Here is a 72089-nt window from a genome sequence, read left to right on the forward strand (position 1 = left end):
GGAAAATTTGAGTCTTTGCTGTACTTTGGTGTATTTTTCCAAGGATTCTATCCAGATTCTAGAACCTCCAGCCTGAAAAGCATTTTTGCTCTTCCACCATCACCAGCCACCATTCCTTCTTTTGAGAGGACCCCTGTAAAGACTCTGCATTCGCAAAGCCTCCATTTATGAAAGCCAGGTTAACTGTTTGGGTTACGTTGTAAACTTGTCTAGAAAAGTCTATAACCTAATGAATTCCAGGTGCTTCCAGTCACAGAGTGTGTAAGCCTTGTGTCTTCCTTGTTTAACTACGCAGGAAAGAAATGTGGGTACTACCTACTGTATGTCCAACTTTCTGATAATGGATAATGATACTGTCACTGTCTGCCATTATTATTACAGAGTTCATACTCAAGAATAAGAAAATTGAACTATGAAAATTGTTTGTAGAAAACTTCTGGGTGGCCAAGTGGTGGTGGTACACACCTTTGATTCCAGCACTAGGGAGGCAGAGGCAGGGTGGATCTCTGTGAGTTCGAGGCCAGCCTGGTCTATAAGTGCTAGTTCCAGGGCAGCTAGGACTGTGAGAAACTCTGCCTCTAAAATCAAAAACAAGAAAGAAAGAAAGAAAGAAAGAAAGAAAGAAAGAAAGAAAGAAAGGAAGAAAGGAAGGAAGGAAGGAAAAAGGAGGGAAGGAAAAGAAAACTGCTGGATGGATGTAGCTTGTATAGCATTAACTCTAGCCCTGGGGGCAATGGAGACAGAAGGAAAGCTGTGGCTTGTTTAGTTGCCATGCTAGCCAAACAACGGCAAGCTCAAGGTTCAGTGAGAGACCTTGAGTACCCCAACATGTATGGATTTTCCAAGATAACTAAGGCCATGTATTTGAACATCAGGGGCACAGAACTAACTAGGCTTCTCGGGAATCCCTGGCTACCGGTGAGATTTGACCCTGATGTTCAGAGACTCTCAGCATGGCTCTCTATTTCACTAGTGAGATGGGTGGAGGTGAGGGGAGCAGGGGAGATGCAGTCATAGTGAGTCCTTGCTGAATCCAAACTCAAATCAGGTACACAGAGTCTGCAAACATAGAACGTGGCCATCTCCTGGTTCTCTAAATGTACAATTTGTAGTTGACATGCTTGTGGAAGCAAGACCTTCTTTTGTCTCCTTGATCTTTTGGGCCAGGGTGGGTGTTGAAGAGAGAACCAAAGAGAAGGCTCTGAAGTGGTCTAGCCACCCACTTGACATCCGTGTAGAAAGTAAATAAAGAACAACATTGTATTCCCAGGCAGAGGGTGACCACTTGCACCACCCCGAAAACTTAGAGGATGAAGAATTTGTTTCCTGCAGAAGCCAGATGGATCCTGGAAATACCTGTCGATATCCACAGGCTCAGTCACACATTTCCCTCCATCAAAGATAATGTCCAGATGTGGTACCACTGAATCAGTGCAGACTAACACGGCCTCAGACACATGGCATGTGTTCTTTAAAAGCATATTCATTTTTATTCAAGTCATCAGATATAAAAGGTAATTTGTATCTATGTCATATGGACAACAACATATGTGTCCTGGTTTTCTTGAACTTGTGTTCACTGTTTCCTTCCACAATGAACTCTAAAAAGACCCAGATTGTGAAAGCTTCACCCTAAAGCATCACATTATGCCATGAAGCAGCCTACATTATGCTGATCAAGGAGGAAGAAAAAAGCCTGGAGAACAACGTTAAAATATCTATAATCAAAAGCCAGGAGATAAATACTCAGAAGATTAGGGGTCCTGATGATTGGCCAGTGTTTTAAAAGATTAGGGAAAATATAAAAGGAAACACAATATGTTCAGAACGAAATAAGAGGTTGTGAAAGCATGTGTAGTTATAAAGATATTTGTTTATGTGAAATCTTTTAAAATATTCAGTGGTTTGACGTAAAGCAGTAACAATGCATAGTAAGTTTTATAACCCATAGAAATCAAAGTGTGTGACTAAAAGAACACAAGACACATGAGGTCATTCTTGCCAGTTTAGTGGGATTGACAAGAGCCTAGGAGAATAATAAAGTATATTCTTGACTGGGAAGCCTGAGGATATTTCCAGACAGTATTAAATTCAGTGAGGGGGTCTACCTTGAATGTGGGTGGCCTCACACCCTTCCTGGGAGCCTGCATGGAATAATGGGAAGGGAGGAAGTTGCTCAGGCGCTTTCTCTCTCTCCACTCTCTCTGCCACCATGGAAACTCCCCTGTTCTATCTTGCCTTTCTTCAACCTCAGTAATGGAATAAAACCTCAAAACTATCAGCCAAAACAAATCCACCCCCTCTTGAGTTGTTTTTCTCAGGCATTTTGTCTCAGCTGTAAAAAGTCTGGCAAATGAAGTATGACTGCCCACATTGAGAAGTTCACCATGTGAGGTTCTTATGTAGCAAATGGTACATTATCACCCACAAGTAATTGTTTAAGATGAGTGCTCTGAAATCCTAAAGTAACCATTAAATAATAACGCAGGGAGATGTAGTTTATAACCCAACTAAGGAGATTCATTGGAATTGTTTAAAAAAAAATCCTCCACTAAACCAGAGCAAAAGAGTCAAAGAGATGAAAGATAAAAAGGAAATGACCCCAGTAGAAATTTGGATGATGCAAAATAGGCCACATCAATAATTGCATATGTGTCATCAAAAAGCAAACACTGGACAGATACATCAGCAGTAAAGAGCTATGTGCAGCTCTTTCAAGGACCATGTTCAGTTCCCACTGCCCACACTGGGTAGCCCCAAGGGGTGTAATGTTTCTATGGGTACTTGTACATTGCAAGCTCATAATTCAAAACCAATTTTGTTTAAAAGTAAAGCCTGTCACATTTGATAAAAGCTTCCTGTGAGAAAGCCATTATAAATATGAATAAATAAATACTAAATATCTTAAAACTAAGGGTTAATTTTTAAAACATACATCATCAAGGTACTACCAAAAGAGTAGGTGTCTAAACTAATTTCGAATCACATACATTCCAGAACAAAGATTCTTAACAACAGCTAGGAAGGGCATTTCATAATTATGAGGGAGTCACTTCATTAAAGGAATTAATTCCTAAATAGTTATAGACTCTGGGCTATATCTGATACTTCAAATATAAGAAGCACAACTCCTATGAAAAGACAATAAGCAAAACAGAGATTCCAGTCATCTATGTTAATATTTCATTTCTCAATAACTGAGCGGATACAATAAGTATTGGGAAACTTGGGGACATATAAATAGTCTTTATCCCTACTGATCTATTCAAGATTGCGCTGGAGTTGTAAGTCAATGCGACAGGCAAGGAAGAAAGAGTCAAGGCATCCAATCAGCAAGAAACAAGTGTCTACTTACAACCTCATCATCTATGCCAGTGGTTCCCCACCTTCCCAATGCTGTAACCCTGTAAGACAGTTCCTTGTGTTGTGGTGACCCCCAGCCATAGAATTATTTCATTGCTATGTCATAACTATAATTTTGCTACTGTTATGAATTGCAATGTAAATATCTGTGTTTTTCAGATGGTTTTAGGCAACCCTGTTAAAGGGTTCTTCAACCCCAAAGAGGTCATGACCCACAGGCTGAGAACTGCTGATCTATATATAATTCTTCATATGGGATCCTCAAAAAGCTACAAGAACATATTAGTAAAACTTCAGAAAATTAGGTGCAATGTTTAAGAGCATCATAAGGATGTAGAATGTGTTCTGTTTGCTGTACATCCACAGAACCTCAATCCTTCTATTTTTACAACATATAAAAAGGAGAAAGGTTGAATGGGAGAGATAGATTGGTGGTTAAGAACATTAGCTGATCCTCCAGAGTACCCAGGTATGATCCCCAGAACCCAGATTGCAGCTAACAAATGTTTATAAATCCAGTACCAGGGTATTCAATGCCTTCTTCTGGCTTTTGTGGCCACCAGACCCACACACCATACATGGTCATACATACATGCAAAGCACCCATACACATAAAAATAAGTAAATAAATCAAAAGAATCTTAAAGAGAGAGAGGGGCAGACTAAAAATCCAAAGGACCAAAATGGAAGGCAGGTAGAACTGTCTAATGTTTTAGGTGTTTATAACTCTAAAATATAAAGAATGACAAGAACTCCATAGAAATTTGAATTAACGCAAAGGGATTTGCAATAATTGATGTTCAAAGCATGAATACAACAGTCATGAGTACTAAAATGAGACAGCTACTCAATGAACATCATAACATGAAGAAAATTTCATGAATACCTGCTCAATAGTTAATTGTCTTAGTCACTGATTATTGCTGTGAAGAGACATCATGACCAAGGCAAGTCTTAGGAAAAATGCATTTAATTGAAGGTTGCTTACAGTTTCAAAGGTTTAGTCCATTATCATCATGGTGGGGAGCATGACAATTTGCAAGATGGTACTGGGTCAGTAGCTGAGAGCTACATACTGATCCATAGGCAGAGAGAGATAGACTCTGGGCTTGGCATGGGCTTTTAAAACCTCAAAGCTCACCCTCCAATGACACAGTTTCATTAACAAGGCCACACCTACTCCAATAAGGCCATTTCTTGCAATTCTTCTAACCCTTTCAAAGAGTGCCACTGCCCTACTGACTAAGCATTCAAATATATGAGTCTTTGGGGACCATCTGATTCAACCACCACAGTAACTGAAAGTAAAACCACACATGGTCATGGGAGAGTGTAAAAAGAAGAGTTTGTTCCAGAAGAAGGGATGGAGCTGGCATGAAAAGAACCTGCGTGCTTATAAATAGGCTAACTGGTGCTTACCACATTTGGGTAGGATGCATAGCAGGGACATTAGTGATCAACTATGATGGGTCACCATGAGTGTCAAGTGGATTTGGAATCTACTGAGACAAGCCTCTGCACAGATTTATGAGGGCCCTTCTAAGAGAATAAACCAAGGAGACAGAACCCTCTCTCAGAGTAGGTGCACTTTCCAGGGGTAGCCTAGACATAAGCCATGAGAGGGAAGCAATGCTGCTCTCTGCCTGTCTTTGTTTCTCACTAGTGAGTGCATCTATCCAGTTACCATTGTTCCCAGCATCTTTTGATGCAATCACAACCCAGTTTCTCCCGCCTTCAAACCAAACTAGATATCAGAGACCTGCAGGAACTCCACAGGCCCAAACTGGAGCTTCTGAGGCACCCAGCATAGTGGACTAAGCAGCAACAGGGTTCCTGGACTCTCCAGTGTGCAGATAGCCATTGTGGGACTGCCCAGTCCACATAGCAAAAGCTAACAATTTCCCTTGATACATTCATTCTATCAGTTCTGTTCCCCTTAGAAAGCCCTAGTCCACTACCCATGGTTTCTGGTCTACACAAGGTCTTCTCTTTTACCTCTCAGCATCATTTCCTGTAATGAGGACCTGATTGGAAACGGAGGGTGCCTTTCTTCATGGCTTGTATGTCTAGGCTGATGCCCAGACAACCTGCTGCTTCCCGTGCTCTTTCTGTAGTCTGTCCTCCCACACCACAGGAACTGTCATGAACACCCCAGGAAGCAGTGAGTATGAAATAAGATTTTGAGATATCAAGCTTCAGTTCTCTTTGTGATACTAAAGCCTGGAAACACCACTTAAGTAGATGCCAAGGTGAGTTAGTTCTTGCAGAGGGCAAGCCGGACTGCTTTGGGCAGCAGAAATTTATCTACCCAAAGTTTGAAGTCAAGGTGTTGACAGGCTAGGTGCACCCCACTGATTCTCAGAAAGTATTTTTCCTATTTTTCTAGCTTTCTTCCGAGAGCTCTGACTGTTCCTGGCTCTACCACTCCCATGGCCCATGATGTTCTCTCTCTCTCTCTCTCTCTCTCTCTCTCTCTCTCTCTCTCTCTCTCTCTCTCTCTCTCTCTCTCTTCTTTTCTTCTAAAGCAAGTAATCTCACTGGATGAGGAGAAGCCATAATCAAATACAACTTCTTTTTATGGAGTCCATGTTTCCCAATAAGGTCACATTTGAGGGTATCATTTGGCAGTTCAAAGCATAGTACTAAGAAATATTTTAACTTAATTCAGCAAAGGAGAGTCACAGTTCTTCACTTTTGACCTGTTCACATGTACATGGGATGCCAGGTACAAAACAGACAAACAGAAGCTAAGATGTGTTCTTAAAGGTTCTGTCAAACTTCATTTGGCCCAGTGGTCAATAGGGGTAAAATGAGAATAACAGCCCGAGTGTTTTAGCCTGATGTTTCTTTCTTTGAGAGACCTCTCTCTACTTCTGTCAGGGGCTATGAGGACAAGAAACTCTTGAAGTCATACACTGAGGGACATGACCCTGCACCATGGGTTGTGAAGTCAGGTCAGTTCTCCAGAGCTGCCGTGTGTTTACCTCCCGATGAATCCTGCTTTGCTCGCTCCCTTGAATCCATCTTAGGATGTTAATTTCTGTGCCTAAAAGCAGCAGTACCTCAGCGGGATTCGTCCATGCAGAAACATTTGCTACACCCCGCACATCAGGGTGCTTACCCCAGATTGGTTACCTTGTCTCAGTTACCTATTTCATGACAGAAAAACTGAGACTCAACCGGAAAGTGTCTTGCAGGGCACACATAGGGTGTTTGCATTGCAAACCATGCTCCCTCTTCATTCCACGTAGATACTTGCTTGTGCCTGCCTCATGGATGCCGAAACCTTCATCCCCACAGTGATGGGATGCACAGATGTGGCCTTGGACATTGACGAGGTGAAGGTGATGTCTTCCTGGGTAAGGATAGTATCCTTTTTGCCTCTTCCATTTGAGGAAGTAGCAAGAAGGCTAACTGTCAGAAAGTCAGACTGGGGTAGCCATGAACCACTAAGCTGCACTCTGACCCTGGACTTCCCAGACTTCAGAATAGAAGGGTGCCGTTCCAACTTCCAGAGTATGATGGTTGTTACAACAGCCTGAGCAGGTCAGTGCAGTGCTGACTGTACCTTCGATACCTGTCTAGGTGCAAAGACATTTCTCTTTGGAGATGGAATATTTATGTGCTCAGAGGCTCTTGCCCAAATCTGGTTGGATTGCAATCGAGTTCAGGGAAAGGCAGAAACCTCACTTCCTCTCTGTTCTAGTCCTAAGTATATAGACAGCTACAGAGTACTGTCTCACAAGGGTGGGCGAGGTGAGGGAAGAGGCTTGGCAATATTCCCACATCGTGGTAGCTATGTCTCTACCAATGGGTTGGTGTGAAACAACTTTAGGAATTGAGATCCCTTAAATCAAATGTATACTTTGTCTTTTCATTTTCTGCATGGCTGTCTTCATGCACTTATTCCTGTGAGCTTTACTATACTTATTTGTGCAATTTGCTACCTATCTTTAAAGGCTGTGTATTCACAGAGTAGCAGCCGCCTGCATCTCTAGGTGGATGTTGCTCAGGGTTGGGTTCCCCGCGGTGACAAAATACTCAGCTGGGGATTCATTTATACAGACTAAAATTAAGAAGACCCAACCAGGGCTGTGGATGGGCTCAGCGTGGGCTTCAGCCTACGAAGCTGGTTGTCCCCACCCTTCTTGTCTCTGTTGAGACACGAGCAATGAATGACCAGACTCGCATCCATGGAAACATCTGAAAGCCACAGACGATGCGTCAGGATGCCTTAAGGCATTTATGAATAACTACTGTTCATAATCATTACAGATGAACACTTGGCACCCACTGAAGGTTGGCCACAGAGCTTGGTACACACAAGGATGGGCTGGAAGAGAAGCTCATGATAGAGAGGACCTCGGACTCCGAAGAGGATTGTGTTGATGACAGGAAGAGTCGGTGTCGTGGAGGGCTGTCTGCTTGCAGGCACAGCCATATTTGAATCTCTAGTGCACCCTGCATCTTCTGCTCACCAAGTAACTCTGGTCTTTCCTAGGCCTGGCCCTCTCTGAACCCTGGCTACTTTACAAAAAAGGAAAAGAAAAATGTTACGGAGTTGGGCTTAATCAGTGGTTCTCAAACACGCCTTAGTCTGTTCACCAGGCATAGCAAAGTACTTTAGACTGAATGTATGATTAAGAATAGTTTCTAACTGTCCCTAACATTGGGAAGACCAAGTGTGAGGTGTCAATAGGTTCATTGTTTGGGGAATGTGCTCACTACTTCAGGAGCAGACCTTTGCTGTATCCTTACGTCGGGCTCCATTCAAGAGGGTAGAACTTAATCACTTTCCTAAAGACCCTACCTCTTAATGTTCCTCTCCAAAGGGCACAAACATTCACAGAAATAAACCTTCAGCTTCCATCTACCTGAGTCTATATTAGAACTCTACATGAAAAGTTGGTCCATGAGGACTTTTCTCGTTGCAGCAGGCAGACACTCCCATTGTGATCCTCTCCCTTATCCTCAAGAGCGCCTAAAAGAGTCTCAATTTGAGTACCACTCCCCAGTCAAAACCACTCTGTGTTCCCCTTCACTGATACCATTAGGGATTCCCATTCCATCCTGGCCCAGCCCTAAGCCCGTGACACACCTTAACTCAGTCACCCCTTAAGAAACTTTTGGTCTTTATAAAAGTAAAGTGAGTTGCCGGATCACAGCTAATATGACAGCAGGAATCCAGAGCCTGAGCCTGCTGTCACCAATTCCTCAGTTCTCAGTCCTCCCTATCTCAGGCCCTGTCCCAATGGAGTTAATCATATACATCATAATCACACATATACATTTATATACATGTTATATACATATATAAGATATATATGCATATCTAGAGGTATTAAAATAAAATCTTTCTGCTATCCAAATCTTCAGACGTGTGTGTGTGTGTGTGTGTGTGTGTGTGTGTGTGTGTGTGTGTGTGGAGAGAGAGAGAGAGAGACAGAGAGACAGAGAAAAAGAGAGGAGCTTGCTAAGTTTAAGTTCCATAGAGGTCGAAGCTAATTTTTATATAGGTACAGAGTACGTGCCAGAGACCTGAGCAGCTCCAGCAGTCACATATGCAAAGATCTGATACAACACAATTCAAACTGGTATTCATTAGGCAAAAGGCCCATTCCTGCTTAATCACAGGCAGTGAGAGAGCAGCAAACTTGGATCAGCCAATGTGTAGCCTTGCAAGAGCTTCCTGGCTGTCTTCTAACGCTGTGCATCTTGGAGTCTTGGGACTGGGAGAAAAGTGCGCAGCTTACGTCATCCGGCACAAATTACACATTCGTGAGCAGCCATTTAGGGACTGCGTCCTTCTAGTGTTGTCAGACTACAGGCCAGCCACCGGCCAGGCACTGAGGTCACAGGGGTGATGTCTTCCAATTGTAGACACCCTGGAGTTAGAAAAACTGATCTCTGAGCAGCCATGTCCTCCTGTATATCATCAATGGGACGACACTGAAGCGCTCTGCAACAGAATGCCGCTTGGATATTTCAAATTGTGTTGTACTGGGTGTGGCTTTCCCCAGACCATCCACGTGGCGGAAGGGATCGAGGTGTAGAGTAACAGAGATAACTCTGGGGTGGCTGTTACACTCCCTGAGAATCCCCCAACTCTGATAGCACAGCCGGTGAAAAGGCTTGAGACTAAACAGACATAAAGCGCAGGAGTCCCCTCTGACATCTCCGAGCTGTTTCCCCTTTGACGAGACACGTGCTTGTCCATCTGAGGAAACCCATGCCTGTAAATGGAGCATGATTTATCCTTCCTAGGAGTGATATGGTGGGTAATTCCGAGCTATCACATCTACATTGGCCAGTGTGTTCCCCACTTCAATGAGGTAGTTAGGTCTGATGAACCCTGGTTTGACTGGGAAGAGTGTAAACCTAGGGAAATCATGGGTGCCTTGCTTGGTATGGGCTGGCCACAAACAAATTGGCAGGGAAAAAAAATCATTTCCTAGACCCCAGACTTTTAGTTAAATACGCACAATTTTATTGATTGAAGAGATTAGGACAAAAACATTAAACCAAATACAGGACAAAGCACCAGAGGCCATTAGTCCCCACCATGCATGTCACCAATCCTTCCTCCCACCCAGTACTCGAAAGACAGGGGAGAGAGAAGACAGAAGGTCCTTCTTGCCACAGCACCATCTTCTGACTGTAACATCCCTCTCTCTGTATCTTCCATTATCAAAATAGAACCAAGGGTATATCCATGGCAGCTTTGTCTCCTGATTATGAATGGGGAAGCCACCCTCCTGGGGACAGGGGCTCCTGTGGAGTAGGCATGAAGCATCCAAGAGTCCGCACACACATGCCACATACTAGAGTGAAGCACAGATTCAAGTAACATTTACACACTAGAGTCCACGTGTTACCTACCCAAAAACAGGACCATTTCACAAAACATATGCAGGCAGTAAAACCCAAATGACTGAGGTACTGGGAACACAAATATTTATGCCAAAAGAGATCTGTATCATACAGCAATAGAAAAGCCCGAATACAAAAGGAAAACATTTTGCCACTCGAAATCAAATAAGGCTATCTAGAAAGAGCCAAGTGAGAGGTTATTCCAGGGACAGAAATACTCAAACAGGGGGACAAATTATAAGTGATAACTACAGCATGTAACATGTCATCCCGTCGACCCGTAATTGAAGTACTGGCTTAATACATCACAATGTGACATTTTCCTTAATAAATACAAGAGTTCTTGAAAATACAAAGGTGCGTATTGGGACAGAGAGCTGTTTGTGTTTTTATCATCCCTTCTGTTCAAACCGGAGGGCTTTTCCCAAGCCCAGAGGACCATTCTTAGCAAAGAAAAGGAAATAGCTGCCCTATATTTTATACACATGGGACAACCTGTCTCGTTTTACTAGTTTCCCATAAAGCAAAATCACAACGTTGAGATCAGCATCATCAATGAGATCTGACTCCAGGAGCCACCCCTGCCCCCCGCCCCTCTGGAATCCCTCGCTGTATTCAGAGCAGAAAGCAATATCTGCAGTGAGAACCCTCTTCCTTCAAAAGAACAAAACCCAGAAAGGAGTTGGATTTTTTTCTCTTTTCCTTTCTTCTTTCCCCAGACTGTGATACTACATCTGGAATTTTGACTTCTAATCGTTTCCTGCTACAAAAAAAAAAAAAAAAACCCAACTGATGAGAAGCAGAACTGTCTGTCACAGAACAGATCTGCCTCTCCCTCTCCCTCTCCAGGAAGCAAAGCCTGAATCGGAACAGGAAATCACTTATTTATAAGAAATGAGTTGAAAAGCGAGAATGAGAGGTGACAAATGGAACTTTCATTTTCTTTTTGTTTAGCACCCAGGTTTCAGGTCAGTCTGTGTGCACCGAATTATTATTATTATTATTATCATTTTAAGTGAATCCCATTAATTATTACATAGGTGGTTGGTTGGCCTGTTTAGAAAAAAAATCTTCGATCAATTGTCCCTTCCCTGAATCATAACAAGAAGTTAAATGCTAACAGTGCAATGCCAAGGTGTGTGTTTGAGGCAGAAGAGTTTCAGTTCTATCGAGACCTGCAACTATTTCTGAATAAAATGAAAAGGGGGGTAGATGAAGTAGCCCAACTGGCAGAGGGGTCTCTCCGGGCTACCCCAGGGAAGAGAAGCTTAGGGGAGGGGCTCCTGACCATCTAAACCCAACCCCCATCCCACAGGTCTTGTTCCCATGCTAAGTGTTCGGTCAGCTCCTGGAAGGTATTCCTCCTTTGAACCAAGAAATGTGTAAATACAAGTGTCCGTCTTGCTTCTCAGCCAGGCCACCTGTGGTCCAGAACTCCTTTCTGGGACCCTCTCTTGCTCCTGGTACCTGCTAAGTGTCCGTGGGCCTTAAGCTCAGTTAAAGAAAGGGTCCAAGTTCTCCTCCATGTTGACATCTGGCACCAGCTGGTCAGATGCCTCTTTAGCACCAAATCCCGAATTCGAGACGCTAAAATCTGTAGAAAACCAAGGATGGTCCAGAATCTCCTGTGAGGTCAGCCGCTCTGAGGGCTCCCGTCGCAGGATGCTTCGGATGAGGCACTTGGCCTTGGGCGACAGAGTTTCTGGAATGTTGAACTGGCCCCTGCGGATCTTACTGAAGAGGGAACTGGGCTCAATGTCATGAAAGGGATAACGCCCCACCAACATGGTGTACAGCATCACCCCCAGGCTCCACACGTCCGCGGCCTTGCCCGAATAACTGCCAGTGGTGTTCAAGATCTCTGGGCTGACATACGCTGGGCACCCATGCTTGTCAGAGAGGGAGTCGTCATCACCCCGGAGAATGTAAGCATCTTCCAAACTCTCCAGCTTGACACGAGTCCTGTAGAAATGAGAGAAAGACAGGAGTTCCTAAGGATGAGGGGAGACACACTGATTCATCAGGGCTGCTGCTGTTTGTCTGTCCATTCATCCATCCATCCACCCATCCATCCATCCATGTAACCAGTTGGATGCGACTCACAGGATAGGATACTGAGGCTGGAGGTTTAAGCAATTTTCTTTAAGTCTTTTTACTGGGAAATGAACAAGAATTCCTCAGTTTACCGTTTTGTTCTTTAGTTGTACCCAATGCTTCTCTTTGGGACACAGGCACAAGCTGGGACATTTCAGTATAAGCAGTCTCCACCACTCAGTCCCTCTTAAGTTTGGCATCCAAACATCAAGTTCATCTACATTTGTAGATTTTCACCTGACCTGCCTGTCACACTTCCAGAGACTAGGGTCCTTGACCTGGCACCTACCAGAAATTACAGGTGAATGATTCACACGGAACTGTGTGCCTGGGGAGATGGGTATGACACAGCAGCATGTCCCCCAAGAGCGTCTTCAAGCTATTCATCCTATCCCCAGTCCACCCAGCTCTTCAGGAACCATGAAAAGGAACTTTGAGATGCTAACACTGGTTTACACCATCAACACCACAAGGCTCCAGGGTGTCATCATTGCGTGTAAAATAGACGTACACAATGAAAAAAAAAATCTGGGAAATGAGATGACATCTTACATCAATTGTGTTAAAAGAAACGAGATTGGAGCGGAGGACAGAGTGCTTCCAGGCATGGTGGTACACACCTGTAATCACAACCCTTGAAAAGTAGAGGTAATAAAGACTAGGAGTTCAAAGACAACCTCAGATCAATAGCAAGATGGAGGCCAGCCTGATCTCCATGAGACCTATAAACACTCTGCTTGCCAGTGTTTGAAAGGAAACCCTTCTGCGTGGCTGGTTCTCAGCACACTCCTGGCGTTCTGCTGAGAAGGTGGCTAAGGAAAGTTGGAGTGGAGCTAGGACTTGGGTACACTTATAAGGTCCAAGAATTCACAGCATCTGTCCCCCACATCTCCAAGTGGACATGTCTAGGCCTCCACCTTGCTTGTGTGGACGAGCCGGAGAGCTCAATGAGCAACGGCTTGGAAGTGTTGGAGCAAACTACAATGAAGCCACTTGGTTATCAGCCCCAGCCTGCGGCCCAAGGCCGTCTTCCTCCTGTCGTCCCTCTGTTCTTCCTCCCTGGGTCTGCAGGTCTCAGGCTTTCAAGGTGGTCTGAAATCCACTGACAATGTCTACTTAAGGAGAGCTGCTTGGAGCTATGTACAGTTGGGGGGGGTGACAAAGATGGGCTGCTAGGGTCTCCTATGAACACGTCAGTGAGTCCAAATTCAAACAGCGATTGCTTTCCTGGATGGTGCGGTCTTTAGGAGTGTGGACTTCAGCTAGGTTCTATCTCTCCAGCTTTGTGACTTCACCTAAAATCACTTAACCTTCCTGCTTATTAGCTTTAAAGAGGAAACACTGAAGAAATGGGTTGTGGTGCGTGTGTGTGTGTGTGTGTGTGTGTGTGGTTTGGTTTTTATTTTTACCTAGTAACTTTTTACATTAAGTAAAATTCAACATAACCATCTTTTTCTCCGGGATTTTTTTCTTCTATGTCACAGCTCTGGCTGCCCTGGAATTCACTCTGTAGACCAGGCTGGACTCACACTCACAGAGATCCGCCTGCCTCTGCCTCCTGAGTGCTGGGATTAAAGGGTGTGTGCCACTACGGCCTGGCAATCATACTCATTTTTTGAGTGTTCATTTAGCTCACTCTCATAATGCCCACTGATCACCATGCATCCATCCACACAGAGCTGTCTCGGTGTCGATGCCAGGTTTAACATCCCATAATACACAGCAACATGGATTTTCCTTGCCATTTTTCTCAGCCGTCATCTAGAATCTACCACATGCATGTTTCTGAACGCTCCCGTACCTAATGGCCTACAAGACTATAAGAAGGAAGATGCTAGCTGTGTTAATCTGGAATTGAACTGATTAAAAACAAATCTTCTTTATCAAGCTACTTCTCCTAATAGGAGGTGACAGGTGGTGGTGACCCACTCAGCAGCCTTACCAGATGTTCCAAGATGCCCAGATAGGAGCATATGAGAGCAGAGGTGGGGAGGGATCATGAGCCATAGACTCAAAGGTCTCCTCTCAACAGCTCCTTCCACCCCTACTTCATCCTTAAAGCTCGTGCCTAGGGTGGAGCCAAACTGACCCCTCTCCCCCAGTTCCATTGGCTTGAGGCAGAGTTGCTGCTTTAGCTCTGAACTCTGGCTTTGGAAGTAATCTCTGTGTGTGAATGGCTTGCTAGTCACAGCAGGAAACGTTTAACTGTTGGAACCAGAGGGTTTCAGGTCGGGCAGGGCAGGATTGCCATACGAAGCCCTCAAAGGAGTGTCTCGGGTCATCCACATGGAGGAAGTGTCCTTGTTATAGCTGCGATCCCATGCCTGGGTACCTATCCTCCAAGTACACCTGTGTCCCACATGCTTCTCTGTGCCTCAAAGGCAGTGGTGCGACTCAGTCCACTGGGGACCTTCCATAATGTCCCTTCTTACTAGATTCTTCCCCTGTGGGTGGGTCTCTACTCAAGTGAGTGACATGAAGTGGGCCCACCCAGAGCCCCACGCAAATCAGCCCGTTTCTCCCTCCCATCAGCCTTGCCAATGTCATCCCCTTCATCTACACAGTTTGTATTCAGAATCCACAAACCACCTGGTGGTTGTTTGGGGATGATTCCTGGCTTCCTTAGCTCCAGGAGCTTGGAGCGGTAGAGCAGAGTCACTGTGGAATAGCAGACAAGCCCTACTACGTGTCGCTGCTGTGGTCCAAGCACCTCGACCCACGCCTGGTGCCAAATGACTTATAGGAATGACTCAGAGAAGCAGGCATTACTCTGGGGGAGGGGTTCTGCTCTGCTGGAAAAGGAACAGTGGCTTCCTGTTCTCCTATCTAGCTAGAGTTATGCAGAAATCAGGATAGGCACATAAACCAGGCATGTGGTCAGGGAAGGGAAATGGGATTTCAGGGAATGAACTCCTGGTTCCCATTGTCAGCAGGCTGTCTTTCAACTCTGCGCTTTAAGCTGAGTCAAATCTCCCAATCTGTTGTCTGGTCCCTGCTCATCTCCTGAACGTCACAACTGTACATTCTGACGCTCATATTCCTACCACCCCACACTCAAAGCATCCAGACCCCTCATCCTGGGACATGTGTGACCCCAATAATGAGGCCTTTAGACTGTTGGTTAGGTTTTACCACCTTGTCCACTCCTCCAAGCCGAGTCCTTCTCTCTCACTCCTCGCATCCGCATCTCTTAAGACATTAAGCAGATCTGGTTAGCATTACTAAAACTACTCGCCTGCTGCTGAGGCTGGGCTGTACCTGGCCAACTGACAGGTAGCTTTATCCTCCTTCTGTGAACAGTTCTCAACCTTGTGGTTCATGACCCCCTTGGCGAACCTCCATCTCCCAAAATATTTACATTACGATTCATAACAGTAGCAAAATTGCAGTTTATGAAGTAGCAACAACAATACTTTTATGGTTGGGGTCACCGCACCATGAGGGACCATATTAAAGGAAGGTTGCGAACCACTGCTATAGGGGCCAGGGCTACATTCAGCAAGCTCTGAGGATGTGGTGGGGAAGCAGTTGGATTTCCCTGGCTCAGCAGGTTCCACAAGTGCTGAAGCCAACGGGCTGATGCTGTCCCAGGAACCAGGACAACTCAGATACCAAAGCACACACTAAGTCAGCTTCAAGCTCAACTTCATTCTTTAAAAACTACGAAAGCACCAATGTCGAGTGCCATCTACATTGCTGATGCAAGCCAGGTGTTTATGAATCTGCATCTTTTTACATCTAGGTGTTTATGTATATGCATTATGGCATAAGCGACTATGTTGGGTATAGGATTCTTTTCTGTGAACCAGGAATCCTGGGCCTCAGGCCAAGTCAGTCAGTACACCTGGCTAGGCGCTGGGGGCTGGCTCCTCAATCTTTCCACAGAGCAGGTTCAGCCACTGCCGCTCAGAACCGTGGAGTAAGGAAGGCCTCCATCCAGGGGGCACAGCTATCTTTTACTTCCTTCCATAGCATCAGCACCCAAGGCAGGCCAGGGGAGAGGACAAGAGCAGCCTGGAGACAGGATGGAGAAGAAATGCAGTCCCAAGGCACTCCCTACCTGCTCCTCCCCGGAAACATTCTCGGCTTGTTTACAATCACTCCTAACAGGGTCGGGGCAGGGTTCTGGATTCATATCTTTAAACACTGATCTTTCCAGGATGTTTTCCGTGTGGTAGGGCCAGAGCTAACTGAGCCAGGAGGCTTGGGCTTCAGCCTCAGTGCCTGAGGTCCTGTTGTGCAAACCACGGGAGCTACCCAGTTACTCCAAGCCTGACCTTTTCCTCTCAGAAAGGAGCTGCTTCTTCTCCCAGGGCTGTGCCTGGGTAAGGACATTTGCAGACAGATAGGAGCAGACATTGAATGAACAGGCTTCCTCTGAAGTCTCCTCAACAGTCTGGGGAGGGGGCAATGATGAATTTCCCTGGCAAAGGAGGAGGTCTATTTCCATAAAAAACCAACAAGAGCATCTGTGGACCTGGTGATTCAAATAGTCCAACTAATCATTCAGGCATTGAAAAGACGTCCAGGAGCATTTTACTCCACTGGAGCTCTCAAACTAGGCACAAGGGGATCTAGGCTATGACAAGGAAGGCAACAACCATTCTCTCTGATTTGCTGAGGATTAATGAAGTAATGCAAGACTTAAAGTATCCCATAGAGCCCAGCATGGCAGAGCTGCCTATCACATGGTGGCAACTATATGGATCCTATTGTTAAACGGAGACATCCCACCCTCAACTGTAAAGTCTAGTGATGCAGGCAGAGGAGCAAGGGTAAATGCAAGCCTGGGCAGTTGGGACTAATGGAAATGCTGTGCCCATTCTGTTCTATGTGAAACCTCTGCACCTGGGCACCCCTTGGTTGAGATGTTCTTGCTAGTGCATGCCCAGCTCAGCTCTGACCCTCAGATCCTCAGGATGTGCAGCGTGGGCGTGGAGGAAGTAGAGATGGTTTTTGAAGAAGACAGACTTCTGAAAGTGACATGGTGGGCAGAGGGAGGAAACAAGGATGGATGGTGGGATTTGGAAGAGCTATAAACTAGGAGCCGAGGTCCAATGCAGGAGCCTAGGACAGAATGCACACAACCAGGACAGCTGGCTCTCACTATGCCTACTTCAGTCTGTCTCTGGCATAGGAAGGTGGCTGCCTGGCTTTTGACCCAACAGGTGAACAAGGCGCGCAAGAGTGCAGTCTGTGTAACTTGATGATGGCAGCAGCCTAGTGCAAGACTTGTATCTCCATGGTCCAGTGCCAGCTGAGGAAGCCGGATGCACCGAATACAATTTCCTCTCTCAGCATCTGTGGAGTATCAGGAGTCCCCCTCAAAATCCAGGTCCCCCTCACCCAACCCCAGCACAGGCCCCAAAGTGCCTACAATGACCAAGAACAGCTAGCAACTTAACCTCGGGCTTTCAATTGTTTCTCTCCCATGAAACATGAACACACATAACTACAGACTCCGAAAGGGGCTCTTCTGGCTTCTGTATTCCTGATAATTCTGCAGCTGCCGGGCTGTAAACTCTCCTCTAGGACACCCTAACAATCTGAATGTGATGATATGAAAAACAGCAGTCGCCAGGACTAGAAGCGACCAGATGCTGGGCTTGGAGGGCCTGCCTTGTTATGGCTCATATCAAAAATAAAATAAAAGACAGGGATTAGGCTATGCATACTTCCTGACAAGTAAGGGAACTGAGGTACGGAGAATTAAATGCCCTAAGGCACACACAAGCTAGCTGAAAAAAAAAAACAAAAAAACAAAAAAAAAAAAAAAAAAAAAAAAACTAACCCTGAATGGATGTCAGGAAGCTTCAAATGCCATTGTATTGTCCCTCCAAAATACATCTTGTCCCCATGCTCAAAGAGGAAGGGTGTTGAAGAGCTATCCAAAGGCATACAGTTGAGCAGATGGAGACTTTCTTTAGTACTAGACTTACTGATGTACACATCACATGTGTTAACTAATTGCCATGTGTACTTAATTGTCATATATGGTCCACGATGTAGACAGAGGTGGATGGATTCACATGCTAGACGAAAAGACTGAGGGACCCGAAGTCCAGGAGACTGGCTAAAGGCTACCTGGCAAGGAATGGCAGAGTTGAGATTCGAATTCGAGTTTTTGTTTTAATCCTCTAATATAGTATCCCATCTACAGGAGAGGGGAGAAAAACACAGCAAAATAAAATAAAGCAAAAATACCAAAACAAAACAAAAAGAGGAAAAGAAGAGAAAAGAAAAGACACAGTCCTAACAGCAAGCCATGTTTTGCTTTGAAACCTTTAAGCCTCACCCTGCACTCCTGGCAGGATGAAGTGAGGACAGGGTGGGACAGGGTGGGGCTCAGCCAGTTCAGCAAAGTGGGCCTGACAGGGACAGGAAATCCAGTGGCAGATCGTTCATAGCTGCAGAAGAGGCCAGAGAAGGCTGTCAGCCTCGGGGTCCAGGCAGACTAGGAGCCGAGGGAAAAGGTCAGCTGCAGCCAGGCTGTTTGCTCTGTTCTTGAAAATGTGCCCCTGGTGCGAGAAAAAAGCCTGCTAAAGTGAGTAGCCAGAGGTGTCTGGGAAGGAGCCACCCAGCACTATAGGAAGCATGGCTTTGATTCTGCAGCCACACCAGAAGTGGGCAGGCTGCTACACAGCACCACACAATCCTTCATTGAATCTCGTTTCATGTACATACAGAATTCCCCAGCAATGAACTGCAAGCCAGTTTTGCTCCGGGGCCAGTATTAGTGATTCTGTCCATCTCCGGTCTGGAGTAGCTCATAAGTGAGCAGGGAAGCAGCTGCTACATAGTCAAGAAACCCTCCATGGTGCAGGTCAGATGTTGACAAGGAGGCAGAAGCCAGGGAAGCTATGCCACGGTATCTTGTAGCACCATACAGCCTGGGGATTGGTTATTTGCATGAATTGGATGCACAAGACAATTGGAGCGACCCTGGCAGCTATGAAAGGGAAAGGACCTGTCAGGACATAGCTGGATGAGAACCTGAGGACACACCCACTGCCATGGAGCCTCCAGCATTGTGGGCATGCCTCTGACTCACCAAGGCTACTGGACCCACAGGGGAAGCCATTCCACCTGGAGTGTCATTCTATTGCTTGGAAGATTCCACATAAGCCACAGCTTGCAGCCTACAGGGTTTCATGCCTCTGGTCGCCATGGAAACAGACAGGGAAACCCGAGGTAGAACACAAAAGCAGCACTTGACTCCTCCATTCACCATTTGCTTCCTGTACTTAGAAGCGGGGCTCCTGAAGGATGTGTCCTACCCAATCATTCAATCGATTGATTCACCTCTCAGAAAAGCTTCCCTGGGGTCCGTGTTCGTTAGAGTGTCTGTGGTGTGGTAGGCTGCGCTGCCCAGGTGGCTCACGAATCTAGATAGTTCCTCCCTAAGACTTGGTGTTGGGGAGGGGGCAGTGCCATGGGTGCATGTGGATATGCACTCCCTGGGACAGAAGACAGATGCCTCACCTACCTGGCAAGCAGCCCCAAAAAACCAGGGATCCCCACATATGGCTAAACACAGACTCAGTAATCCCAGAGAAGTAGGAAGTCTGGTCCTGCTCTAGGCTTTAGTGTAGACATGTTTGGGATGTAGGGAATATAGCTTGCAATCTCACTGTCCCTGGTTGTCCGCCTCGTACTTTTCCTACTGTTCTACTCTGATTCCAGTGGTCTGGAAAAATCCATTAGTGACTCTTCCTAGCTTTGGGTGTAAAGGGTAAGATCAGGAGGTCTATCCAAGGCCCTACCTACCTGTCGGTCCTCTTTACTGTTTCCCAGATGACCCACACCCCCAGAAGCAACTGCCTCTTAGAGGTGGCTCCTTCCTGTCCACTATTGCTGCTGGAGCTGTGAACTACCTAGAAGAACTACTGTTTTCCTCATCATGGGCTTTCTTATCTTGATGTCGGCCCCACAACCTCTAGCACTGCAAGAGGGCCTAGCAAAAGACTTCATACATAATCGCAAGATCATCTGATTTTAGAATATAAGCCCCTCTTCCTCCAACCCCAACCTTCTTTTCTAGGACCCTTAAAGAATACTTATGAGCTATGTCTGGAACCCAGAAAAATTTCAGATTGGATCCTTCCATCGGCTAGAGAAACCCCCGCGAGAGCTAGGAAAGCACATTCGTCAAGTATTTCCATCCACTGCCTTCTACCTCCTATTTTGACACAGACAGGGAATTTTCTTACAATATGCATATTTCTTGGGGGTGAGGGACTATCAACACATCTATTTCACCAACTGTCACTCACCACGCAATTAAAATGCTAAGTCCCTCTCTTACAGTGCAGGAAAGAGACGGAGTGCACCCACGGAACAACAGGACTGCCTGTGGGTTTTTGGTTAACTGGTTTTTGGTGGTACCATCCATACATGTCAGAACTCCTCAGAAAACTGAGCTTCAGGAAGACTTTGGTGGCTGGGTCCACTAGGTGTATACCTGTCTAACTGCATCACCTTGCAGCAACCCTTTTGGAAAAGAATGGGCCTCAACTTCCTTATCTGTAAACTGACAAAGTCTCTGCCAAATGGGTTTAAGTTTGTACATTCAAATACAGCAGTGTGAGATGGTTCAGTGGTTGAAGGCACTGGCTGTCAAGCCTGATACTCTGAGTTCAGACCTCCAAGTCCATACGGTATTAGGAGACAAGTAGCTCCTACAAATTTTCTTTTGATTTTACCACAGCATCCATGTGCCCGAACGCACATGTACATGAGTGCCAGTGCAGACATGTGTACACACACGCAAACACCCAATTAATAAATCTAAATAAACATGCCAACTAATTAGAAGTCGATGAAGTTAAGCACAGAAGTTAGAGAAGAGTCAGTCTGGTCCATGTAGGTCCTATAAAAACAAGACACGGGCCTCATTCGGCCCGGTAGCCTCCAGCGTCTAGAAGTATCTGGTTCATAACCAGCGCTTAACAAGCATTCCTTGAATGAATAAAGGAATCTCTGCATTTTAGAGTTATGAAGCTCAGTGTCACGAGGCGGGGACTGGAAGCCTTGATGACAACAAGATCTTCATGACCTGGCAGCGCAACAGGCTCGGTGCTGGGGGCCTTACCTAGAGCATCTCCCACGAATTACAGAGAAGATAAAACGTCATGGTGGTGCACGTCTGTAACCTCAGCACGAAAGAGACAGGGGCACAAGGATCACTGCAGGTTTGAGGCAAGCCGAGGCTTCACAGAACGACACTATCTCCAGAAAGAGAAAAGGTAGGGTTCAGGGTGCAGGACAGATGGCTGAAAAGTTGAGAGCCCTTACTGTTTGTGCAGAGGACCCAAGTTCAGTTTCCAGCACATATTTGGGTGGCTCACAACCACCTTTAACTCTAGGGGATGCAACACACTCTATAGGCCTCTGTGCGCACAGAAACACATGTGGCAAACACACACACACACATACACACAAATAAAAAACACTTAAGAACAATGAGAGAGGAAGCTGAGATCATAGATCTAAGTACCATGTCTTTCTCGCCACCGTGCTCACTTCCTACTTGCTAGAGCCTCTCCGACTCTCCCAGCAGTTAGCTGACTGGTGGAGGCTAACCAGTAAGGAGACATAATCCTGCCAACACATATCCAGGAGTTAGACTGCTTCTAGGGGAAGAGCTTTGGGAAGCTCTTTGGGAAGAATGGCCAATTATCACAGTGATGAGCAAAGCCCTTCCTAAATGAAATTACAGCCTGCTGAGAACAAGATCATAAATAATGTTTCCTTAGGCACAAATCAGTACACTGAGCCTGCAGCAACTGGTTAATTCCTCACTCAATGTGCAACTTTGAAAATAGCTGTCTTTGAAAAGGTGTCTCCATGGGGACCCATAAGTTTTCTGGGCTCCCCTTCTAGGCAACGACCTACATTCGGATGATTTCTATTTATCCCCGACTCTCTCATCTTGCCATTGGAATCCAATCTGAGCTGTTCCTGTCCCAAAAAAAGGAGATTCGCACTTAGTCAACAAATAGCAATGCCTGCCATGTTCTGGGAGCCATGAATGAAAGGCCACTTCTGTCCCCAGAAAGTTCACCAGTGCAGCACGAGCCAGGACAGGGAACAGAGGGCAGCTTCGTAAGGGGTATTTAGGTCAGGCCATGAGAACCAAGTAGGAGGGGCTGAGAAGACAGTTCAGTCCATCAAGTGTTTGCTGAGCAAGAATCCGAGTTCTAAATTCATGTTTAAACCCGGTGGCGGCGGGGGGGTTATACTTATAATTCCAGTGTTGGGATGATGAAGACACGCAGATCCCCAGGGCTGACTGCCAAGTCAACCTAACTACTGGGCGAACCTTGGGTCCCAGTGAGACACCTTCTCTCAAAACGTACAACAGTTCCTGGCTTCTGGCTCCTAACAAACAGCATCTATAGTTGACCACCGGCCTCCTCAGGTACAAGCATATACATATATGCATATACACTCACTCCTGTGCACGAGAATAAAGTAGGAGATGTCTGCCACATAAGCAAAGGGATGCATGGGAAAAGGACACCTAGCCATCCTAGGGAGCTTGTTAGGGGTACAATGGAAAGAGAACTTTGTCCCACCAGTTGGTACAGGCACAAGGACATATGGTCTACATAAATATGAAGATTTCCTGGAAGCTCTATCTCATCAAAGAGAGAGAGAGAGAGAGAGAGAGAGAGAGAGAGAGAGAGAGAGAGAGGAGAGAACTTACCTAAAATAGAATAGCTACAATTTTCAAAATTATATATAGCTATTAGTGAAAGAAAGCTGAGCCTCTGGGGCTCTGATGCATGCCCTGAATCTTTATCAGGTATAGAAACCTCGGTGGAGGTGGGGAGCAACTTAAAGACCTAAAAGGAAGAGCCAACACAGACAGGCAACACCTTGGAAAGATGGCCTCAGCCTCTGCTGGTGGGGAGGGAGGAAGGCTCTTCCTAACAAGGAGGTACAAGCAGTACAAAGCCCACCTGCATCCCTAGGCCTCCCCCTCCCGAGTTCCCCTGAGTGCACACAGGAGGTCTCAGCGCCCAGCCTGCAAAGGCAGGCACTAAGCCGACAGGCTGCCACACAGCAGATGAAATGAAAGCAACCACCTTAAGAGATAAAGATCTGTGGACCAGCAGCATGTAAGAAGGCGAGTTTCTGAGTTCACATGGGACATTTCTGTGCTGGGAGATGTAAACAGTGATCTGAGGTTAGGGGGTGGAGCCTAAGGGGGGCAAGAAGTCTTGTCCCAGGAGAAGAAGCTAACTGGACAAAACAGACAGAAGGCCACGGCTGGAAGAGTGTCCCACCGCTGTCCCCAACAGCCTAGGATGCAAAGATATAAAGAGGCGGGTGAAGCAGATGTAGAGGTTAAGGTCAATGCTGATCCCTTTCCTTCTATGAGAAAGGTCTTCCTAATTCTGTTTTATAGTCAGGGCAGTCTGGGCATACAGCTTCGGTGTTCTGTCAGGGCAAGATTTCTTAATAAGTACAAGAGCATGGGTTAGAACCCAGACAACCATTTTGGCTCACTTCTCCTAAATTCAGACCTTCCTTTGCAGGGTCCATCTGAAACACATGGGTCTCTAGCGATATGCTAACCAAGCAAGTACCCGATATACACAGGCCTGGAGGTACTGGGGATTCCCTGTGGCAATGTGGGTAAGTTTTCTCTCTTTTATCAGATTGGGGGGAGGCCATGAAGGGTTCTGCAAGATTGAGGGGTGCCCCGGGAAAGCTCAATGAAGGCTGGAGATTCATCAAAATGAGACTCACTGATGGTGGGTCTTCAGGGTGAACACTGAAGTGGAGCTGCGGAATGCAGAAACACACTCCTTTCCTGAGTCTAGGTGGAATCACCCTTACACAGGAAAGAACTACTATCCACCAGACAAGGCTGCTGTAGAGCGTGACCTCATCCTTCATCGTTTCATGAACCCACCAAGCCTTCTGGGCTGTCCATGCCTAACGACACTTTTCTCCCCCACGACTTCAAGTACAGCCAACACATACAGAGTGCCTGCTCTGCACTTGAGTCACGGCATCTTCTTCCTGAACACTAACCACCTTCCAGGGACGCTACTGTTACGGCAGTCTTCTTGAGGAGGCTGCAGCTTGTAAACAGGAAGAGACATTCAAGACAAGGACCCGAATATAGAACTTAAACCAAAGCCAAAGGCAATCAGATGAAGCTGAGCTGTCAACAACTCAATACAGCAGGGGCGGGTACACTAGCTTTAAGTCTGGACATGACCTTGGGTGTCATCAAAATGACATCGTGTTGGTAAACCACTGACAGTTCTACTAAAGAATCCTCCAGAGAAGGCTCTGGGTTCAGTCAAAGGTAGTCTCCCATCTAAAACCTACACAGAAGTCAGCGCTTGTTCTACACAAGTGAGACTCAGTCAACTCTGCCACAGGATGCTTTACTTTCTGTTGCTCTTGGGATCAGAAAACAGAAGGTTTGGTGCCCATGCCTACATACTTGGGTGACTGAAGCAGGAATATACTGAATTCCAAAGTAGCATGGCTATATTGCAAAACTATCTCAAAGGGAGAACGGATGAAAGAGAGGAAAAATTGCTGCTTGAATAAGCAAACAAGGAGCTGCCAAAGAAGTCCTTCTTGGTTGTTTCGGGGCTGTTTCCAGAGGACCATAGAAGAAAGGGCTAGAAATCAGACAAAGGCTGCCTCTGGGCCATGCTCTAGTGTTCTGTACCATGAGGATAGCTATACTTTCTTTGACTCACTTCCTTTATTCGCAGGAGGTGTGTGTTGGTAGGAGGCTGCTTGTCTGTTTCCTGGCCACCCAGACTCGAAATAACCACACAGAAACTGAATTATTTGCTATTCTGTTTGGCCAATAGCTTAAGCGTATTTCTGGCTAACTCTTACATTTTAAATTAACCTATTTTTATAATCTGTGTATCACCACGTGGCTGTGGCTTATGGGCAAGGTTCTGTCCGGCGTCTGTCTCTGGTCTCTGCTTCTCTTGAAAAGCATGGCTTCTCTTGACTCTGCCTTTTTTCTCCCAGCATTCAGTTTAGTTTTCTCCGCCTAGATCTACTCTACCCTACCACAGGCCAAGGTAAATTCTTTATTCATTAACCAATAAAAGCAACACACAGACAGAAGGACTTCCCACACCAAGTGTGATTTTGGGATGTGCTACCCTGACATTCCCTGGTGCCTGACTAGGTCTCTAAAGGAATGTTTAATCATGCAGAGCCCATGGGAGATGGCTAGAGCATTTGAGGGCTCATGTGTTCTGTGAGATGAATGGAGTTCTTGACAGCCAAGTTAGCTTCCTAGAGACACTCATGCACCTTCTGCTCTTTCTTGCTGTTAACTCTGAGACCTCAGCAGTCCCGCTTTCATAGACACTGGCTACAAAGTGCTTATGGGCTGGGATATAGCTCAATGGTAGAGTGCTCATCATAATGTCCAAAAGGGTTTGCTCTGCAGCTACACACACACATACTCTCTCTCTCTCTCTCTCTCTCTCTCTCTCTCTCTCTCTCTCTCTCTCTCTCTCTTTCTCTCTCCCCCTCCATCTTTACAAAGAATTAAGTAAGCTGACCATGCCTTACTTTTGTAGGTGAACAGATAGTAAAAAGAATATCTTGGGTCAATTCATACTCATCTTCCAAATGAGAACATCAAAGAGGCAGAAACATGTACGTTAAAACTGAAGAAGAATGAAGAGCCACCATGGTGAAGCCATAACAACACAAGGAGGATGAGCATGAGGTTGAGAGAGGGCATCCCAAGGTCATAAAGGATGATTAAAGACAAAAGCATAAGGACCAGTCACCTGTGTTCCAAGGGCTGGAACATCTGACTGAAGAAGGGAAAAGGTGAGAATCGTCCACATTCTAATCTTAGGGAAGCCTGTTTCTTAACTTCATTAAAGAAAAAAAATGAAGCCATTTCAATAAAACCAGGACATTAGCTTCCAGAGTTGCTAGTGCCCACCCACCGCCACATGTAAAAATATGTAAAGGATAACCAACCTTTATAGGCACAAGAAGCCCAGAAGCTTTCTACATGTTGTATGCACAGCTGGATTATAATCACCCATGAAATTATTCTGTTTGGGTTAAGTAACAACAGGCCCTTCTCCTTTGCTAAGCCCCAAGTGCTTGCCAGACATTAAGTCTCCAATTAATTCGAAACATGGAGGAGAAAATAAACAAACGAGAGAAAGAAAGAAAAAAGAAAGGAAGGAAGGAAGGAAGGAAGGAAGGAAGGAAGGAAGGAAGGAAGGGAGAAAGAGAGAAAGAAGAGAAGCGGGGGAGAGAGAGAGAGAGAGAGAGAGAGAGAGAGAGAGAGAGAGAGAGAGAGAGAGAGAGAGGAGCGCAAATGACTAGATCAGGCTCACGGAGAAAGGGACAATGGACTTCTGCAAACAATGGTGTGAAAATATCACAGGTCACCGACCTGGATGTCAAAGAAAACAGAAGACAGACAGGTCTGTTCCCAAGTTCTATGTAATTTACAGAGTACCAAAGAAAATGTCAGCAGGATGAGGGTATGAGGGAAGTGGACCAGACTGCCATCCTATGGTCCAGTGGAGAGTCCTGACATTCCCTACCCTCTTCTCCAGTTGAGAATGATCAAGTTCAAGACTTGAGACTCCATGGACTCAGGTGTGTTGATCCTCTTAAAACAATTCTTGGGGCATAAAGAACAAATGGTGTGGTGAGGGCTCTAAGTGCATTGCTTGCATCCCTCTAAGAAAGTCCATTCTCCAAAGGAAGTTGTAGGAGCGAGAGAAAGATGGGCTTCGCCCAGGTTGGCTAAATGGAACCTGATGAGTTAATGGTCTGTCCATGAAGCCCAGATGCCCGTGTCTTGAACAGATGCTTCTTGAGACAGTCAGGTCTCCTTGGTGCAAAAGCTTACACCATCAGCTCCACACCTGGCAAGCCAGTCCTTTCAACGTTGCCTCTGATAGGCTCTTTCTCACCTAACATGTTCCTTGGTTCTTCAAGATGTAGTTAGAACTAACAATCCCTATTCCACATCACACAGGACTGGGGACTCGCCTCTAGCTATTGCAGGTCCGGTGTCTGACATTCACTACCAAGCCCGTGGGGCACACCTACTACATGCATGGGAAACAGCTACTGGCAGAGTGGAAGGGCTATAAACATTATCCTCTAGGTAGTGAATGTTCTGATGGCACAGGGTCTTCATAAGCCTGCCTTTGTCGACTTCAAAACTGCCACACTGGCTTGTAGCCCCCTTCAGAATTCATGACACAAAACACACACATTCAGCAGGTCACAGACTAACCCCATCCCCTGGCCTTTGAACATTTCACGACAGGAGTAATGGCTTCGTGTTTGCTGAGGAGAGCGTGGGGGCACCACACCACAATATTCTCTCTTTGTTCTCTTTGCCTTAACCCTCACCTGGACAGCAGGCAGCAGAACAAGCTCCCTGCCGATGCAGATGGAGACACTCTATCAAAGCAGACACACACACACACACACTCACATCTGCATGGGTTGAGCCACACTCACCTCTCTTCATCCTTGAGATAAATTTCCGTAGCTTGAGGTCACGCAGCACCAGCCCTCCATCGTGGCAGTGGGCCACGGCAGAGGCAATCTGGTAGAACAGTCGGGCTGCCTCCTCCTCCCTCAGCTTCTTGCAAGTGCGGACAAAGGAATGCATGTCTCCATAGCTCCGCTCAAAGAACACATAGGCTTTGGTCTCCCCCAGGAGGATTTCTGTGATTTGGTTGATGTTGCTGTGGGGCAGACAGGCAGAAACAAGGGGCCAGGGACTCCTGGTAGCAGCTGATCTCAAACACCTAGGGCAGAATTGACAGGATCCCAGTCAGCGGTGCCTCCTACGACCCAAACCGCAGAATGCTGAAGCCTCCCACAGGCTTGTGCTGTGACATGACATAAAGGGTATGAAACTCAGACCCCGAGCACACCAGTTCTGCCTGCTACCCGCTGTACAGTGCACAACTAATCTCTTGACTGCCTGGGACCTCCAAATCTTTGGCACAAAATGGGTAAATGAAAATTGATTCAATATTGAGGGGATTTTAGGGGTAAAATGAGGTAAATAAACAAACGCTAAGTTTTATTATTCAGTGTGTGTGTGTTTGTGTATGCCTGTGTGTCTATGTGTCTGTATATGTGTGTATGTGCCTGTGTCTATGTGTGTCTGTGTGTCTGTGTGTATGTGCCTGTGTGTCTGTGTGTATGTGCCTGTGTGTCTGTGTGTGTGTCTCTATGTGTACATGTGCGTGTGCGTGTGCGTGTGTGTGTGTGTGTGTGTGTGTGTGTGTGTGGAGGCCAGAGGTTAACCTCAGGTATGTCTCCTCAAAAAACTTCATACAGGGTCTCTCACTGGCCTTGGACCTAGAGAGCCCTGGAATCCTCCTGTCCCTGTATTATCAGAGTATGCAACACCACATTTAGCTTTTTAGATGTGAGTGTCAAGGATCAAACTCAGATCTCATGCTTGTACGGCTAGCACTTGACTGACTGAGCTAGTACTTAAGCCCAAAGGGTTTTATTATTCTCCCCAGCAGAGAACATATTTATAGGGGGAAAAGGACTACAAAAAATACTTAGAGAAAAAAAAAAATCAAGTGACCACTGGGCAGAAACAAGTATCTATTTATGTTTTATAAGCGCACCAAAAATGTACCTGAATGAACAATTAATTCATCATACATCTAGACTTTCCGTAATAGTTCTCCACGTGCGATGAATTCATTTTACAGATGGGCAAACCGAGGCAAAGGAAACAAGCTTAAATCTTGCCCCCAACGGCAGCGTTAGGAATAGCATATGGGCCTTCTCCATAGGGGATCAGACTGGCTTCCCTCCACAGATATCTAACTCAATGAATCAATCATGCAATGATTTTTTTCTATGAATCAGAGTTAGCCTGTGAAATGCCACCTCACTGTTCCTTAAAAAGAAAAATGCTCCGTCAATGCCTTCTGAACAGATTGACCTAAGAGAAATGAACACAACAGAAAAACGTTGAGGGCGGAAAGGGGAGCTTTCCGTTCATTTCAAAGCCTATACTAACCCAGCTAGACCAGCACTTAGCATTGGAATGGGGGTTTCCCTTGCTTTGGGTGGGGGGGGGGGGGATGTGGGTAAGGGGAGTCTTACTTGGAAGTGCTATGGGGTGGTGAGGGGGTGTTTCCTTTAAAAGCAGGTCTAGCAAGAAACTCTAGCTTTTCTTCTGTGACAGCAGTGAGCACCTGTCAGTTGGTCCCAGGTGAAAACCCATCCCCAGTATTTGGAGAGTGGTAGGAGAGATGCCAGAGAAACCCCCCTGTCTAGGCGATCATCATCACTCTGGCTGGGTTCATCCAAATAGATGGATAAAGCACACAGACAAAGAACCTCCCTCTTGTAAGAATACTCTCACCCTAGACACCACAACCTTCCCTGGGTCCTGATCCCACCCAGGAAGTTCTGTCTCAATTCTCTTCGCTGCCAAGGCTCCGTCTCAAATGCATGAACCCTCTTAGATCTTAGAACCCTCTGAGGGATTCCTGGGCTTTCTGGGGCCCATGCAGGAACACAGGCTGCAATGTAAAATCCAGGAGTTAAGTAACTGAGGCATTAAAAAAAAAAAGAAAAAGAAAAAAGAAAAAACCTGTGAGTCAAACAGGGACAATAAGCACCTCAAGGGGGCTGGTGCTAACTGGGGCTGAGGAAGCAAAGTCCACAGAAAGGCTGTGAATGAGCCATAATGAGGTAGCTCAGGAAAGTGGCACAGCTGTTGCCACTACAACCCTCGAATTTAGAATGAATGCTGGAACCTCCCCGGAGACCACAAATCACACCCAGATATTGTCAAAGGATGACCTCAGAGCGGTGACCTCAGAGGCCTGCTCAATTAGGAATCTGAATGCTTGAGTCAACCTTAGCACAGAGACTGCAGGCCACAAAACCAGGGAGGAATTTCATGGAGGAACACACACACACACACACACACACACACACACACATACACAGTGGCTAGTGTCAACAGGCTTGCATTATGTAACAAGCATGATTTGCTCTGCAGGGCCAGGCTGTGGGCCTCTGTCGCCAGGGCCTACAGTTCTAATTACTTATAATGCACTTCCTGTTTCCAGTTACCTTTAAAATAACAATAATAAAATAAAACAAAACAACCTTTGGTCAGCATGGTTAGCCTGCTCTCCCAGCGCCAGGCTGAAAAGCTGAATGGACAGAGAGTTAATGAAAGAACCCCAACAAATTCAGGGTCACTCTCCAGTGTGGCCAGCCCCTTTGTGGGAGAGTGCAAAACTGCAAAATGGGGACAGAAAAGGAAAAAAAAAAACACTGCTTAACGTCCTCCTACACCGGGAAGGAGCCAAACTTTTATTAGTGGCATTATAACAGGCATTTATAGGCTTGGATTGGTATTTTAAACCATCACCCTCAAGTGCAAAAAGAAAAAAAATCAAGCCATGAGCCCTGGATGCCAGCTCCTTTTAAATGTTAATTGGGAGCCTTGGTTATATAATGTGACAGTTCAGATAAGGCCCTACGATCAGGCCACATTCATCACGTCGGGGGGAAAAAAGAAGTGCCCATTGTGCCAAGATAGTAATTATGTCATTTTGCACAGTAGCTATAAGAATTTTTGTGTGAAAACAGCTAAAGAACCCCTTAAAGATCTGCCCCTCCTTAGGCTAACTAAAGTGGGCACGTGGAGACATAATCAGGCGGGGAATTTTGGCTATTTTCTGGAAGCTCTCCCCTGCATCCCCCTCCCAGAAAGAATTGCCCTCCCAAAACCCTCTCCAGAGTCTGCCCCAGTAAACACAACCTTTCGTTTAATCTGCTTTTGCACTTTTTTCTTGCAAGAACGCCCAGCTAAGAAACAGGAACCCCCACATGCTAAGACATCAAAAGGAGGTGGATTCACTGTTGTAGCAAGCTATGAAAAAAAAAAAAAAAAAAGCTTCACAGTGCATATATTGGGGTAGCTCCCAGAATCACCCTCATAAAACTCTCCTGGAGAGTCTGGCACACAGCTATGCTTGTAGAAGTCACCCAGAGCACCTCGGGTAGTAAGAAGGCAGGAGAACAGAAGCTGCCGATGTTGTAAAGGGATGACCTCTGTCAAGCAGAACAATGATACTGCACTTAAACTCCACTTGCAGCCACACTGTAATTGGTGGAGGGGCTGATTCAATCTTTGCAATAAACTAAACCAGCAGATTAAGTACAGTTTGGGGCCAGAGAGCAAGTCTGCAAATGACACTGTAAGGTCAGCTACAGGATGAAATATGTCTGAAGGATCTGAAATGAGAAAGAACAGAGGCCAGAGACAAGCCTGTGTTTTAAACAAAGAAATAATAGCAAGATGCTCCTGCAGGATTTGGCAGCGGACTCTCATTACTTACAATCATCTTTAGCCTTTGGGAGGAAAAAAAATAGTAAAATGCTGTGCTGAAGTGAGCAAAAGGAGGGGGAACACGACTGCCGATGATGGTGCATATTTCATAAGAGAATGACAGCTTGGTGGATTCAATTCATTTCGAAGGATGACTGTCCTATTGTGCAGTGTGCGGGGCTCCCGACGGGCTTAGAGTTGCCTACTGAATTTAATGCTTTAGCTGGGCATAGCTGCTCTTGATTACGTAACTTTGAGAAGATGCAAAAGCTCCCAATGCTTAGTACATGCAAAAAGCAATATTTAAAAGAGTCTTTGGTTTCCTTTAAGTTCAGAAATAATCTCAAAACTGCCTGGAGATCTTCACCCATCCGGTTTTTGCAAGGAAAGCGCTCCAATTCAACACGAAATAGGGCGATTTCACAAAGCCGCCAGCGATTAATGAGGAACGTGTATGTAATACAGTATTTGTAGCACAGATGTGCATGGTACCCATTTCAGAGGCAGCAGGAACCCCACTTCCCCCTCAAAAACTAAAGAAAACAATGCAAAAGACCTAAATTTTAGTGGTAATGTATTCTTGATCTACATCCAATTCTAGGTAGTATGCTCTCCACTGCATAGGAAAGAGACTGTAGTCGAATATTTTTGTTACTACTCTCCTCAATTCCCCTTGGTGAACGCACACAAAGACACAGACACACAGAGACACAAAAACGGTCACTGTTCAGGGTCAAAGACAAAAGGAAAATGACGTGCCCCTTCTTGGTATTAGCACAGGGGGCTCCAAAGGACAGTCTCTAACAGGCAGCGGTGGTGTTGTGGTGCCGTGGGAGCAGGCCACCAGGGTGTGCAGACAGGAAATCTGAAGATGCGAAGAAACCCGGACCAAAAGACAGAGCCAGCGGTTCCCTTGCTCTCCCAAAAGTGCTCAAGGGGTTGATTTCCAATACAGCCTTCCTTTCCAGGCTCCAAGCAGAAGAAAAGGCTTCTTAAAACTCCTTTGCCCACTAGAGCCCTGGGCTCCAGCCAGAGGGGAAGTGTTTTTGTTTTTTTTTGTTTTTTGTTTTTGTCTCCTTTAAAGGGCACCTTTGGAACAAAGGTTTAGCACCTGCAGACTGCTAAGAACAATGGCTACAAAGGGAACCAAGTGAGCGGGCGTCTGAAAACCAACCGGGATTCCCTAGTCCTCCTGGGGGAGGGGAGGGGGGCTCGACCAAGAGAGAAATCCCCCGGGCAAGGGTAACCCGACCTGTGCACAGGAGTTCGACCAGCTTCCTAGGGCACGCGTGTCCGTTGCCCCCTGCTCAGACTCGCAACCCTCCCCGGCTCTCCCCAAAACGCCCCCCGCTGCAGCCCCGCCCCATTGTCTGAAAGGGTCTAAAAACTTCGCAACTCGTCAAACGTGGACAGACACACAAATAAATCCATTTAACAAGGCCCACGCGTAATGATTCCGCGAACCTCCCGCCCCTGACTTCAGGGCTCAGCGACCCTTCTCACTATCCCAGCCCCTGCCAAGGACCCGGGATGATTTTTTTTTTAAGCAAAAGCAATGCTGGGCTGGTTACCTTGCACACCAGCTCCTCTCCGCTGTGCAGATGTACAGCGCGGAAAACGTGGTCTCCCTCCAGAGGCTCCAACAGTAAGTATTTCCCGATGCAAGAAACGCAATGCGACAAGTTCGGAGTCTCGGGCGGGCTCGGAGAGCCAAGTTTCGGGCTGAAACTCTGGCTGGGCTCAGCGGACCTATAGACGACAGCTCTTCGAAATCCTGGGTTTTGTTCCGCGCTCTCCCATATCTCGCTATTGTGATAGGGGTAGGACCTGTGAATGTTCATGAGTGTGGGGGAATCGCACACGACCAAACAAAACAAACAAACAAACCGAAAAAACCCGCTGGAGAGATGGATGAGCCGGGGCTGCAGCGACCTCGGTGCCACCGACTTTAAAAGGATCAAAAGGGGAGGGGACGCGACTAGGGCTCCGTGGGGAAAGAGTTAGGAGCTAGCCCCCGGATGGGCGCCGCAGGGTAGGTCCCCGGCTGCGAGCCCCGCTCCCGGGGGGTGCTCGCTCTGCAGACAATCGGGTCCTTTTGTTACCCCCCGAACAGCCCGCCAGCGCGGTGCAGAACCGCGCTCTGGAGTACGTGGGTCTCTGTTCACAAGCGTGGATCTGAACGAGTGAGTGTGCTGTGGCTTGCGGAGCGATTGCAGCGCCGGAATCCCGAGCGATCCCCAACTGAGGATCCGCAGACCGGGCGGAGGAGCCCTGCGTGGAGTTTTGTGCAGTCTTCAGGGAGCGCGCCGCGCCGGCTCGCCCTCCACGCGTTAGAAACCAAACAAAAAGAAAAAGGAAATAAGCACCAGTCTACCGGCTCACGCCGCGCGGCAGTCAGAATCCGCGCTGCACCCCCCCTTTTTTTGGTGGAAAGGGTGGGGGGCGTGGAAGGGGGTGCTAGATGAGGGCAGTTACCTAAGTCTTAACTGTAGATGGCCGTCTGAGGCTTAAAAAAAATCGCAGAGCTCTCAAAAAAAAGTAGACAGGAAAAAAAGCAAAATAGCAAAGAAGCATTTAACTTGGAGCGGTCAGCGTGGGCCAACAAAAGATTGCAAAACTGAGCAGGGAATGCGGGAGTGGAGCAGGCACAGGTACAGCGACAAAGCCCAAGGCTGAGCCCGCGCGTGGTCAGTACTGGCTCCTGCTGTTGCCGCTTTCGTCCGGGATCCTCCTCCGAAGGAAGCAAGAAGTGCGGGCGGTGACCTGGGCAGACCAGCGGCCAGCGGTCTCTGTGTCCCTGGCAGGAGCTTCCAGGGGTCCTGCAGGAGCTGGCAGCAAATGCTCCCCGGGACCCTCTGCCAAACAGCGCCGTTCCTTTCCGGCTGCACAACCGGGTCTTGAGCCTTGGAAAAATTGGCAAACCACTCTTGCCTTCAGATGCCTTGCGACCAAATTGCACGGCCTGGGATTTGTTCTGGAGGAAAAAGATTGAAATCGACGGCTTTTCTTCCTTATTATTTTTTTTTCTGCCACCCAGAAGTAGGAGAGGATCGTTGTATTTAAAAATTAAAGGGGATGGCCAGGCGCCCTAGGCCAATCCCGGCGCTCAGCACGCCCCGCATCCCCGGGCGAGGCGGTATTAATAGTTACTTACGGGCCGGGGATCTCGGAGCGAGCCCGGCTGTGTGTGCGGCGTATTGTGCGCGCGCGCTCCGCTCGCTCGCGCTCGGTCTCCCCCATTCAATTGTCACAGACACATTTCCTCTGAGCCCCCGCCCTCGTCGCCGGCCCCGCCTCACCCGCGCCCCCGGCCCCTGTGTCATTGAACCGGGCGCCATCAATCAGCGGCGCCGCTGCCAGTGCGCGCTCGGCTCCCCAGCGCCCGCGGCGGCCAGGGCAGCTGTCCGCACCCCCTGCAGCGCCCCAAGCTTTGGGCGCCGGCCTCGACCCTGGAAGGCTCGGCCAGGCAAGAGGTAAACAGTGCTTTATATCCTTCCGCGGTCCAGGGCTCTGGGCATGCCTGGCCTGCTGCGCGCGCTGCTGAGCTAGAGATGCTGGGCTGTGATTTTACCCGCCGCCAGGCAACCACGCGGGCGGGGCTCAGGTTAACTTGGGTAGTTAGATCCATTCGATGTGGTTTTCAGCAGAAAGCCATGCGTCCTCGGAGCATCGGGACCCTCTGCTGTGATGTTGACAGAGGAGCTGCTTAGTTTTCTGAACGATTCTTCCAGCAGCCCTGCTTACCAGCCTAGAATTAGTTTCATTCTTTCTCTCCAGCGCTTCCATTTCACAGAAGGTCCTTTGTGGGCTTTTGGTCGGTGTCGCCACCCTCCTCCTCCCCTCCCCCACTACTCAGTTACAGGATCTCGGGATACTTTCAGCATCTTTTGACTTACAGTTCAAGGTCTGTTTGGAGGCTCAGGGAAACGCACCTTTTGCACCCCACACCTCTACCGAATGATGTTGGCTTCCAGCCACAAAGCGGGCTTCTCAGGAACACATCAATGCTGGGGTCAAAGGAAGGTTGCCACTTTTCTCCCCAAGCCTAGTCTTAACTTCCTGGGAAGGTTCCGGAATACTGGCTTGAGCAGACCAGGGGAAAGTTCAGGCCAGGGCTTCAGACTCTTCAGCTTCTAGACTTTACCTTAGGCATCCAGGTATAAAGAAGCAATATGCTAGGGGGAAACAGAAAGAGAAAGAGATTGGCCTGCGGCCAAGGCTGCTGAGAGTCCTGAGTTTTTACCTACTTAAGGCACCTCTTGCTACACAGGAAGGCAACAGTCTTCCGCCATACCACTTTTTGAACAAAATAGACAAACTAGTTATAATTATATTTAACTGGGACAAAAGTTGCTCTAATGATGAGGAGGTCCCTGGGGGTTGTCCCAGCTGGCCACCCCTAGAGGGCAGATTTGGAATGAAAATAAAGTGGTCCATGTCTCTTGACATTTCTCACATCCTTCTTCCTATTCATCTGCCTTGGACTCAGTCCCCCGATCCTTAATCTGGCATAACTAAAACACATGAAGATGGCATAACTACATGAAGATGTCCCCATGAATACAGACTGGTGTATTTCTGTAGTTTTTGGCCAAGTTTAAGAACAGTTCCTAGGCAGTCACTTACTGGAGATCCATGGATAAAGGTTCCCTGTGGCCTCTATTGGGAGGCCACCACCAACTTTCCCCATGATAAGGTTTGAAAGACCTACGTTCCAGCACTAGTTCTCTGATTTCAGAAGAGAATGGGTCAGTAAAAATTTTTTTTCCTACCTGGTCTCTACTTCATCAGTTAAAGAACACCCCTGCTGACCTCATGCAATTGCTACAGCAGCAGGTGCGCTTATGGGAAGTCTGTGAAGTTGACTACTTACGACAGTGATTCTCAGCCTATTGGTCAAACGGCCCTTTTCTCAGGGATCGAGTATCAGATACCGTTGCATATCAGATATTTACATTATGATTCATTACAGTAGCAAGATTACAGTTAGGAAGTAGCAACGAAAATTAATTTGATGGTTGGGGGTCACCACACCATGAGGAACTGCATTAAAGGGCCTGCAGCATTATACAGGTGAGAACCACTGGCTTACAACAAGCTAAGCCTGGGCTGCTGACGATCCAAGTATGAGTAAGATTTGATTTCCTCCACCTAAGAGCTCAGCTAGCTCCAGAGAAGGAATGTGAAACAAATCATCCCCACTGTATGGCCATGCACCCATTACAATAAGATGGGCCCAAGGAAGTATGGGCTTTCCCAGACTCCGGGAAGCTTGCCTGAAACACACGCTTCTCTTCTTTTCTTACCTTGAAGAATCCAGAGACAAATATTATTGAAAACCTACTATGTGCTGGACAATGGATATGCAGACATAGCCTTTGAAAATACAAATTTTCTTTCTTTATGGACCTTGTATTAGTCCAACGAGCCATAGAATTAATACACATATAAGATATTAGTGTTGGCCTTTTAGACAGAGAAAAAAATACAAAGCAACAGAGTGGAAGGTCTAGCTTTTTTAATAATGGTGCTGCACTGGCCAGGTAAGCTACAGAGCTCATGCAATTAGACAGGAAATGACTGCTGCTGTGTTGCAGCTGAAGATGGTGGTCTTCTGGTAGACAAAAAGAAAAAAAGATTCCATGCCAAGCTGGCTTTCAATAAGGGAAATGGCAGGGTTGTATTGGGATGCTAGGAAGAAACACACCAGTGCCCATTGTGGAGTGATTACCAGTGGGCATCAGAGAGAAGGGAGAGCTTGTAGAAAGTAGCAGATGAAGCAAAGCCTCAGCTAACTGGATACCTGATGATACTGATGGATCCTGCCCACCACTGACAGTGAATTCATCACTTCATAGGAAGTGATGCAGCGCTCACCCTGTTCCTCTGTAAAGTCCTGTGTTTTGGGTGACGTTCACAAACAGTACAAGCTAAAACTTGATCATTTATACTATAGACCTGTCTTTCCTTATGGATGCTGACTCAGCCGTTTTTTCTCACGTGACAGAAAACCTATTAGAAGATGGTGGGGAATCTCCAGAACCCCAGTGTTACCCACGGGCTCTTAGACCATTCTGAGACATCTTGGTCTCTAACATGGGATTTAAAATCTGAATTTTGCTGACACATGAAGACTAAGAGGATACCTATATAACCAAAGAACATGATATCCTCTACACAATAGAAACCAGTTCCTGCTGTTATTTACTGTAATTGTTGCAATGGCTGGAACACAGCCACATTAAAGCAACTCAAACATACACTAATAATAATGTACATAAAGGGTTAAAATGCTTCCCAGTATCAATAAGACATGTAAGTTATTAAACATAATCTAGGAATAGGGTAACTATAGTGTATTTGAGATGTATTGAGATGCTGCATGGGCATTAAAACAAGGATTACAGGCTTCTTTAAAAGGTTATAAACTTTTTCTCAGTCCATGTTGAAGTAAAGTCAGGTCAGTCAAATGCTGTCACTATCTCAGATTATAGGCTGTCATGCTATCTAGAATATTTCATTTACTCCTCCTTTTCTCCATAGCTCATTAGTTTATTATTTAGCAAATTTGGGTGCCTACCATATATAATGTTCTAGCTAAGTAAGTTTCTCTAGAAGAATAATACATATAGGATATAATATCATATAATATAGATATTTCATTATGTTCTCTAGATAACATATATACAATATAATATATACATATATGTGGGTATTTATTTATTAAATTTATTAAGGAATGTGTCACAGTAGTTTACAGGCTAGCTGTGATCTACCTAGTCTACCAAAGGAAGTCCAAGAATGTAGCAGTTGTTCAGTTCCCAGGGCTGGATGTCTCGGCTGGTCTTCAGAATAAGAAAGAATCGTGAAGAAGCAGACTCTAAAGCCACTGAAGGGATGAACTTGCCACAGTGAGAGCAAGAACGAGCATGCAAAGTGCAAGCACTTCCTTCTTCCAAGTTCGTCAGATAGGCTGCCGCCAAAGACATGGCCCAGATTTGAGGTGGCTCTTCCCCACCTCAAAAAGATAGGAATTAGCATGATCTTCCCACTCAAATGACTAGTTAAGAAAACATACCTCATAGGTAAATGACCCGTCGGCTTGTCTTTTAGTTAATTCCAGGTGCGGTTACATTGGCAACCAAGAATAAGCTACCACAAGAGGTGACAACAGTCCTCTCTTAATTCCTTACAAAACATACCTAAGCACAAAAACCCACAGGAAACTTCCAAAATGAGCTGCAGGGTGTACAGTTCAGGCTGTGTGTAGAGTTTTCAGCCTGTCCACCACCCACCAGACTTCACTGCCGTTGAGATTGTCTCTACGTGGCTTCTCTGGCGTGTGCAAATCGCAGTTGTCTCCGCCCAGTCTGGGCGCTATGAAACACAGCAAACTGGGTGACTGGATAATGACACACATTGTTCCCCACAAGTCTAGAAGACTGAGAAGACCTGGCCATCTTGTCAGGACCTGTATTCTAGCTACACAGTCTTTTCGTAGTGTCTTTGTGTGGTGGAGAAGGGCGGAGGCTGAAGCCTCTAGTGTAAGGATGCTAACTAATCCCATTGTGACTTGACAAAGTTCTACTTCCTGTTACTGTCACAATCAATGAGTGTTGTGCCGTGTGAATGTCAGAGGAGTACAAACATCCAGCCTGAGCAGCACTCCTTGAAAATACCTGGTGCTTTTGGGCATCCTGATGTTTAAACTGGAACTGGAGGAGCCCTGGGACTAATTGATGCTCATCTCAGTCGCATACTGCGCTTCAGCACACCAAGGTCTTCCCTCTTTGCTTTGGCTTGGGTCACGCCCATCCCCCTTCCATGTTCTGTGTGTCCTGCTCCTCTGGAATGTTTCTCAAGACATTCCCACCACCACACAACTCACTGTATTTACACAGTTCAAGGTTTGATTTCCCATGTTCCCTACTTTGCCCCTTGACTTCATAGTCCTTTTGATGCCTCCTTAAGCCTTTAGCTAATTCTGGAAAGCATGGCTGTCACTCATTTCTGCTAAGAAGAAGGAAGGGCTGAGGAAGAAGATACCTTCCTTTGTATCTATAGCCACTGGAGATACATTCAGCAAGGCCCAGAGGTGCTGTGCTTACATCTTTGGAGAACTTGAGATGTATTGGGTGTGCAGTGATGAGGCCTGAGACACAATTCTAGGCTTTGGCATGTTGTCAGATGTATTAGTACCACATAAAACTGCTCCATTACAAAGAAAATCTTCTCTTCACTCTTTTCAGTACTTGTAAGTCTTGAATTGTGTTTTTAGGGTTCTAAATTAGTCCAGTCTTTCTCCCCAATTCTTGTAGAATGCTTTGAATTGTTGTCCCCTGTTACAGATGAAAGTACTAAGACCAAGCAAGACTAATTTATTCCAGGATAGCCATTACTCAGGGGCCCTGGTAGGTCTTTGCCTGTGTGCATGCGTGTTTGTGTATGCGCATGCATGCATGCGTGCGCGTGTTGTATTATCTGTGCTAAGGAAGAAGAAGCAAGGAAATGAATTTATTCTGAAACTGTGTTTTTTTTTTTTCACTGCATCGTATCTGTCATCACACTTTTCTAGAGTTGAGTAAGCCTTTGGCTTAAATGGGCCACTTAAAATCCTCCCACAAAGGTGATTTCCTTTCTCACTGTATTTTTTTTTCTATACTGTTCATATTCTGGGAATCCGTTTCTTATTTTACAAGGTGATTCCTAGTAGTGACTGTTAAAAGGTGACCATTTTGGTTAAATATTGTTGTACCGTGGCTAGCAGGAGAGTGTACTTTTCCCTATTGGCTAAATGATCTACCAGGAAATGTCCAATGTATAAATACAGAAAAGCAAAGAAAAAAATTTAGAAGGACATACTTGTTCCCTCTCTCCCCCCACCCTTTTGGGTCTTCTTCCTGTAGCTTCTCTTTTTCTGGGAATATTAGTTGTTGTGTGCCCAGCAACTGAATGAGATATAATTGGTTGTAGGAAAATCAACTTGTGGACAGTTTTCTGCATAGTACAGTTGCCTGCTTGTCCAGTGAAATTTTAAAAAAAAAAAGAGAAATAAAAGAAAATGAGGACATGACTATTCGAGGTTATGGTGGCAGAGAAAGTTATTGTAGATGAGGGGTATCAGATACAGGGACATTGAGGAGAGTCCAGAGTGGCCATGAACAGACTAAGCTGGGTCACGTGAGGAGGCAAGGAGCTGAGAGAGGGGTACAAGGTACAGCAGCCAAGAGGGCAAAATTACGAAAAGGGAGAGGTGGGTAACCAAAACGGTCAGATTATATAGGGAAGAGCAGCCCAGACCCTTGCAATGGAAAGTTCAAGGTAGGGGGTTGAGTATGCCAGCCAGGAGGACCTTTTAACAGGTAGGGACTGAGGGATGCTGGGCCAGGTTCCCTTTGAAACGTTAAATAGGCACCCCTGCCCTCTGTCCCAGGGTATGAGACTGAACTCGGTCCATTTGAGAATCACTGAGCAGACAAAAGAGGAACGTGAACACAGGTAAAAAAAGACCACATACTTAATGTGCTGAAAGTTACAGTCTAGCTTCTAGCTACAGAATTAGGTTCCTGGCCAAGGATTCTATTTGTAGGGGTGTTCTGGTTAAATCTACCATGTGCTTCATGCTTGGCTCCAAAATATAGCTCTCTGGGAGGGGAGCAGCTCCAGGGCCAGGACATCCATGTTTCAAAGTCACTTGGAATTGCTTGACCCTCATCTTAGATGGAAAAGAGTAATGGACACCATACTTACACAGGGAAGGGGAGAAAACAAAACGGTGAATAAGGATCCTTTCAGATGTTATGATGCAGTCTTCAGTGAGGTCAACATGGGTATAATACAGGCAGACAAATGTGAAACAGGGATAAATTGAGTTTTTCAACAACTTGGGCCCCAAACTCAGGCAGTTATCAAGTTTGGCTTTCAGCTTGTCTTTGGCTAAGATCTTAGACTACGAAGAATAGGAATATTTGATATGTGTACAAGGCTTGCCAATTCATAAGATACGTTGATATGTTGTCTTATTAACCCTCACAGTAGCATCATAAAGGAGGGTTTCATGTTGGCCTCGTGAGTAGGCGCTGAGTGTGAAGGACAGATCCAGTCCACCCACTCACTGGCATAAGCTGTGTGACCCTGTTGATGATGGCCTTGGGCAAACTGTCCTGACTGCCACTCCTTCTGCCCTCCACACCCTACCCTCCTCCATTTCCTCTTCTCCACCCATCTCTCCCCCACTTTCTTTCTGTGTCCTAAACACAGTTCCAAATCTTGATGACAACTTTTGCATCCTGCCTTGGGCCGTTTGCATGGTGTTTCATCTTGAATAGTGCTCAGTGATTGTAAAAACAAGGAAAGAACATTTGAACAATACACAAACAACCTCTATCTGTCTAGTTTCTGACTCTTGAGCCCTGTGTCCCCCCGGAGGCCAGGTGTTAGCAAAGGTAGTCAGGAACATCGTTTAATAAACCATGTTGTGGTGGTTTGAAGAAGAATGGCCCCTATAGGCTCATATATTTGAATGCTTAGTCGCCAGGGAGTGGAAGCTTTTGACAGGAGGCGGTGCCTTCTTGGAGGCGGTGTACAACTGAGGGTGGGCTTTGAGGTTATTTCAAAGGCCTCCAGTCTTCCCGTTGCTTCTCTCTTTCTCTCCCTTTAGTCTGTGTGTCTGGATATAGTTCCCAGCTACTCTTCCAGTTCTATGAGTGCCTCCATGCCTGCCACCATGGTGATAATGGACTGAACCTCTGAAACTGTAAGCCAGTTACATGAAATGCCTTCTTTTGTAAGAGTTGCTTTGGTCATGGCGTCTCTTCACAGCAATGGAACAGTGACTGAGACACCATGGCAGGAATCACTAATAGGTTTGACCCTAGTTTGCACTCAAATATGCAAATATGAATACATGCTTTGGTGGCTAGTAAAATGTAAAAATGTAAATAAAAAAACTGATTTCATAATGTTGGCTTTTTTCCAGTGAGGCAATTAAAACATATATCTAAGTATAATCGTTATACTTGGGACAGCATGAAATTTTATATTGTTCAATAATAAAGCTTGCTAACAAACATGACTTCTATGTAAGTTCCACTCCAGAAAGTAAGTAGCTCTCTGAATGGTACAGTTGCTCAACCATCCTAGGACCTAATCCTTGACGGACCAAGGGAAAACACTCCAACAAGTTGAATTCAGAAAGTCAACCAACCCTCATTCAGGAAGCTCTGAGGACTGAAGTTAGAAACGCCTTAATCTTAGGTAAAGAATGAAAGACTTTCCAGGGCAGGATAGTAGTGCATGGGATTATTGTGAGCAATAGAAAACTTACATAAATCCCTCCCTTGGTTTAGTAACTGGGTGGAAATGAGCATTGGCTAGTACTATTATTGCAACTAGGACTAGTAAAGTCGGTATGAATTCCCCCTTAGTCTTCCTTCCAGCCCCCATTTCTCTCTCTGCTGCTGCTTTTGCTTCTTCAAGCTAGGCAAGAAAGTTCAGAGTTACAGAGATGCTCTGCATTCTCTCTTAACCCTCTCTGTCTAGCCTGGGGAGAGACAGGAGCCTCAAGGTGCAGAGGAAGAGACAAAGGAGGCTTCTGGCATTCCCACCCAGAGAATGGGGCGTGTCCTCAGCTCGTGCTGTCACCCCTCCCCCCCCCCCACTGAAGCCAAATTCTGGAGCCACTAACCGGGATCCCTTTTGCAAAGCTACTCAAAATACCCCCAGGGGAAGAAAAGAGCAGAGCTCAGGTTAAACAGGCAAATTAAAATAATACCACCACAGAAATCTTTTATTTAGATCATCTGCCTGCCTCCCAGAGTGCCTGGCTTGTTTTTTTTTTTGTTTGTTTGTTTGTTTTGTTTTGTTTTCAGAGAAAACAAAAAGTGTCACCATGAGGTCTCAGGAAAGACTAAAGAACTAAATCTACATCTGTGCAAAGTGCTGGGCACACAGCTGGCCAGCACCTGGAGGAAGAGCGTTTTAGAGTTTGGAATATTCAAAAGAATCCTGGCTAGTTTTCATTTATGTCCAGGGATCATTCTAGGTAAGTGAGGAAACCAGGACTCAATGTGGGAATGGAAAGCCAGCCTCAGGAAAAAAAAAATTTAAAAGGATCACTCCAAAAATGATTAATCAAGAGCTATAAGAGTTCAATACAATAGTTTTCAACTAAAAATAAATGCAAAAAGATCTGTTGCCGTGGAATAATCCTCTTCTACACTGTAAAGATTTGATGCTTTAATTGACTTAATTAAACATTGATTGGCCAGTAGCCAGACAGGAAGTACAGGTGGGGTGACCAAACTAAGGATGATGGGAAGGAGAAGGGCGGACTCAGGAGTTGTCAAAAAGATGCAGAAGAAGGAGAAGAGGACTGTGTCATGCTAATTAAGGTACCACCATGTGGCAGAGCGTAAATAAGAAATATGGGTTGTAGATGGAGCTGTGGGCCGCTTCCCATTTCCTGGCCACCGGCTAGCTTTACCCAAAATAATTGCACGGAAACTGTATTTTTAAAACACTATATGGCCCATTAGTTTTAGCCTTTTATCAGCTAATTTTCACATCTTGTTTTAACCCATATTTAGTAATCTGTATAGCACCACGAGGGGTGGCTTACCAGGAGAGATCTTAACCTACTTCTGTCTCCAAGAGGAGAGACATGGCATCTGCCTGAGGCGTCTGCCTGACTCTGCTTTCTTTTTCCCACAATTCTGTTCTGTCTACTCCACCCACCTATGTTCTGACCTATCAGGCCAAGCAGTTTTCTTTATTAATTAACCAATGATAATAACACATAGACAGATGACCCTCCTCCATCAATGGGTTAACTTAAAATGTAAGAGCTAATTAATAATAAGCCTGAGCTATTTTGGCCAAGCGTTTATTACTCATACAAGCCTCAATGTTATAATTTGGTAAGCGGCTGTTGGGTATTTGGGAACAGGCAGTCAGAACAGAAAACTCCACCTACAATCTATGGTGAAATATATATCTAGATTTTTAAAGGAGGCTCCTTCTGAATCAGGCTGTCTAGGGAAGGGAGAAAATTTGAAAGAATGAACGCAGTTCTGCATCTGGCTCTTGGTAAGTGCTTTGCAAATACTGGCTCACATCTTGCACTAATCAGGCTGTATAGAGAGGACGACGCCCATTTTATTCAGAAGAGAAATGACATTGATGAGGATTAGTTGCTTTGGTTGGCTAGTAGAGAATAGAGCATGTGATAGTTTTGTCAACTTTGCACGCTCTAGAGTCCTATGGTAAGACAGACTCATGAGGCATTGTCTGTTTCAGGCTGGCTTTGGCCATGTCTGTTGGGGACTGTCATGGCTTTAATATGGGGTGGCAAGTGTGCTGGTGGCCTAGATAAAAGGACATGGACAAAGAATTTTGTGTGTGCGTGCGTGTGTGTGTGTGTGTGTGTGTGCGTGCGTGTGTGTGTGTGCGCGTGCGTGCATGTGTGTGTGCGCCTGCGTGCGTGCGTGCGTGTGTGTGTGTGTGTGTGTGTGTGTGTGTGTTTGGTTTGGTTTTCTTTTTGCTCCTTCCACCTTCTCTCTCATTGTCAGGTCATCTACCCTGCAGCGGCCACTGCTGGTTCCTTCCCTGATACTAAGCGCTTCACGGGCTTTCAGTGTGGATGAGAGGCCAGCCTGTCTCCAGGAATCCTCCTGGCTTCTAACATTAGATTGGGACTGCTGCGAGATACACACTCATGAACCAAACAGCTACCAGCTTCTCAGCCTCCTCTCCAGTGTGATATGGTCATTGTTGCAGTGGACCATTGTCGTGGTGAAGCGGTGAACAGACGCTTAAAAGAAATCCCACACTAGCTCAGAACTGAGAAATAGATATTTATTTAGGGGTAAACTTACAAATCAGGATTCTCTGCTTGAACAGTGGATGGAGATCGAATCCAAACAATCCGAATGAGCAATCAGCGAAAAAGAGCAAGGGGAAGGAGAAAAGGGATGGACAGAGGTCCGCGTATATAGTATAAGAGGCCTTGCCCCAGTAGGCTATAAATCTTCCTACAGCAGACCATGGCCTGTAAACTAATACCTTACATTATGTTTACACACACACACACACACACACACACACACACCCACATACACATACTCACACACAGATATACAAGCACACATACACACACATTTATTATCCATTCTGTGTTCTATAGAGATATTTTATTTATGTTTTAACAAATAAAGCTTGCCTGAATACCAGAAGGACAAAGCTAAACCACTAAAGGTTAAGCAGTGGTGACACACACATTTGATCCCAGGATTTGGGAAACAGAGGCAGATGGATCTCTGTGAGATCAAGGCAACACTGGGCTACACAAGATCAATGCAGAGACAAATCCAGGTGGTGGTAGCCTACACCTGTAATCCCAGCACTAGGGAGTCATAGGCCTGTAATCCCAGCACTAGGGAGTCATAGGCCTGTAATCCCAGCACTAGGGAGTCATAGGCCTGTAATCCCAGCACTAGGGAGTCATAGGCCTGTAATCCCAGCACTAGGGAGTCATAGGCCTGTAATCCCAGCACTAGGGAGTCATAGGCCTGTAATCCCAGCACTAGGGAGAGGGAAGATAAAATGAGAGGAGAGAGAGGCTTAGTCTACTTAGTCAGCTTAGTTTTAGGTCGCCGAGCGTTGGTACAGGGAAGACTTCTCTAGTAGTTTGACTGCCTTGATTTTCTGGTTTTTGGGTGGAACCCCAATATCTGTCTCTGGGTTGTTATTATTTGTGCAAGAGTATTCAGTTTCTCTAGAGAACACTCATACAGAGTTGAAGGTCACATGCTTCTCTTCTGGCACATTTCCCCACTGGGTGGATCTACTCAGTCTATACCACTGATTGTGAGTCTGGTCAAGCAGCAGGCCATCAGTCATCTCAAGATGCCACAAACCAGCAACATATACAGACGGGGTAACTTAAATAACACATCAGGTCACTGTTCTGAAGGGGTAGACAGATGTGATTGATGGTCAACCTTGGTTGTCATCTAAGCAAGGTTTACAATCACACAGGGTTAGGCAGGGAGCTTCTGGGGTGTCTGTGAGGGTACTCCCTGGAGGCTTCAATGAGGAGGGAAGATCTACCCTGAATATAGCCAGGAGCATCCCTGCGGGCTGCCATCCAGGCTTGAATTAACAGAAGAAAGCAAGTTAAGTACTTACTGTTCATCTTAAGAGGGCTGAAGATACAGATCTGGGGTTCAGCACTTACTCAGCATTTGTGAGACCTTGGATTCATTATCAGCACTGGGGTCTGGGGAACATTTCTAGATATGTGTGTGTCAGCTCTAGGAGGTATAAAGAAAGGCACAGATCTTCGAGAAAGAGAAGTAGATGTCAGGCTTGCTGAAAGTCAAGGCAAGCACTCCAAGGAAGAGTAACAAGGCGATGAGCCCATGGGGATATGTGACAGCCGAGCTAAGTGCCAGGATGTTATTCTTTCACGCAGATCTCTCTCTGATCCCTGGTAAGATTATTGAAAACCGTCTCGGAAGTTGGCAACTATGGTCTTCTCTAGGGCCACATATCTGAATGATAGCTTATTATAGTTGATGGACGATAAAGAGACTATAAATGCCTGGTCTACCTCAAGACAATGATATCCTCCTGATACCCACAGAGGCTCCTTTTTTTCTCATATGGTGACTCCATGACGAAGTACAGGTTGTCTGCCCCTTGTCATCTTGGTAGTAACCAGTGTATTCCTCTGGAATCTAAGACTAGACAGATTGCTCTGACCTAGACAGAAGGAGGTTCTTGGAACCGAGGACTTGTTTTTTCCACCTTATCTTCTCTGCTTAGGATGAGCACATAGCGAGCAGCATCCTTATTTCTTAGAAGATTTGTCTCTGGCATGCTTCTAGAAGCCTGGTGATCCATGCCAAGATGGCCATCACTTTTTACTGGAGCAGAAAGGACTGGAGGCGTTGATTCCGCAGGTGACTCTGCCCATCTGTGTCCACAAAAGGTCTCAGTGAGTCTGCACCAGAGCCAAAAGAGGCTGCGTCTGCCAGCCGGTCTTCAAATGCATGTAGGGTATTTCTAAAGGATTACTGTTTTTAAGTCCACATTTCATAACTGAAATGATTCCATTGTGTTCCAAAACTCTCTTTAATTGAATGTTCTCTTTGTCGACCCAATAAACTGCTGGTTTTGCAATAGGATTCCCCTGGCACCTTTCCTGGGAGGTTCAGTGTGAGAAATCCATTCTTAGAACAACAAACACACTACCAAACTCTTGTCACTTAGGTCACTTCCGCCAACTGGTCACCTTCTACGTGCCTGGTGCTGCACTGGGGGACGTGAGAGTGGCTCCTAAAACCCTCAAGGTCAAATGGCAGAGCTGCGTGCATATTTTTTATAGTAGCGTCTTCATCTGAGATGCTTCCCTTTTTGCTTCTTATCACATTCTTCCTTGAAAAAGGAATAAAAAAAATTCTTAGATGCATGAAGTGACACAAAGTAGAGACTGAACAGTGCTGATGAGAGGGACCACACACTTGAAGACATCTGTGGCCAAAAGACTGAAAAGGGAGCCTCAGATCTCAGAAGGGAGCTCTGGTCGCCTTTTGAATCTGTGCAGTGTGAAGCTGCGTACACCCAGAGAAAAACAGCACAGAAGATATACGACTAGCTCTGTATTTCACCCCAGTGATTCAGAAAGCTTCAGGGTTTGTGTCTCAGAGAACTGAATGTGTTTTTGCTCAGCCAACCAATGATCCTGATAGAGAAACGACAGGGAAGGGGGTGCAGAGAGGGAGAGCAGGCCGAGGCAACCCTGCCTTCTAGCCAAGCCTAAGGAGACTCTAAGCATGTGAATGAAGCCATTTCACTCCTTCTGGACAAGACTAGAAGCCACCAAATACCTCAGTGATATCAGCTGCCCCATGGCATCAGGAGATGAAGCAATGGACAAGATGCCTACTCAGCAAAGTCAACTGGGCCAATGCAGTATCATTGGTCAGGATTCCCTAGAACAAAACTGATAGGATAAACATGTACCATAAAGGGGGATTTGTTAGGTTATTGGCTTACAGGAAATGGTCCAGGTAGTTCAAAAATGCCTGACTCATGCTAGAGAGGCTAAGAATGCTGTAATGGTTTGGTCCACAAGACTGAGTATCTCATCAATCCTAATCTGACACTGGAGGCCTAGAAGATTCCATGAGAACCACTGGTCTTCAGTCTACAGTGGAAGCCAGAAGCTAGGACCTAAACTTGGTGAAGAAAAGCCTCCGCAGGAGGATAGATTGCTTTGCTGGCAAGAGTGAGCCCAAGCAGGAAAAATGCTAAGCTTCCTGTCTCCATGTCCTCTTATGAGGATCACCACTAGGCGCTGCCACACTGAGATGGGTCTCAGCAGCTTGTGTTCTAAGACTGGCCATTACATCATCTCACACACAGTTCCTCCAGAATGGGTTACATCGAAGAAACTTTAAGTGGTGTAATGGTCCAGAGAAAGATGGTGTCTGTCAAACACGGGCCAGTCTTTCATGGACAACATCTTCAGATGAGGACTCTCTTATTGTACGAGGTAAAATTATCTTTCGCATAGATCAGGATCTCCCTGTGGACAAGGGTCATTTCTTCTCTGCTCTGCATGGCAGTGGCCTGACAGTGTTGGGCCATGAGTGTACTGAGATGGCCAACTCTAATGTGTGGTGTTTAGCACTCACCCAATCCTCAGGCGCACCATGAGACACAGCCTTCTATCTGACATTGTTCCTCTTGGTGGCTCTTACCGTGTTCAGTGATCTCACTAGACCCAATCACCTGTAAAGACGTGGATTACGTGATCCTCAAGTCTCTTCTATCTCAGGCACTCAGTTCTCTGAGGAAGAGTCTGGTCGTTTTATCACTATCAAGCGATGGGGTCCAGCTACCCCTGTTTTTCCAAGAATGCAAACAGTAACTACTTTTTCCCTAGATGTGAATGCTGAGGAATCCAGATAAGGCAGGACGGCTTTCTTGCCTTCCGGTTCTAATAAGGTCAATTTCGCACAGCTAACAATTTTCCCACGGAGATGGGCATGGTGGCCTTCAAAGACGTGGTGTGAGATGAACTGCTGCTGCCACAGAGCAGAATTCCTTCCAACCTTCCTTGATTTTCCTAAAACAGTTGTGAGCCTAGTAAAGCTAACTAATGTTCCTTGATTGCTGTGAGCACAGCCTGTTGCCTGCCATTCCTTGTCACCGCATTGTATTCTCCAGTAAGGAGTTATGTTCTTAGCTGGAATATAGAACTTCTCCTCCCTCAATATTTTTTGAACATTCACACTTCATCTTGGGCATCTTCAGGGACTCTTGTGCAGAGCCAAGAGTTTCTATTCAGCATATGGCTCTACCAGAACCACACCACATTTTATTTTAATGATCTCAGCATCTTCCAGTTGTCAACTTGTAAGTTCACTGAAGGGGAATATTGCATTTTGTGTGGGGTGGGGGGAGAGTGCCTATATATGTGTTTGTGTGCTGCAGACAATGCCTATACTTTTTACCCAAAGGACTTAGCTCTTGCCTAAAAAATTATGATTTAGAAAAGCTTTCATTATTATCCTTGTTGAATGACAGCAGTGAGGCTCCTAGAGGAAAGTGGTCACCCTGCCCCCCACAGGACACACCTCTCCCCTTCCCTGCCCCTTCCATACTTAGATATTTGCTAAGGTTCTTCTCTACACCCTGAGACTCTAGGGGCTTCTCTCTGGTGGGAAGGAGAGGGCTTCAGCAGGACCCTCCTGTGGCTACTTGTCCTTTGTTTTCAGTGTCTGGGAAATGCCCCAGGATTCCTCGCTTCGTTACCCTGGGAGACTATTGCTCAACCCCAGCAGCTGCACCGGAGGAAAAGAAAAAGCAGACACCCTGAATGTCTCGTATGTACAGTTCAATGCTGAACCGAAGATGATTGCCAATGAGCAAGAACTCTTTTGTTGTGCAGTTAACTTCCAGTGAGGTCTAGCTCTTAATCTTCAGTGGGCGTAGCAGGAAGTACTACCGTTAAAAAAAAAAAAGTAAAACATACATATTACTAATACTGTTGCTATATAAAACAATATTTGGCCAAGACGGTTAAGATATGATTCATTCCTTGTTCATTGAGTTGCTAAATATTGTGTAGTGAGTGGAGTCACCATATGGTGTAACTGAGCTTCCTTGGGAGGCTGGGCACAATATTGTGTTGGATATAGAATTCAGAGTTGCACACGTCTGTGGCAGAGCGAGTGTGGATGCAACAGCCGACTGCTAATTTCATTAAAACCCTCATGCAAATGAAGATGCACACGGCGCACGGCAAACAGAGAGATCTTGACAACCTGCATGCATCTCCGAAGTTGATTTTTTTTTTTTCCTCTCTGAAACTGATGGAGAGTGGGCAGAACCACACATCTAGACACAGATGCAATCTTTGAAGAAAAATGTGTGTGGGCAAGTGCAGTGCCAGCTGGGAAAGTCTAAGTGACTGAAGCCTGTGACTCAGAAGTCTTAAATTGCCTTAAAATTAATGAAGCTCTGTGGGGATGACTCAGTTCATTCAGGTCCTCAGCGTGCAGGCTCCAAAGCTTGCAGCAGTGGCTGCTGCTCCAAGTTCAGAAGAGCAGAGGCCATGGCAGAAAGAGGGCCCACCCTGGGAGAAGAGGTGCTTTGGGGAATACATGCACTAGTAGAATGGCTGGAGACAGAGGTGAGCTGCTTCCCAGTCTTCTCAGGAGCGGCAAGCAGAGCCCTCTCTGAGCCTGTCTTTCCACCCTTGTAAAATGAGAAAGAGACCTTAGGTATTCAGGTTTCGTCAGTGTTCATATTCTGATTAGTCACCGGCTTTAATAAGAACCAACTTTCCTTTTTGTTTTGAGAATGACTCTGTCTGCAGCCCGGACTGGCCTGGATCTCACAGTAGAGGCAAGGCTGGCTCCAAACAGAAGCGACCATACCCAGCTTCAGATGCAGTTCAAGCATAGGATGCCTAACAAGCATACATCTCAGGCACAGGGAACAAATGAGAAAAATTACGATACCTATAAGCCTCAATTTCTCTCATTCAGTGGGTTTTAAGTCCAATTAGAGACCTGTCGGTTACCACCAATGTCTGCATGCCACGACTGCTCCCGTAGGGTTATTGTGCCACACTGGTCATTGATGTGGTTCTAGGTATCATAGCTGAGAAGGACTGTTGGTGGTGTCTTTCCTTTGGCAGCTTGCACGGTGCTTTCTTGTAACATGAAAGCTAGTTCTTAGGAGGGGGAAGGCCTTGAGCTCAGTTCTAGCTCAGGTATTCTTGAGCTGGGTCCTGCATCTGAATAACATAATCTGTTTCCGGGGGCAACCAAGGGCAATAACCATAAACTGTGATTTGGGGGAGAGGCAGTCTTTTGAACAGTCCTGGCTAGCAACTCAAAGGAGGGCTTCTCATGCCTGATGTCGTGGATTTTGTTAGATGGACTTTGGGTCTCAGAGGGAACATTGTCAGTCCAGATGAGAAAATCCCATTGAAACTATCCGTAGACACAGACTTCTCAAAAGACAAAGGAGGTAATAGAAATGAAAGCAAACAAACAAGGACGCCTGCAGGCCAAGGAAAGCAGGCCATCACCATGCCCATAGTCTAAAGGACAGCAGAGCAACAGTGTTCGTGGAACCCAGTGAGAACTGAAACGGGAGAGAAATCCCCTGGGAGTAGCCATTGTCCTAGAGGAAATGTGAAGATGCCGTGCAGCAGGGTTCAAAAGAAGACAGCAGACAAACCACCCGGATATTATCACACCCTAGGAGGGTCACTCCTTGGCTGACCCCAGTGGAAAGGTATCTATGGAGGGAGGGAGTCCAGATCAGCCACCCAGAGGGGTTGGCTTCACAAGACATCGAGAAGAGGAGAAAAGAGAGAGGTGGAGGCAGGCCCTGCAAACGGTCAAAATAGAAATGAATGGGCATGGGGCTTACAGGATCCCCGGTTAGCGGGGAAGGGAGGACCCTGTCCCAGATTTTTCTGATGTTACTGAAGAGTGATTCTTCATCTCAGAGGTCCTGAGGGCAAGAGGCAGCTTTGGCTTAGTTCTCAGTGTATGGGAATCTACTATCACTTCAGTCCCGTTTTAAAATGAGAGAGAGAGAAAGAGAGAGAGAGAGAGAGAGAGAGAGAGAGAGAGAGAGAGAGAGAGAGAGAGAGAGAGAGAGAGAGTTGTTTTGTTTTGTTGGCATCTGATTAGTATTCACAAGCTGCTAGGAGTATGCTGGGCAGGGTGCAAGGAGATGTTCAGGAAATATCCATTAGATAAATAGTACCTTTGAGAAAGGACCTGCAGGGGAACATTCTGTAAATCTCAGGCAAATACTTGGATTTAAGTTCTCTGAGTCTCCTAGAATCTGACTGTCACTGTCTGCTCTGATTTCCTTGCACTATGAAAATGAGAGGCATAATATGAAAGCAATAAATTAATAAACGACGGAGAGCTCAATGTGACATTTTCTGCCTGCTGTTGATGTTCCAGATTTTGTAAGCCATAGTGGCTGGGAAATTGAGATGTTTTAACAAATTCAGATACCCAGGAAACCATTGCCTTCTGGCAGGCAGATAGGATAGCCTAGGGATTCTCTTTACAGTCCATTCAGGGATGCCCAGCTCCACTCTCTGCCCTTACTTGACACAAGCACTTGGCCTAGTCGACCTCAAATTCCTTTCCCTGCCTGTCGCAGGAGCAGCAGAAGGACCTAATGAGGTAATATATGTCCTATTGCTAGGAAAAGCCAGTGTGTACTAATGTTCACCTCCTCTCGGTTCCGTCTTTTGGAAGGGGCTATTACACCTCTGTGAACTGATTTAAACTGCAAGACTAAGGAAGAAAAAAGACAACTTCCGCATGTGTGAGCATGTCAATTCTGTTTTTAAAGGCAATTCTTTCATTAGCGAGAGACCGCCGTATATAAAAGAAAACTCAAGAGATGGTGGTATTTATAGGCTACATTAAAATTGTCAACTTTTTTGTATTTGGAAATGGATGCTCCCATGTGCCATTTTAGCATGCAAAAGAACTTCAGAGTTACATACTGCCAGTTCTCCTGTTTAGTATTCACTTAGCTTTTGTGACAGAGACTGCTGTTGGCATAGCCAGGAGCCATCCTCCCACACTTCCATGACGGTCACATGGAGCTCACTCCAAAGAGGTTGCAATGCCAATGTTTATTTCACAGACTTCTATGCACCAAAAAAGATGCGTGGCTACAGTGATGTTATGATATCCTGATCTTTGGTTATGAAAAGGATCCTTGTAGGATCTTAAAGTAAGAATTCGCTCCCCCGAATGAGGAAGATACTCTGGGAAGCAATCCCAGTCCCGGGGTAAATGTATATTGTCATGCTGATGGTTCAGGAAGAATAGAGACCCCAAGACCAAGAGGACCAGAGAGAAAACTCCCTGTGCCCAGCAACAGTTGAAACCAAGCAACTAAACTAGTTCAGTATGTATACAGGCAACATTCAGTCACATGTTCTGTTCTGTGTAGCCAGAACATTCTGACCTAACGCTCCCTTTTCAATTTCTTCTAGAATGATTGAGTTCCTGTATTCCTGTATTTCTAGTTAACAAGCCAACAAAAGCCTAAGATCACACACCACCATTCATCCAATCAATAAGCCATTCTTTTTGTCTAATCAACTTCATATGAATGACTGGGTAGGAACCAGCTCTTTCTACTGCACACTGTCTTCTGCTCGTCCTCAGAATCCGGCAACACTGTGGCCTTGGAGCCGTCTCCCACGTTCAGTTAAACACCCTGGCGAAGCCATGCATACTAGGCCCTCAGTCACCCTGCCATATCCTGTACCCGCTATGTTATATTAAAGCAATCTACCACTATATCTTTCCAGATATAATAATCTATAGTTGAATTTCACATTTGTTGATTCAGCCAACAACTGATCAAACACAGTTTGCAAAAATCATGTTGAAATATCCTGTTCCCTGTCCTTCACTAAGCAACATAGCATAACTATTTTGGACAGAATTTATGCTTCATTAAATATTCTACATAATCTAGAAAAGATTTAGATATAGGGTAGGATGTATGGGTTTTATGCAAATACGGCATCACTTCCTTTACAGGACTCGAGCCCAGGTGATTGGGTACCCATAGGGGTCCGGGAGATGAAGGCTGAGGATTGAGTGCCAAGCCTCTCTAAATCCAGAGACTATACAGAAGTCTGTCTCCCGCTCCCTCTCTGCTCCTCCCTCTTCCCATCCCTCCCTGCTTTTTCTCTTCTTTGTACGCACAGGCAGGGTTTGTGAACGTTCTTGGCTATAACTCTGTGTGCTGAACTCTCTGTAGGCCAGAACTAGACTGGATAACCTAAGGGAAAAGCAGAGGCCTTGAGTTGATAACACTGACTGATGTATCCTTAGCTTTGTACTCCTGGTACACGAGCCAGAGAAAGTGCTTAGAAAATACTTGTTGAATGGGAAAAAAAAATCCTACTTAAAAAGTTTACGTATTATTGAAATGACAAAATTGGCCTAAGAACAATTTTAAATATGAGTCAGTGCTGCCTTGTGTAGCATTAGGTAAATGGTGATGTTTCATAAATATGCATTGAATCAATAATTTATTTTTGTAGTGCATTCAGAATTTAAAACTTAAAGTTTTGCAAGTTATTCAGCCTAGTTCTAGTCTGATTATTCTTTTTCAAAACCAAATCCTTGATCTCTCTCTCAATTTCCTCTTTACATAATATTATCAACTCATCTTATAGAAAATAAGCCATCTTCTGTGATCTTTCCTTTATTGGATCCTGCAATAGTGATGGACCATTTTAATTTGTGAATATATATATATATACATATATTTGTGAATATATATATGTATATATCTTTGTTTTATAATCTCCAAATTTTCACAGATAAGTCTTAAAGATCCAAATGGAGTTTTAGCTGGAATGTTAATCAATCTATATAAGTATTCCAAAATTATTTTAAAATGTTAGGTAGTATGTAGCTTTATGGATAATTTGAGAGACAGTATGCAGAGTGAATACTACTCTGACTGAAGCCACATAACTAAGTAAATGGCTGAGAAACTTGGCAGCCTGTGAGCATGACTCTCCACTAAGTTAGCTTCAGAATCTATTGATGTGATATGCAACTTGGAACAAGGAAGCATGGCTCCTCGTTTTTGTCTCTTTGTCTAAATAATGTACAGAACATCATGATATTGGTCTGTTCTGCTGAAAGGAAACCCATCAAATCCAATAACATGATTATGTAGATGCACTTTCTAAACTGCAAAGGATGGGGCTGGGAGCTTAGCTCAGTGACTCAAGTGCTTGCTGGTCAGCGGGTCAGACTTGAGGATCTGAATTTGAATATAATGCAGTGCCTGCATCTAAAGCCAGGTGTGACTGCATACACATGTGACTCAAGCAAGCACTGGGCTTTGAGTAGGTAGAGCCAGGAGGATCTCTTGGGCTCACTTGCCAGTTAGCCTATCTAGTTAAACAAGCAAGTACCAGGTTCTATGAGAAATGGTGTTTCAAAAGACAAGGTGGAGAGCAATGCAAGACATTGGATAGCAGCCTTTGGTCTCAACATGTGCCCACATGGGCACATACACCTGCAAACACAAATGCATGCACACACACGCAAACACACACACACACAAACACACACACACACACACCAAAATAATAAAATAAAATGAAAAATGCCTAAAGAATAAGTCCACAAATGTGTGAAACAGACTATCACAGCCACATGGAAATTGTGGTCAGAGAACTTACAGGCTGAAGTCCAGAAGTCAGGACTGAGTAAATTAGCTGGATATTTATTTTCCAACTGTCTTCACTTTAGCTACAATACTTTCAGGGAAATAGATCACAGAACAGCTTTGGGACAAGTGCATTTTACGGTTAGGATGCATGTTCCGGGACTCTAACACACACATGACTCTTGTAGGCCATACTCAATCACCCACGACATCTTTGACTGAACTATTTTAAAAGGTATTAACCTTGAAGCATTGATGGCTTTGCCTGAAGAAAGATAGAAATGACTAATAAAAGTATCTGCTAGGCAGCTCACTTGTTTTAAAAGAAAAAAAAAACATGCATGATTTACCGTTTATGGAAAACACTTCATGGCACATGCATTTGCTGGTGACTTTCCAAACTCACCTGAATGGCAAGGAATTACATCTCTCAGTCATTGAACCAGAGATGAACCACAAAGTGTTTTCGTTTTCAAACTACCCACAACCATATGACAGTTGCATTCCATAGCTGCATTCTGCACTGTAGACCCACAAATACGTGTGTATTTCCCTGGATCGTCGTGATGTCACTTCTGTAGTGTCTTCGGCAGTAGAGTCTTCCAATCAAGTTCTCATGGGCAACCAAGAGCAATGACAAGTCTGGATCAGAGTGGGAGGGAGGCCCTCTGGGGTCCCTTCTGACCAACAACTGAAGGGCTGGTACTCACTCCTGGCACTGTACTTTCAATTAGGCATCCAATGGCTTCTGAAGGGAGCATCACACCCCCAACACAGAGTAGCTCTTTAACACACACACACACACACACACACACATACACACACACCTCCCCAGGGTCTAAGCAATATCTGTTATTGGTTTGGGACCAGATTTACAAATCTAGGCATGGATTCCTTCTTATAGATCAAGTGCCAAATCTAATTAGGGAACCAATGGCTACTTCTGTAATGGTCAAGTCACTATTACACCAATGGTGGAGGTGGTGTGTGTAATAATAGATAGATAGATAGATAGATAGATAGATAGATAGATAGATAGATATAATTTGTAAGATTTTGATTAGGTTGTTAAAGGTGTCCTATTTTCATAAGTTAAAAAAAACATCATCTGGCTTCTGAAAAGTTAGGTCAGGGGTTAAAAGGATGTACTTCTCCATTACGCAGAGGACCAGAGTTTGATGCTGAGCACCTCCATGAGGCAGCTTTCAAGCCCCTGTAATCCCAGCTGCAGAGGACCTGAAACACGTGGCCTCTATGGAACCTACACTCATATGCACACACAAACTTGTATGTACATGCACATTCTCATGTGTGTGCCTGCACACAATTAAAACTAAAATAAATCTTCTAGAAATGAGCTGCAGAAGCAAGTCAGTTGTGTCAGATTTCGAATTTCTTAATCCTACAATAACACTGTGAGAAGGATTTTACTAAAGGAAATAAGATTATATTGAAAATGTTTTCAGGAAAAAAAATATTGTGAAAGAAACAGATAAGGAATTGTTTAATGTACATAATTATATTCCAAGACTGATTTTTAATCTTGAATACATTGTATGCTTCAGATAATCCATATAAAGAACTTTTTCCATTTGATTTTATATACTTAGATACATGTTGCTTAATTGTTTTTCTATTTTTGAAAAGGATTTTAATTTTGAAAATAGTTCTAGTATAATTACATACTAATCTCACAGTTAGTTGATAAATAAAATTCCAATAAATATATTTAATTTTAATTCATTTTAGTATAACCTTTCAGTCCCAAAATATATCTTAGTTTGAATAGAAAATTTGAAAGCTTAATAATGTGGAGGGTTAAGTGAGGAGGGAGAGGAAAAGAGAAAGGAGAGGGGAATAGTGAGGGCAGTAAATAACATTAACGATGTTTGCAAAAACTGACTTAGAAACCTACTATAGAAACGTGTGTGTGTGTGTGTGCGTGTGCGTGTGCGTGTGCGTGTGTGTGTGTGTGTGTGTGTGTGTGTGTGTGTGTGCGTGTGTGTTGTAGGGGCAGAATGGGAACCTAAGCTGTCTGCTTAGTTGAACTGACATGATATCAACCACCCCCAAACATCTGTGTTTGTATCCGTAGACATCGCCTAAAAACAGAGAAGTCTATCCCAGCAGTGAGTGGAGATCAAAGCAAAGACCCATGGCTGCTCAACATCAAGGATGACTGTGGGCTCGGCCCTAGACAGAACACGTATCCCGGCTCCTTAAAGCTCAGGGAACATTGGAGATGGGAGGCTACCGGATGAGGAGGGGGCTCTGAATTACTGTTTTCTAAGCCGGGCACTGACACTGGAACCACAGACTCACAGTAGCTGTACAAACTGGCACGGGGTCCCCAGGCATCAGACTGTCCTAATGGACAGCTGTGAGAGACCTTATACTGCTGAGCTGTTGGAACCTGACTGGTTCTAGGAGAAGGGAAACACGGTATCTAGTTGCCTACCATGAATGAGCTCACCATGCTTTGATGGGTGGCCCATGAACAACTCTGTGGGACACTAAATAAAACAGAAACTAATAAATAGGGGAAAGAGATGTTGAGGGGGCTGGCTGGTAGGGTAGGAAGAAAGGGGAGGAGGAGTGGGTACCAAAATACACAGTGTAATGTATAAAATGGTAAAAGATCAACATATATATATATATATATACATATATATATATTATCTATTATATATGACATTCTAAATACAGGATGTCTGAAATATTAGAGTCAGAACAAATTCTGTAAATAAGGAAAATATTTTTGATAATTGTCTTACCCTTACAAGTATATTTCAGGCCAGATGTTGTCTCAGTCCCCACATTTAGCCACATTCCTGCTCCCCTCTGCCTGCAATGCTTCACTGGCCTTTGTTCGTCACTTACCCCTCCGTCCTTGCTCACGTCATCCTTTGCCTTTAAGGGGACGAAGTCCAATGTCTTCTTGATTCCCAGCTCTGTTTTAATGATTGCAACTTAAGACTTAAAAGCTACAGGATGTTTTTTCACTGTTTATTCTTTTGGAGATGTTACAATACAGTTATTAATTGTTTGATTAGAAATACCCGAATCTGAGGGATGAGGAGACGGCTCAGTTGGCAAAGTGCCCTCTGTACAAGCACGTAGACCTAGATTCGATCCCAGAACTCACATAAAAAGTCAGGTGTGCCGGGGCAAATTTGTAATCACAGTGCTGGGGAGGGGAAGATTTGTGGGTCTCTGGTGTCCACCAAGCAGCCTGGCCTCGTCTATGAGGTTCTGGTTCAATGGATAACCCTGTCTCAAAACAACAAAACAGAAGACTTCTGGAGAATGCCACTGAGGTGGACCTCCAGTCTTCACACTTGGGTGTGCACACGCGCACGCGCACACACACACCCAAAGGCCTGTTTACAAAGTGTTGAATGACATCACAGGCACTGAACCTGATTCACAGAGTAGGTCTGAATAAATTAAGTATTTCTGAAATCCTGAATATAGAAGCCTGGCTAACAAAGGTGTGCATATATACTGAATTCTTAAGTAATAGACATCATCTTTGCCAAGATGTCTCCTTTTGGCTGCTTATGATTTTCATATACTGGTGTGTGTATTTAACTATACATTTTATTAACAGCTTTGATTTGTTACTTCCATCTTAATGGTACTGTTAATTGTATTTGCCTAACAACAATTCCAAGGACAGTTCTATTTATTAGATTTACTAATGCAGTATTTACATTCCAGTATTGCATAAACAATATGAGCACTAATGTTGAACTTTTCAATTGAATTTCTAGTTCATTTTAACACATGAGTGGCCTTCGGTTTAACATTAAACAGAGAAAGAACATCCATTATCCAAACTATTCTTCCTATTTCAATGACCTTATCTTTCTCCTTCAAAAAAACTGTAACTTTTTAACTCTACGAATCATCGTTGCTATTAGAAAATCCAAGGTTCCTTTTGGTACAGGCATAAGAAATGAGGATCAAAATGAGAGGGGTTAACTGGTGTGGGGGTGACCCTCTAATCCTAGACTTTGGGAGACTGAGGTGGGACGACAGCCTTGAGTTCAAGGCCAGCCTGTACTACACAGTGAATGCCAGCCTAGTCTGTGCTGCCCAGTGAGGCTTTCGCTTAAATAAGCAAATAAATCAGAACTAATTTGAACATCAATTTGCTTTAACTACAGAGTGATGATTTATACTGTGACTGTGGTCACCCCACTGCCACTTTATGGATTAAATCACAGTAGACAGGCCTTTTCCTTTTCTCATAATAATTCTGCAGTGAGTGCTGAAGTTTCTTCAAGCTGACTGCTTTTTTTGTTTTTCTGTGGTTAGGGACATCACAATGGCCTCTGTCCTAGAGCATAAGTGTTGATGATAAACATTTTGTGTCATATCATAATCAACTTTCTTGATAAACAAAAGAATATAGGTTTATAGACTATATATTCTATCTACCTATCATCTATCTATCTACATATCTATATGTTTATCTATTTATCTATCTACTATCTATCATATGTATGTTTGTATGTATGTATATATGTATGTATGTATGTATGTATGTATCTATCTATCTATCTATCCATCCAACTATCTGTCTGTCTATCTAATTCTTGCTCTGGAGAGATTAAGGTAGGAGGATCGTGAGTTTGAGGCCAACCTGGGATGCATAGCAAGACCTGTCTTAAGACCAAAACAACCCAAACCCAGAAATTCATACTTTGCACATAATTAATTATGCAGGATACGATTTTCTTGATGTTTTCTTGATGTTCATAGTTAATAGCAAAGGGATATATGCTAATAAGTATAGATTTACCTTAAATAGTACATAGCATTCTTTTCTGTATAACCATCTAAGCAGAATTTCTTAGACTGTGCTCTGAAATCTATCCTACATCCACCTGACCTACACTTCTCTTATTTCCTAGACACCTCTCTGACTGGTGGCCTACACACTTGGTTCTTAATTTCTTTTCCTGCTGATGTGAAAAAAACAATAGCCTGACAGAAGCAACTTAAGGAAAGAAGAGTTTGCTTCAGCTCACAGTTCAAAGGTACAGTTCATCACGGCAGGGAAATCCAGGCAGAGAGAACCGGAAGCAGGGGGTCACACAGTGCTCACATTCAGGAAGCCGGAGAACAGTAGGTGGTCGTTCTCAGTGGAGGGAATGATGCCACTCACAGCGGTTGGTTCTTCCTTCCTCGGTAGGGCTAATCTAGATACCCCCCCCCCCCGAAAGGCATGCCCAGAGCCATATCTCCATCAAGGTGACAGCTGAGATCAACTGTGCACTCTTGGGAGCCTCACTGTGGTCAGAGCACACTGTTACTGTACCAAATGACTGGAAGGAGCAGGTTCAAGGCCATATTCACAAACAGGAGAAGTTGGGGCTCCATATATCCTAGTGTCAAAGAATAATTGAGTCTTCTACATTTTGTCATCCAAGGTGAGTCGCGAAAAGCAACTCATCTGGAAAGAGTCAAGGGGAAGGGAGGGAGAGAGGGAGGGAGGGAGGGAGGGAGGGAAGGAGGGAGGGAGGGAGGGAGGGAGGGAGGGAGGGGGGTCATGTTTGCTTACTTTTCAGGTTTAGTCATGTTAAAATGTAGTTGCTTATGACTGTAACCAGGTCAGTGCCACTATATAGATTATGAAAAAATTTTCACTGGAAGAAGAAGGTCCACCCAACTCAACTGAGCTCAACAAGTATAGTTCTAGTACTTTTTATAAGAGAAAAGGAAATGAGAAATTTGGAGTGCAGGAGATATCAAAGCAGCAAGCACAGTATGTCTAGGCTTACATGGTCACCCCTAACTCAGTAAATGAGTTAGTGGGTGTCACAAATTATTGTTCGGCTGATCACTGTGAAACTCAATGGCTTGGCTGGAAATGTCGCTCAGTTGGTAGAGAGCTTGTCTAGCATGCAGAAGGCCCTGGGTTCTATTCAGTACAGCTCCACATGAATTTGGCATAGTGGTATTTACTTATAATCCTTACAGCAGGAGGTAGAGGCAGGAGCATGAAATGTTCAAGGTCATCCTCAACTTTGTAGCAAGTTCGTGGTCAGCCTGGAATATAGCAAACATAGAGGTCTTACTCAACAAACCTTTCTTCTCAGGACCTGGTGGGTGCGCCCAGGATAACTGCCTTGGGGTTTAATCATACTTCTTCAAGTCTACTGACACCAACTGAGTCTCTTGGAATCTCTGAAGACCAGGCTGGCCAGACCTTTGCTCAAGGTAGTATCAGAAACACTTCCACCCTGAAACTACCTCTCAAGCCTCCCTCACGTTCTTTGTTTTATCTACCAACTCCAAGCAGGGCACATGCCAATCCCAGGCTGGAGGGAGACAGAGGCTTCTCAGAAGAGTACAGAAGGAAAAAAGTAAAATGGAACCAAACCATCACATAAGCAACTTCTAAGGAGCCCCAATAAGGGCTTAGAATTCTGGGATATTCTTTACAAAGCATGTAACCCTTCCCATTCAACCACCCTAAGCCTGTGAGGTGGCCATATTGTTACTTCTAAGTTATTATTGTTACAAGTTAACCCTGTGAAATTCCCCAGGTCTCCCTGGCCTCCCTCTCCCACACATCTCGCCTCTGACTCTCTTACTAGAACGTTCTACATATAATTACTCCACACAGAGAAATTGCTTTCCTACTGTTGAGAGAGGTCCTGCTAGCATCTTGGAACACGCCATCCTTCTTGTCTGAGCAGAGTATAATTATTGATGTAATTTTAAGCCGCTGTAATTTCATTTCACGAAAAAGCCCCAGCATGAATCCGAAATATCAGGAAGACATTAGGGCTAAAGAAAACAAAATGTTTGGGAGGAGAAAGAAAAGCCGCCATCTGTAGAGTGTGCAAGTGGCATCTGTGTATGCTCATTACATCCCCCCATTCTGTTGGTGTTCAATTTGTTCCTCAGGTAACTCAATTGACTCACGGGGTTGGAACTGTGGTGCTTCAGAGGCCTTCTGTTTGCTACTGGCGTATGTCTTACCGGTTTCATTATCCATTTGAGCTTGCATCACATATGCAGGTATTTCTCTTCCCAGTCGCCTCGGTAGGTATCTTCCTGAGATGTCTTCCATTTGGAGCGGCTTGTTTATTATAACACGATCAAGGATCCTCCCCCTACAAAGCTGTGCAGAGCAGTGATATGCCAGCTCAGAACGTTGCCCAGAGGGATAAGCAGAGCCCAGAGTCAGGAATCTGGACTGAGAGGTGGGGGAGCACTGGAGAAATGGAGCAAATGAGGACAAACTAGATGCAGACACTGGCTCTTGTCACCTGCTCCAAGCTTTTCCATTCAGGACTGAGTGAACCTTCACCGCTACTATTAGGTCTAGGTAGGGGTCAGGCTGGCAAGGCTGTGGACCCAGGCGTCTGGCCAATTGCTAGTCTAGAAGTTGTGAAGATATTTTGTGGATGGGATCAGCATCTACAGCTGTCTGACTGAAAGTCAACCTGACAAAGTGCGTCATTCAGTAGGCAGAAGGTCTGAAGAGTAAAATCCTGGTGCTCCCCCAAGAAGGGGCTGTGCCTCAAGACTGTCACCTAGAAATCCTACCTGCTTTGCAACATGACTGGCCTGGGTTACAGGCTTTAGGTGGGCTGATCTTTACAATACGGTGAACACAGTGTTAAAGTGCAGCTTGCTTTACCTATTATCTATATATTACACACACACACACACACACACACACACACACACATACACACGAGGGAGGGAGGGAGAGAGAGAGAGAGAGAGAGAGAGAGAGAGAGAAAGAGAGAGAGAGAGAGACAGAGAACTTAGAATGGTGTCTCAATGGCTTTTCTATTTCTGTGATAGAACCAGGACCAAGGTACCTTATATGAGGAACAGCTTATTTTGCCTTGGGGTTCCAGAGGGTTAGACTTTATGATGGAAGGATGGAGGAAACAGGCCTGGGAGCTGGAGCAAGATGTTAAGTGCCCATAGCTTGAACACAAGCAAAAAGCCAAGAGAGCAAAACAGAGAGGAGGGGGTAGGGCCTTCAGCTCTCAGAAGCTGCCCATCCTGCTCTGCGTCATCAAGACTCCTCAGCTTCCCCCAAAACAGTGCCCCTCACTAGGGACCAAGTGTTCACATACACGAGCCTATGGAGCCACTCACATTCAGAGATGGACACAAGCATACAAACCTGTCATGGCATTTCATTTGTATTTTAATAAATAAAGCTAACCTGAAGACCAGAAAAGCAAAGCAGCCAGCTACTGGCTCTTAACCTCCACCTCAGTTCAAAAATGGCAACCCTGCCTCTGGAAACCTCAGAATGAGACTGTGTCTGAGAGCTGTCTCCTCCTGTTTTACAGTCCTCTTTAGTTCTGGGATTAGGGTGTGCACCACTACTGCCTGGTTTCTATGGCAAGCTAGTGTGGCTACTGGGATTAAAGGTGTGTGTCATTGCTGCCTGGTCTGTAAGGCTGCCCAGTGTGGCTGTTTTACTTTTCTGATCTTCAGACAAGCTTCATTTATTAAAATACAAATGAATTGCCACTGCACTAACCAGTTCTGTTTCTCTTAGTGTTGGGGTTTGAATTAGAACTGTCCACTGCAGGCTCATTGTAGTGTGAAGCAGTGGGGCCGTGTCCCGCCACCCGGCAGCGGCTAGCTTTACACAATCTGTAGTGTGAAGCGGCGGGCTGTGTCCCGCCACCCGGCTAGCTTTACCCAAAATAATTACACGGAAACTGTATTTTTTTAAATACTGTCTGGCCCATAAGAGTTTTAGCCTCTTATTGGCTAATTTTTACATCTTTCTTTAACCCATATTTAGTAATCTGGGTAGCACCATGAGGTGTGGCTTACCAGGAGAGATCTTAACCTGCGTCCATCTCGGAGAGGAGCAGCATGGAGACTCACTATGGCGACTGCCTGAAGCGTCTCCCCCACTCTACTTCCTTGTTCCCACAATTCTGTTTTGTCTACTCCACCTACCTAATTTTCTGTCTCTTAAAGGGCCAAGGCAGTTTTCTTTATTAATTAACCAATGAAAGAAACAGACAGATAACTCTCCTCCATCATTTCCCCTTTTTCTGTTTAAACAAAAAAGAAAGGCTTCAACTTTAACATAGCAAAATTACATATAACAAAACAGTTATCAAGCAAGTATTACAGTTACAATATTTAAATCTATTTTATCTTTTATCATAACTAAGGAAATCTATAACTATCTATTTATTTTTTAACTCCATCAAAGACTCCAGAAGGATATAATATTACCTAAGTAAACAAGTCATTTGTAACTTTCAAACTCTAGAAATGACAGAGACAACTCGCTGCCTAGACAGTCACCCAAAGTTCCTCTGTACCGTTGGGGCATCCATCTTCAGCCTTCAGGCCCATAGTGTCCAGCAGACTTTTTCATGAAGCAGGAAATTCCAAAGACAGTTCAGTCACTTTCTGCTGTGTCCTGCAGAACGTCTCGCAGACTCTTTCATGAATCAGGAACCCCGAAAGACCATCTCACCTTTAGGCAAGTTCAGCAGTCCTCTCTCTGTGGGTTTTTTGTGTCCAGTTTATGGAACAGTCCAGCCAAGAGCAGTTTCTTGCCCAAATGGCTAACAAACTCCATAAGTAGCCTCTTTGATGCCCATCTTTCTCTTGAAGTGGATTGGTGCTGCCAGGAGCAGACGTGTCTCATTGTCATGAAAAACCCTAAGTTATTAAAACATTAAATGCCATGTTCTGTAGTCTTTGAAAGATATGAAGAATGTCTATCTAACTGAAATATATCTCTACATATCTAGAAAATCTAATAACATGACTACAAGCTTAACTATTATCAATGATTATCCATTAACAACCTATATTTTCTAATTATACATTACAGTTTTTAAAATGAACTACAATCACAATAGCATTTGAATACTCGATCCCTGGTTGGGGATGATGTTTGGGGAGGTTATGAAACCTTTAGGAGGCAGAGCCTTGCCGAAGAAAGCGTGTGTCTGCAAAGAGGCTGTGACACTTCACAGACTCATTCCACTTCCTGTTCCCTCTGTCTCTGTGTTCTGTGTGTGGATGAACACGTGACAAACCAGCTTCCTGTCTCGGCTGCCATGCTGTTGCCGTGCCTCGCTCACCACAGTGGTCTCCAGTGCGCTGGCACTGTAAACTAAAACAAATGCCTTCACTCTTAAGCTGTTTTTGGTTCTGATATTGTATCATAGGTACAGAGAAGTCCTAACACCCTGGACAACCCTGGCTGGGATGGGTCTTGAGACTGTCACTGGGGTTCTCTGCAGCAAATGCAGAAGCAGCATTGGAACTGGGCAGTGGGAATGGGGGAGAGTGGGAGAATTGAGGTTTGTTATTCATATCAGGAGAGGAAAACCTCATTCCCTGAGGACTCCTGCCATTCAGAGTCCCTAGTTACAGACCTCGGGGCTGTTCTGTAGGTAGAGACTTAAGACATCACTGTAGGTGACCCTGACTGTCCCCCAGAACTGGCACCAGCCCAGTCTTCTTGAAGAACCACCCAGGCTTGTTTTTCAGATTGAGATTGATGATTTCAGACCAGGTTCCCTTGGGCTACAGGATCATCAGCGCCTTTTGAATGAAGGGGCGGAACCTCATGCTGTAGACATGGATTTTTCCCTCCTAGTCGGACCAGGAGGCGGGTGGGGCACACTTCCTTTCCGCAAGCTCCTGGCAGATACTGCGAACATCATTGTGCTGCCCAGGCTGAGAGCCACATGGGTCCCATTTTTGTTTGTGTGTGGCTCGAGCAAGAAAAAGAATCTTGAGGCACATGACCCAAAGACAAACCTCCATTGCCTGCAAAGGACTACTGAGAGAAACATAGTTGTTACAGGGGATTCTGCTGAGGTGTCAGACAGAGACAGAGGAGAAATTGGAATTGTGCTACCCAAAGCCCAGGGGCTTCTGGGCCAGCAGAAGCTGGAAGAGGCAAGAAGGGCATTCTCTGAGAGACTCTGGAAGGAGCCCAGCCATACCAATATCTTAATTTTGAACTTCTATCTCACGGAGCTCTAAAGAGAGTGACATTTCTGAATCTTTTTTGAGGGGGAATGAAAATTTGGTAACAGCAAAGAGTTTCTGAAGGTGTCACAGCCAAAAATTAATTTAAAAATCAAATCCACAATGAAGGTAGGCACGCGGGCAGTCCTCGCTTGTGTTGCTTTGCTAAACTTTATTGTAGCCTCATCTGTGAATGCAGCATGTACGCTTTATGCCATCCCAACAAGGAATGTGAACACATCTCAAGTTCTAGGCTTCCAAGGCAGCCTTTTCTTAGTTTGATTACCGTGCCTGTGTATTAACACCTAAATATACGTGTGTGCACCTCTATTTGTGGTGATGACAATCTGAGATTGCACACAAACACAAGAGGCAGCAATGGAACTGTATGTGAAGTGCTCTGTAAGATCTCTCAGGTACACACAGCCATGGGTTACATAAGAACATTCTGGTAGGGATAGACATGGACATTCACATGCATGGACATGCATGGTGAATCCACAAGATTCGCTGCATCTGGACGTTGTGCCTATGTTGGTTTGTGTAAATATACCCTTGTGTGCTCCTATAAAACAAATTTCACCTAATGGCCCAGTTTTCAAAATATCCATGCCATTACTGACACCGGACTGTATAGGTAATCAAAAAACTTTCTGGCAGGCAAATGGAGTCTTTAATCACAATGTTCTGCAGTGACCTGGCTGAACACGGTAGGAGGAGCCCTGGAACCTGGGGCTATCTTCATGCAAAGCCCACTCTCTCAACTGCTTTTCTGCTCTGCCCTTTTATGGAGGTTGTAGGTACTTATAAACAGTTCCTTATGGAGTGAAAGATCTTGTCTTTGGCTTCTTCTCATGCATAACTCGGGTGAGTTTGACCACTGGATTCTGTATACCCATCATTAATATATAAACATTAGGCCATGTTCCTTCCCCTGCCTCTCTGTGTTCCTAGGACATGTTAAAATATTCCACGAACTGATTGTGCTTCACGAGCACGAAAATGCTCAAATGATTCCCTATCTCAGAGAGCTCATGCGGAACACAGAGCATGCTCCATGGGGGGCAGATGACGTCTGTTTCTGAAGACCAAGTCTTCCACTGGCTATAGTCACATTTTCCCATCCTTCCTACCTGGGCTTTAAAAACTTCAAAATGAAGACTAAACAAAAAATAAACAGAGAAAGACAAAACACAGGGAAGAGTTTGAGGGTACAACCAACCATTCTGGTACAAGAGCCTTCCACACAGCCCATAGCCAGGAAAGGCTGGTTATATCATCCCTAGCTAAGACATCAGATGTAGTGAAACTCACATTTAATCACAGGAATGGGGAGGCAGAGGCAGAAGGATCTCTGAATTGGAGACCAGCTTGGTCTATATAGTAGGTTCCAGGCACCCCTGCCACCGCTGCCACCACCACCACCTGGTCAGGGGACTCGAATACCTGGCCTGAATAGAGTTCTAACATTCCTGCTGGGCTGAGTCAATCCCTTTGGCTAAGGGACAGCTTCTTAAGCCATGCTAAAAAGATGGGTGGGATATTAGTTCCTTAATGAGTTACTGTTCTTTTCCTTCTGATCCTCACCCTTAGTGCATGCAGAAGCTTGTGGGTTGTGCAGCCATGGAGGGTTGAGTCTATTTCCTTTTCAGAAAAGTGTAACTTTTCCCTTTCCCTTCCTGTCCATCTATCTTCTTTCCTTAATAGTTTGAGCTCCCCAACCCCCAACATTTTGGCTTATGGACTGGCTGGTTTTATGCATCTCCTTGACACAACCTGGAGTCATCAGAGAGGAAGGAGCCTCAGTTGGGGAAATGCCTTCGTGGGATCCAGCTGTAAGGCATTTTCTCAGTTAGTGATCAGTCGGGGAGGGCCCAGCCCATAGTGGGCAGTGCCATCCCTAGGCTGGTGAGCATGCCAGCAGAAACAAGCCAGTAGGCAGCTCCCCTCCAGGTTCTAGCTCTGCTTGAGTTCCTGTTCTGTCTCCTCCGATGAGGGATTATGATCTGGAAGCGTAAGCCAAATAAACTCTTTCCTCTTCGATTTCTTTATGGTCATGGTATTTTGTTGCAGCAACAGAAAACCTAACTAAGACAAAAATTGGTACCAGCACGGTCACATGTTGCTGAGACAGACCTGACCATGTTTTGGGGAGGATTATGGAAAGACTTTGGAACTTTGGGCTAAAAGAACTATTGAGTGTTAAGAGTTCAATGGGATGTTCTTTAGGAGCTTGGAAGATGAGAATGTTGAGAAGATGGAGGCTTGACTTTGCAGAGTTTCAGAGGGAAGTTTAAAGACTATTGGTGTTATTTTGAATTAAGATCCCGTGGTTCTAATTAGCTGGGGCTGAAGAATCAGCTGTGATGAACAAGATCCCAGAACTGCCAAAGCAAAATTTTGCTTTGTCGGGATACTTGACACTGGTCGGCTGGAGCTAAGAAATTAGTGGTGGTTAAGAGGAGACAAACATTATGGAGGTGACATCTTCTCAGTGTTTCCTGAGACCCCAGAGAAGCTATGTTCCACAGGCGGCCAAGGTTGTCCCTCGTGCTGGCAGCCAGACATGGCAATGTGCCAGCATCATCCAGGTGATGCTGGTTTTGAAAGCACGAAGGGGTCGTGGAGAGCAGCCGAGGCTTGGTACTGCGAAAGGCTATTGGTAAAGCAGCCCGAGTGGCAGTTGATGGCCCCACTAAAGAGGTCATGCAGAGAAACTGAGGCTTGGCACCATGCGGAGTGCCTACTGGTGAAAGGGCAGCCTAGTTGTAGCAGAAGACCCTAGCATCTTGGGAGATGGCAGTATCACGGGAGGACCACCAAAACCAGCAGTAGTGGAACCAGCCGGCATTAGAAGACAAGCTGTGTGTGCCACAGAGGGGGAAGCTGGAGAAGTGACCCAAGGCCTTTAAAGGAGCCCAGAAGATGGTGAGTAGGTCCCAGACATTGGCTGGAATTTGGTTGCTTTGATTTGATTTGTGACTGGGCTGATTTTCCCCTCTTTGAAGTAAGGCACAGTTGAGAGACTTTGAATTTTAAAAGATTGGCTATTTTGAAGGGACTGAAATTTTATGTATTCGAATTCATAACTGTGGGACTTTTAAAATGACTTATATTTTTCATGTGATACCTAGGGGCTGAATAAGAAAGGAAGGGTTGTGACTTAACAGTGATATGTTTGTGTGTCAAGTTGACATGGGCTCAGTTGTACAGGTTTTGTGTGTCAGTTTGACACAGCTAGAGCCATCAGAGAGAAAGGAGTCTCAGTAGAGGAAATGCCTTCATGGGATCAGTGGTAAGGCATTTTCTTAATTAGTGATCAGTAGGGGGGTGGCAGCTGGTGTCATCTCTGGGCTGGTGATCTCAGGTTCTATAAGAAAGCAGGCTCAGCAAGCCATGGGAAGCAAAACAGTAAACAACACCCCTCCATGGCCTCTGCATCAGCTCCTGCTGGGATCTTGCCCTGTCTGAGTTTGTGACCTGACTTCTTTCAGCGATATCCTATAATGTGGAAGTATAAGCCAAATAAAGCCTTTCCTCCCCAGCTTGATTTATGGTCATGGTGTTTTGTCACAGCAATAGAAACCCTAAGACACCTTCCTTTTGCTTCCCCAAAACGTCCCATGTGCTGCATGTCTGCCATGTGCTCATCTCTATGCCAGCTTCCTAGCTGGGCTTTTCCCTTCCTCTCCTCTGGTACCATCCTCTGGCCAGCAGCTGAGGTCTACATCTTGTCTCCCTTAGGGTTTGTCTTTTAGACTAGCATAAAATGGTGCTTGCAATTGAGTCCATTTAATTTTTTTTTTATTAATAAGACTGAGGACCAAGGGAAACCCAACTGCCCTTGTATCAGTGTCTCAAAGAAAGGAAGACAGATGGACAAACAGCAACCAAGAACAAAAAAGGAAAACCAATGCCTGGCTATGAGATGACCGACTCTCCAACCTTCGCCTTTGCTCTCAGCATGTGAAGCCAAAGGCAAGGACTAGTGGATGCATTCTTCTGTGGGTTAGAAACCCAGAGTGGTGACTGATTGGGTACGAGCTGGGGAAAGGGATAGGCGATGGCGTACTGAAGGTAGAAACTGAGCCTTCTCATCTGAACTCAAGTTGCTGATCCACAGGAGTTCACTAAGAATTGGAGCCAAAGGGGGATGAAGCCAAAAGGGATTGTGAAACCTGGAAAGAGAGCAGGATAGAAGCAAGAGCTATGCAGGCACCGGGGACAGCCTGGAATGATGCCAGAGGCAGATTGTGGGGACGGGTGGTGTTTCAGGCTGTCACCACACACAGGAATGCTGGGTGGATGTCAGGAGATGGAGCAGGGTGGACAGTAGACATGACTGGCTCAAGGCCTGTTCTTGACCATTCCATTAGCCTCCTGGGGCTCAGGCAAGGAGGTCTTTCTCAGCAACTGCTTGGAAGTCAGCTCTCCTTCTGCGTGGCCTTCTCCTTGTCCAAATGGCTTCACCAGAAGTCTTGGCAGTAAGTTCAGAGCTCAGAATAGAGATGAAGAACTCGGGGCCAGGGCTTGAATAAATAGGAAGGATGGCCTTTAATTTTCAGGATATGGTCTATTTGGGGAAGCAGCCTGTTTTCAACAGGGGAAG

The 72089-nt window shown here is 45.3% G+C and overlaps 1 protein-coding gene across 1 annotated transcript; it reads right to left on the reverse strand.

Moving 5' to 3' along the window:
* Positions 1-9827: 9827 nt before the first annotated feature.
* Positions 9828-33549, reverse strand: Trib2 (tribbles pseudokinase 2). The gene is given in 7 exon segments (XM_038319092.1): positions 9828-12195; positions 27838-27853; positions 27856-28072; positions 28074-28130; positions 33280-33461; positions 33464-33530; positions 33532-33549. Coding segments are annotated over 7 exon segments (1026 nt in total). The 3' UTR covers positions 9828-11726.
* Between the last annotated feature and the right edge of the window lie 38540 nt (positions 33550-72089).

Source organism: Arvicola amphibius, chromosome 2, assembly GCF_903992535.2.
Source record: "Arvicola amphibius chromosome 2, mArvAmp1.2, whole genome shotgun sequence".
Taxonomy (NCBI): domain Eukaryota; kingdom Metazoa; phylum Chordata; class Mammalia; order Rodentia; family Cricetidae; genus Arvicola; species Arvicola amphibius.